This window comes from Podarcis filfolensis, assembly GCF_964270895.1.
Source record: "Podarcis filfolensis genome assembly, chromosome: 4".
NCBI classification, from domain to species: domain Eukaryota; kingdom Metazoa; phylum Chordata; class Lepidosauria; order Squamata; family Lacertidae; genus Podarcis; species Podarcis filfolensis.
This window is the reverse complement of record NC_139607.1, coordinates 34,774,233-34,844,537: the sequence shown is the minus strand read 5'-3', so window position 1 is coordinate 34,844,537 and position 70,305 is coordinate 34,774,233. Positions and strand designations below refer to the sequence as shown.

The 70,305-nt window shown below is 42.6% G+C and overlaps 4 protein-coding genes and 1 long non-coding RNA gene across 13 annotated transcripts in view; 3 read left to right on the top strand and 2 right to left on the bottom strand.

Annotated features, from left to right (window-relative positions):
- Positions 1–20,674, bottom strand: part of LOC310761365 — a 24,776-nt gene extending 4,102 nt beyond the window's left edge. Inside the window, exons 1-2 of the long non-coding RNA XR_014547433.1 lie at positions 20,587–20,674; positions 7,435–7,546 (exon numbers count right to left, since the gene is read on the bottom strand). This is a non-coding gene — a long non-coding RNA (uncharacterized lncRNA). The remainder of the gene's footprint in view (positions 1–7,434; positions 7,547–20,586) is intronic.
- On the top strand, positions 2,778–18,454 carry LOC310761115 (arylsulfatase D-like). Of its 4 annotated transcripts, none has more exons than XM_083610724.1 (11): positions 2,778–3,104; positions 6,591–6,643; positions 7,418–7,567; positions 9,340–9,461; positions 9,760–9,882; positions 10,665–11,088; positions 12,579–12,715; positions 12,807–12,941; positions 14,212–14,374; positions 15,125–15,246; positions 17,755–18,454. In XM_083610724.1, exons 2-11 carry the CDS (start codon positions 6,639–6,641, stop codon positions 18,111–18,113), a joined length of 1,740 nt encoding a protein of 579 aa, XP_083466850.1. In that variant the 5' UTR covers positions 2,778–3,104; positions 6,591–6,638; the 3' UTR covers positions 18,114–18,454. The 4 variants fall into 4 exon arrangements, with proteins under 4 accessions (XP_083466850.1, XP_083466849.1, XP_083466851.1 ...); XM_083610723.1 differs by lacking the exon at positions 2,778–3,104 and adding an exon at positions 4,814–4,894; XM_083610725.1 differs by lacking the exon at positions 2,778–3,104 and adding an exon at positions 4,845–4,888.
- Positions 18,691–29,823, top strand: LOC310761110 (arylsulfatase D-like). 3 transcript variants are annotated; one of them, XM_083610714.1, is made up of 10 exons: positions 18,691–18,998; positions 22,221–22,370; positions 22,608–22,729; positions 23,468–23,590; positions 25,110–25,533; positions 25,614–25,750; positions 26,290–26,424; positions 27,508–27,670; positions 28,622–28,743; positions 29,131–29,823. In XM_083610714.1, the coding sequence occupies exons 2-10, from the start codon at positions 22,291–22,293 to the stop codon at positions 29,505–29,507; spliced, it is 1,683 nt and encodes a 560-aa protein (XP_083466840.1). In that variant the 5' UTR covers positions 18,691–18,998; positions 22,221–22,290; the 3' UTR covers positions 29,508–29,823. The 3 variants fall into 3 exon arrangements, with proteins under 3 accessions (XP_083466840.1, XP_083466838.1, XP_083466839.1); XM_083610712.1 differs by lacking the exon at positions 18,691–18,998 and adding an exon at positions 20,604–20,783; XM_083610713.1 differs by lacking the exon at positions 18,691–18,998 and adding an exon at positions 20,796–21,127.
- Positions 29,824–32,344: 2,521 nt separating this feature from the next.
- On the top strand, positions 32,345–52,982 carry LOC310761113 (arylsulfatase D-like). 2 transcript variants are annotated; one of them, XM_083610718.1, is made up of 10 exons: positions 32,345–32,819; positions 35,388–35,528; positions 35,934–36,055; positions 36,504–36,626; positions 37,662–38,085; positions 40,241–40,377; positions 41,047–41,181; positions 42,217–42,379; positions 44,091–44,212; positions 50,905–52,982. In XM_083610718.1, the coding sequence occupies exons 1-10, from the start codon at positions 32,770–32,772 to the stop codon at positions 51,279–51,281; spliced, it is 1,794 nt and encodes a 597-aa protein (XP_083466844.1). In that variant the 5' UTR covers positions 32,345–32,769; the 3' UTR covers positions 51,282–52,982. The 2 variants fall into 2 exon arrangements, with proteins under 2 accessions (XP_083466844.1, XP_083466845.1); XM_083610719.1 differs by lacking the exon at positions 35,388–35,528 and having other exon boundaries at positions 32,351–32,819.
- Positions 50,038–70,047, bottom strand: GYG2 (glycogenin 2). 3 transcript variants are annotated; one of them, XM_083610869.1, is made up of 10 exons: positions 69,879–70,047; positions 68,567–69,410; positions 65,491–65,632; positions 62,654–62,828; positions 61,134–61,296; positions 60,213–60,339; positions 58,300–58,522; positions 57,724–57,852; positions 55,499–55,603; positions 50,038–54,624 (listed from the first exon to the last, which is right to left on the bottom strand). In XM_083610869.1, exons 2-10 carry the CDS (start codon positions 68,571–68,573, stop codon positions 54,463–54,465), a joined length of 1,233 nt encoding a protein of 410 aa, XP_083466995.1. In that variant the 5' UTR covers positions 68,574–69,410; positions 69,879–70,047; the 3' UTR covers positions 50,038–54,462. The 3 variants fall into 3 exon arrangements, with proteins under 3 accessions (XP_083466995.1, XP_083466996.1, XP_083466994.1); XM_083610870.1 differs by having other exon boundaries at positions 68,567–68,694; XM_083610868.1 differs by having other exon boundaries at positions 68,567–68,691.
- Positions 70,048–70,305: the final 258 nt, after the last annotated feature.

The following is a 70,305-nucleotide window of genomic DNA, read 5'->3' as shown; positions in this document are numbered from 1 at the left end:
TGGTGTGATCTGCAATGAACAGACTGAGGTTGGACACAAAGCGGGATTCAAGGCTGTCCCCTTACTAGAGATGAGTGAGCTAGCCAATTTCTACTTTAAAAAAAAAATCTGCACTAACTTTTTTTAGTGTAATTATACTTCTCTTAAAATATGCAATTCAAAATATATTCTGAACTGGGAATTGTCTCGGAATATTTCGGACATGAGAAAGGCAATATTGGATATATTGCTATATTGGATATAGCAATAAGTCCCAAATAGCTGGAAGGTATGGATAAGGTTAGTTTATCTTGGAATACACAAATAACAAATTCCTCCAGCATCTCTCCCCCTCATCTATCTTTACGCACCACTTTTTCTTCCTTCTTTCTTTTTTAAAAAAGAGATACTTGCACCCTCTAGTGGTTATTTTGATCTCTTCGCAGTTCCTTTAATAATAAAAGATCAAATCTTGTTTTCTCAGGTAATTTATTAGAGGATAGAGAGTGAGCTAGATTAGGGTATTAGAGCTCTTATTTTAGTATTCTGTATGAAATGGCAAATGGTTATGGGCATTATTTTCTATAATTAAATATACGGTGACAGTTTTAACTATCTGTGGAATTTCTGGGTGGAATTTATGAGCTTAGTGTGTCTCAGCCCACAGGCCTTGTGTGGCTAAACTCATTTAAGCTTCTAGAGGGAGAGCTCTGCTGTTCCGTGCATCTCAGGTCCTATCTGCACTATGCATTTAAATCAGGATCATACCACTTTAAACAGTCATTGCTTCCCCCAAAGAATCCCTGGAACAGTAGTTTGTTGAGGGTGCTGAGAGTTGTTAGGAAACCCCTGTTTTCTTCAGTGTTACAGTACCCAGAGTTCACTGGGAAGAGGAGTTGGCTGTTAAACCACTCTGAGAACCAGTCAAAGGTACATACCACAAAGAGGCCATATTTCAAAACATTGAAGGCAATGGAGTTGTCTCATTACTTTAAAGTTTATATGTCTATTGCTCTAGAGAAAGGCCGTGTCAAACTTGTAGCAATAGTATTAATAAAATAGCACAGAACATATGTCCATAATGTAAGCTGACAGCCATGATATGAGAGAGAGAAGATACCAGAGACATCAACAAGCTTAAATCTAGCTTGATCTACAGTGAAAAAATCTGGTTGCACTTCAAGACCCCCCAAGCCACCCCCAAGAGAATAAAGACACAAGGACACATAATTTAGGTTAATGTTAATGGGCAGGAAGTCTGGAAGGGTACCACCAGTAGGGGGAGCCCCGCCGATGAGGATCAACTCGAGCCCCCCTGGGTTCCCGCTGGGGTCGTGGCATGGCCCTAGCCCGTCCCTGGGCTTCAGACAAGATCCACACAGCCAGATTCCTTTAACGGAATTCCCTTACACATGGAGGGGCAGGTGGTGGCCGCACCTCCCTTTCCCCACACATCGCTATTCCAATGCCTAACTGCCAAACCTTACAAAGTTGTGACGATTGCTACGAGGTAGGCGAAAACCAAGTGGCTGGTGTCAATTTGCCAAGTGGAAAAAGTCCTACCAGGCCACTCAACAGCGACCAACCGAAGTCCATAACAAGGCCAGTGACCCTACCTAGAAGAGAGTGGGAGGGCGGGAGATCTGCGGTGCGAGGCTGAAAGAGGAGTTCCCAGAGTCGCGCCACGTTTAAATTGGCCCTGGCCATGCCCCCACAACGCCCTGATTGGTCGCCTGGCAAATGGCGTGGCTGGGGCACCCTCAGCGTGACGCAGGGCGCTACGCCACCGCACGCTGAGGTACGGGTGGGACCCGGTGGCCTGAGCGCAATTCCATTCAGAAGTAGAACCAATTTCACCCTCTGAAGTATGTTGACTTCAGAGTATCTTCTCTCTCTCTCATATCATGGTGAGTACCGGCACCTATTTTTCTAGGGGGGAAAGCACTGATAACCTCAATCACTGCTACTCAGCAAAATTGGCATGTTGCACCATGTCCTAGACATTCAAAACAAGGCATATTGCCCCATGATGTGAGCTGAGCTGCATGAATTGCCCCTCATCAGTTCCGCAGCTTGCATCTTCTGTGCAAAGATCAGGGAATTAATGTAGCTCCAAAAGCACCTTACCAGTAATATTTTATTTTATACTCCAAGTTTTGTGATCTCAAGTGACTTACAGGCTTTCTCATCAAGCCTCCCCTCCTTGATCTTGCCCCCAGCCCAGCTGTTAAGGTTTTTAAAAGCTTCCATTTGTAAAAAGGTGTACCTGGGGGGTGGGGCAGAGGAAAGGAGAGAAGGAGGGAGAATGAAACGGAGGAGATACGTTGGAGGGTGTATGGTCATGTGCTCTCACGCATGCACATAGGCAAGAGAGAGTGGAGGATATTTTGGCTGTTGCAGGGCGGTGTTCTTTGACTTATTCAAAGGATTTTACACCACCATCAAAGAAAACCATTGGAAAGAAATTCAGGACACTACAGTCATAGGCTGCAAGGATCATTCAAAAGTTCTTTTCGAAAATGAACTGCCTGACATTTGTAACAGGTCCTCCTTTATGCAACCCTTGCAGGGGTTTGTCACTTTCCCCAGATTGCTTACTTTAGATTCCAATAGAGTAGCTTGGGGGGGGGGCAATGGGGATTGGTCTGTTTCAGTAAGAATTTAGAGTGGGAGCATTCCGCAACCATTTCCCAGAAACCAGGGAGTCCCTCTTCAATCATCTGAGCCAGGTCTCTCCTGAAAGGCCCTACTGTTCTCTGATCAGTCCCACATGTGCAACTGAATGTTAACACTGTGCTGATATCAAAGAGCGGCAGACTGGGGAGAGCTGCAGAGTGCGACTGGCAGGCAGAGAGCAGCCTGAGAAGTTTTCAGCTTAGTTGTCGATCTAGAAAGCGGCGTTTCTTCCAGTGGGAACTGTTCAGAGAGTGCGCATGAGCAGATGGGACAGATATGATGACTTCCTTTATAGCCTCCGGCAGAGACTGATGAAAAATGTGCCACTTGTGGCTGGGGTTAAGCCTTGATGAAAAGCTGGGAATGAAGCCTGCCCTGAATCTAAACTCCCTGCAACTGCTGCTGCTGCTGCTGCTGTAGCCTCTCTGGCTTCCTGGAGACTTCACCAGGTACAGTATAAGACATTTTGCTGTGATCAAATACAAGAAATCTTTTTACTGTTGGAAAGTATGCAACTGCTACAGCTGGCGCTCAAGAGCACGTCGGCACACTGAGTTCAAAACAGCTTATTTTCGATAACATCTCTCAGGAGGTCGACTTTCTCTCTTTGCTTGTACACAGCAAACTACATTTAAAGCTCCCAAGCAATGCAAAGCTATTTTAGATGTCATCTCGCTATTCTGGGACTATGCACCAACCTGTAATTTTGAAATTAGCAGGCGTAGCCCTGCTGGTCCTGTGAGTAAGGCAATTGTGAAAGGCTCTGTCACGCAAAGCATGATGGGTTGGAACATATCCATAAGCACTGCCTAGAACAATATGATTCTCTTTGGCAAGTCTGGGGAATTGGAAAAAGAAATTACGACTTCAGCCATATACACACTCACCCACTGAACACAATAGATCTTACATCTGACTGGAGAAGGGCAAGTCTGGGCTGTAGATGTGTCAAATCATGGGGGTCATAGTGAGAACCTCATAGCTAGCAATACAACTGTTGCACAATTGGTATGTATAATTCAATATACTATGCATTAAAGGGGGGAGCAAACACTGCATTGAGCTATTGCTATGAATTCCATTAAATTTGTGTGTTTAGCTTGTTTTCTTTGTGCATTGCCCTATGTTGTGGACAACACTCAGTAAAGTGGGTGGCATTTCAGTGTTTTGACTTACTTTAAGTGGGCAGCATTCTCTTCTGTGCGATTTTTTATTGTTGTTGTGGAAAAACACCTAAGGCTTGCATGCACTTTCTGCTGGCCTTTCTGGTGGGGTTATCTGTTCTTCTTCAAGTTCCTGAACACCAGAGACAAATCATAGACCTGTCAGGAGCTGCTGCGGTTTGTGGACAGCCTCTAGTGGTGGCTGAGTAAAATTCCATCAAGACCAAAACCAGGGGTGGGAAACTTCAGGCCCACAAGCAAAACGTGGTCCTTCATGTGTTTTGCCAACCTAGAATATGCCGTTCAAATTTGCAAGTGCCTTCTTCTTTCATGGAGAGAGGACAGAGAGTGACAGTGAGTCTGTGTAGCTATTACCAGACCCTCCAATGTCCCTATTTTCCAGGGACTGAGAAAGAGCCCCAGTTGTGTACAAATGCCAAATTAACAACTGGAAACATTGCCACATTTAACACAAGTAAACTGTTCTATTTGGTTATTAATCAACTCTGGCAAAAGAATAAAGTGTTTCCTACCAAATGGCAAGGTCTACTGATATCTTAGTCAATGCACTACAGTGGTACCTCAGGTTACAGATGCTTCAGGTTACAGACACTTCAGGTTACAGACTCCGCTCACCCAGAAATAGTACCTCGGGTTAAGAACTTTACCTCAGGATGAGAACAGAAATCACACGCCGGTGGCGTGGCAGCAGTGGGAGGCCCCATTAGCTAAAGTGGTGCTTCAGGTTAAGAACAGTTTCAGGTTAAGAACGGACCTCCAGAACGAATTAAGTTCTTAACCCAAGGTACCACTGTATTTGCATTTTCTGGAAAGTAGACAGTCTCTTTGATTGTCCTAAATGTAATAATTCTTTGTGTAAACACCAGCTCATGTCTTGTAGCTGTGCAGACTCAAGTTTGTTAATCTTTCTCCCAAGGGTATGGTAGAGATTCTGAACATTCCTTGCTTTCAAGCCTTCTTGACCCCATGTTTTAAGCCACTTCCAAGGGCCCCAGGTTGCTTGCTTGGAACCATACGAAAGCTGCTACTTCTCCTTTTCTCTGGAAAAGGTAATGGTTGGTGTTTTATTCCTTCTGTTTCGCTCTGGCTGCATGCACACCATGCATTTAAAGCACCTGTAAATGTTTTGTTGCTTTCAGAAAGTACAGATAGGAATGCTCTGCCTTACGCTGTTCCACAAAAAAGGGGCAGCCTTACTGAAAGTTACTGGAGAGTGGGCTTCTGATATTTTAAGGACTTGAATGAGAAACTGCAGTGACCTATGAGGTGTATAAGGGATAGGCAGTCTGATACTGAGATGCATAGGGTCTTATATGTTAGAACCACTGCATTGAACTTGGTCCAGTTGAAAGCCAGTGCAAATCAGTCACAAGCCCACAGGTAGTTTGACTGAGATCTGCCAGTCAAGACTACTGTTCAAATAACTATTCCCAAATAGTAAGAAACCTATGGACACTTTTCTGTCCACAAGTGTGGTGACTACTTGTGTGACTGCCATAGAAAGGGAGAGCTGTTTCCCATCCATAGCTGTCTAGGGAGACTCCATGTCTGTACCAGTTTTCAGGCAGCTTTTCATGTAGTAGCCATAAGATAAGAAAAGGCAGTGGCTCCCAGTGTTAAAGTGAACCAGGGCAGTGTTTCACAATTCAATGCTTAAGATTCACAGCAACATGAGACATCAGGTGCCAGTGAAGTATATTGTTAGAAATAATGTATACTGTTGCACTATTCTGAACCGCATTAAGAAACTAATTGCAGGAAGAGGATGCTTGCACTCTTGAAACAAGTCATAGAATTGAAGAATTGTAGAGTTGAAAGGACACTTATGGGACAGGAATCTCAGCATAGAAGCAAAGATTCAAGCAGACTTCAGTGCTTACCAGTGCAATCCTAGGCGTGCTTATTTGGAAATCTCACTGAGTTCATTGGGTTTATGATTGCTATCGGGGTGGGTGGGTGGGGGTGTTTTAGATAAACTGCCTCAGGAGGAGATGCAGTTTTGCAACAGCAAAAAATCTGGTAGAACCACCAATTATTTTTTACATGAAAGCCCTCATATCTATGATATTTGGTGTGCAGAACAAGAAACTTAACCTTCCTTTGGAGGCTTGCAAAAGTTGAGTACAGTAGACACTCGGGTTGCGAACGTCATCTGTGCTGGATGCACGTTCACAACCTGCAGCTTTTTGGCACTTCTGCGCATGCGCAAAGCACGATTTAGCGCTTCTATGCATGCGTGACCGCCGAAACCTGGAAGTAACCCATTCTGGTACTTCTGGGTTTCTGTGGTCCACAACCCAAAAAAGACGCAACCTGAAGTGGCTGTAACCCAAGGTATGACTGTAAACCTTTGCATGCCCTTAAACGTGACTGGCTGAGAGCACTGTAAGTGTCTCCCCTCAGGAAAGAACATTCTTTGCAGCATAACACTGAGCTGCGTGCACTTAAAAAAGAAACAAAAAAGGCAAGTCCCTAATCATGTCACTGAAAGAAATGTTGTTTTACCACAACAAAAATGAAGTGGAACAGCACAGTAATAAATCCATCCCCTCATGGCTATAAGAAGGTAGCTATAAAAAGGCATAAAGAAGAACTCTGTTCCCCATCAGATTGCATTGAACAGAAGCTTGTATGCCTCCTTCAGTGTGCTGTTTTCTTCCTTTTAAATGAATATAGAAAGATTTAACATCTATATATTGTCATTATCCAGATCTTCTCTAGTATTGGTGTTGTGTTCTCTTTTCTTTTTAGATTCTTCATTGCAGTATATCTACAACGTGGGAATCCCTGAAAGAGGTCATGTGGTATGTAGCACATTACTAGTAAAGGTGTTCACTAGAATTAGATGGTGTTTGCTTATATGATTTTTTTTAATAAACAAAAAATCCAATAGCTTATTAATGCAATGGGAAAGCAGCGTGCTTCTCCATAATTGCTGTATTTTGTTGTATGACTTTAAATAAACTTTCATTCATAATAATCCACCTGTTGATTAATAAGGAAACCAGTGCAAAAATTAATAATCTTGTATTAGAAAGCAAAGCATATGGAAACTACAACAATATGCTTTATGGTGTGTCAAATGGATATTCTTGAGTAATATGAAACGAAAAACCCAACTTGGCAGTTTTTAATGGGAGCTGCTTGAAGGCAGTAACTTGTCTGTTGGTCACACACCCATAGGAGCAAGATGCTACACATGTGTACATCACATATAATAAAACTGGCGGTCAGCGTTCAGAGGAAAATTATGGTTTGCATTTTAGTTCAGGTTCATGCCCTTGCAGGGCTGCACGGTGACATTTCTCTCAGATAGCTACCTATTGCCCAGCTAATCATACTGCTGCCCTCTGTGGTTTCACGCTGCTTAGTGATGAAATTAGCTAACAGATAACATCTACAGCATGAATACGCAAAATTAAAGTTCCTTTTTTAAAAAGACATATTAAAATATTTTCACTCTCTTAGAAACTACATGTTCCTTTGCAGCCTTTCATGAGGAAAGTTACTATGGAGTGTGAATAGGATAAGACAGTACAACACACCCACAACAGTTAAATCATCTTTCATCTTTCCAGGAGAAATCCACGCTCACTTCTAGCTTTGGTGCTATTGCTAACTCCACTGGAACTGCAAGCTTCAGTCAGCTATAAGCCCAACTTCGTCATCTTCCTGGCTGATGACTTTGGCATTGGGGATCTCGGCTGCTATGGAAATGATACAATCAGGTAAAGGCTTATGCAGATCTGTGATAGCCTTCCACGACACATTCTATAAATATGCATGATATTAAATGTCAGGTGCTAGTGCTAGGCACTAATTTTATTTATCTATCTCTCATTGTATTTGATAATTTAATAAATAATAATAAATCTATTGCCTTTTAAACTGTGTGGGGTATTTTTGTTTGTTATAATGGTATGTGTTTTGTGTTTTTATATTGTAAACAACCCTGTGATCTTCAGGTGAAGGGCGATATAGAAATTTGATTCATTCATTCATTCATTCATTACATCCTACATTTATTCTAAGAAGCGCAAGGTGACATACATGAATCCCTACACCAATCCATATTACCCTAACAATCCTATGTGGTAAGTTAAGCTGAGAGTTACTGTAGTAGCCAGCCCACGGTCGCCCAGTGAAATTCACGTCACGACTGAATGTGGATTTGAACCCAGGTCAGCCAGGTCTTCATCCAACCATTACACCACATTGACTTATATAAACTGTGGGGAAATCACCTTTTAAAATGTGCTTAATAGAACAAGGCTTGGTATTATTATTATTATTATTATTATTATTATTATTATTATTATTATTGCAGTTTATTACGAGCCCTTCACCCTAAGGTCCCAGAGCAGGTTGCAAGAGTTAATCCAATGTGGATATTAAAATACAATATTGCAGAATATTAAAAACAGTTTAAAACAACTTAAGATACAATGTAAGCATAGGTGGAGGTAAAGTCAAGGGTTACATTTGAAGAACTAAGTATCTGTGCTAGTTGGCTGTTATTTAGTTATCTAAGGTTGATCTAGGAAAAGCTCATATATATATATATATATATATTTATATATATATATATATATATATATATATATATATATATATATATATATATAAATAATATTAACATTATGTTTGTGTGTGTGTTGAGGCTGCTACAATGACACTTTTAATTGGCTTACTAGGTAGAAAGCTTATGCAGAGGTTAGACTATCTTTGGTCTTTATTGTGCATTCAATCTGATTTATTTGTGGAGAGGTTATACAGTGGTACCTCAGGTTAAGTACTTAATTCATTCCGGAGGTCCGTACTTAACCTGAAACTGTTCTTAACCTGAATCACCACTTTAGCTAATGGGGCCTCCTGCTGCTGCTGTGCCGCTGGAGCCCGATTTCTGTTCTCATCCTGAAGGAAAGTTCTTAACCTGAAGCACTATTTCTGGGTTAGCGGAGTCTGTAACCTGAAGCGTATGTAACCTGAGGTACCACTGTACATCCATTAGCATTCAGCCTGAATTGTTAATATGTATTATATACGCTGACGTAGCTCAGCTGGTAGAGCATAAGACTCTTCATCTCAGGGTCATGGGTTTGAGCCTCACATTGGGCGAAATATTCCTGCATTGCAGGGGGCAGACTAGATGGTCCTTGGGGTCCCTTCCAACTCTACAATTGTATGATCCTATTATTTCCATTAACAGTTAGTTCATTCCACACCTTTCTGCGCATTTTCCCATTTATGTGCTAATCACCAAGTCATGCTGTTGTTTAAATGCATTTGTTGCGCTAGGTTGGCAGGACTTCAACCCATTTTAATTGCGCAAACCTAAATTTCCAGTATGCGCTTGAATCCTTCTCACAAAAACACGACAATCTGGAGGTGCCTTTAGTTAACTTAGACTTCATCAAGGCATTCAGTTCCTAGACATTCTCTTTGTGCTTTATGATTACTCAGCTCAAATATATTGCCCTGTTATTGTTGTTTTCCTTAGGACTCCCAATATCGATCGGCTAGCAGAAGAAGGTGTGAAACTCACTCAGCACATTTCAGCAGCCCCTGTTTGCTCCCCAAGCAGAGCCGCTTTTCTGACTGGCCGATACCCCGTAAGATCAGGTGTGCGGTGTTGTCAAAAGGCACCATCTAGTCTTAAGTAGAAATAATTGCCCTTGGAGACAATTGTGGAAATATTCTTTACAGTTGTACCGAGGTATTGGATCTCGATGGGAAGGCTAAGAGAGGGAGGGCTTTGCTATGCAGGCTTCACAAAGATCTGGTTTGTTTTTAATCCGATGTCCATTGATTAAGATAAGGAGAGGGACATCTTAATCTGCCATTAGAACTGTATGTGGACAACCGACTGAAGTTCACAGCCATATTACTGGCTATGTTATATATGATCACTTTATCTCAGGTTTGGATGAAAGGGATCGTTTCCGTGTCATTAGCTGGCTTGCTGGTTCTGGTGGGCTTCCTCAGAATGAAACTACTTTTGCCAAGATATTGCAGAACAAAGGCTACACCACTGGCTTAATAGGTAAGAAAACTTGTGCACAGCATTTAGGTGAAAGAATGTACAAATGTCATAGAAGGTCATGGGGCACTCCAGTATTCTCCATCACTACGTCCTTCTGGGAAGAACCTTTTTGTTTCTTCTTCTTCCTCCTCCTCCTCCTCCTCTTCTTCTTCTTCTTCTAAATAATAATAATAATATTGAATTTATATACTGCCCTATACCTGGGGGTCTCAGGATGGTTCACAGAATAAAATCAAGATATAAAACCACAGAATACATAATAAATATAATGGATAATTTTTTGTACCCACTGAATAATGGCTGTTGTTATTATTTCTTTATTTTATTATCAATTTTATCAATTAATTATCAATTTTCAATCATCAGTTTTATTAATTGATTCTATATTCCTGCTGTTTTATTATCTTTATAACTGAAGACCCTGCTGGAAGCCAGTCTGTAAATAAATAATAACACATGTGTAATAAAATGCAAAAGGGAATCTTGAACATTTTTCACCAGGATATATGCCACTAAGTCTCCCGAGGAAAAACATTTTAATGCAGTCTTTCTCAACCTCGGGTCCCTCAATGTTGTTCTACTACAACTCCCATCATTCCTAGCCAGTATGGCTGGTGGTCAGGGATGGTGGGAGTTGTAGTTCAAGAATGTTTCAAGGGTGGGGACTGTTTTAATGTATGAAATGAGTTGGACAATTTGGAAGCCAACTTGTCCATATACATCTGCTTAGCACGCATTGGTTGGCAAAAATGTAACTTTCCCTCCCAAATTCTGTTTTTCAGGGAAGTGGCATCTAGGTATGAACTGTCAAACCCGTGACGACTTCTGCCATCACCCCTTAAATCATGGATTTGACTATTTTTATGGAATGCCATTTTCACTGATGGGTGATTGTCAAATTACATACCCTCCAGAGAAGGATATACACCAACGAATCAAGCTTGGGTCCTATACTCTGTTGATTGCCCTCGCTGTACTTACACTTATGGCAGCAAAGCTCACTCATCTGCTGCACCTCAGTTGGAAAACAATTTTCTCCCTGGCTTTGTTTGGTTTCGCCTTCTTTATTTCCTGGTTCTCAAGCTATGGATTCATAAGATACTGGGACTGCATTGTAATGAGAAACTATGAAATTACAGAGCAACCAATGAAGGTAGAGAGAGCTGCATCCCTGGTGCTGAGGGAAGCCATTTCCTTTATTGAAAGGTAAAACGAGATTCCTTGTAGGAATTACATGGGATTACAAATGTGTGAGAGGAAATGAAGCATCCATCTCGTTTGTTTGTTTTTAAAAAGTCCAGTTGTAATTAATGTAATGATATTCAATAGAGGCAGGAGCAACAAGGTCTTTAGAAGTTGCCTCTTATTATTTTTCAGTCAGCAAAATGACTACTCTACCTCACATCTCCAGTTGTGGGATTCTTGAGGCATTTTGGTTACACAAAAGACTTAGAATACTATGGTTATAGAAGTAAAAGCCACATGATCAATTGCTTCACCAGTCAGAAAGATGTTTCACTGTAATTGTCTGCTCCAATGAAAAGCATTTTCCTCACATCTGCAAAGAGAATTATCTTCCCATAATTTTATAGAAACCAATGAGCCTTATTGGCCATCAGTTATAGTTTAATGCAGAAGTGAGGACCTGTAGATCTCATTCCCTTGTAGACAACATAGGTGCCAACTCCCTGGGGCCCTGGGTGCCCAAGCACCCACAAATTCTCCATGAAGGGGCCAGGCACCCACAAATTTCAGGGCCAGGGCCATGCACACTGCATGGCACCCATGGCCCTGGACATTCACAGTCACGGGGCCAATTTGGCACTCCTGGTAGACAACCTTCCAGCAACCATATTCTATGGGTGGGCAGAACAAGAAGCAAAAGTGGGTATAGCAACGAATGCACTTTGTATGGTAGACGTGTTTCTATACACAGAGAGACACACCACCCTCTACCCTCCATTGGGGCAAGCAAGAAGCATTATTAGAGTTCAAATTCTAGCCAAGTATAAATACACAGGTGGGTGAAAAGCATTGCTGATGAAGGGTGTGGTCTGTAATTGTCCCTATTCTGGTTCCCACTCTCAGACTCATAAAGCCAATTCTCTGCTTGGTGGAAACCAAAGGTTTCAAGGAATCAGCCCACAATCGATGCTTTAGCTTGATCTACAGGTTATAGGGTGTAGACCATACATGTGTAAGCATAATTCTAGGATTGCGCTTGCAAATGAGTGCTTCTCGGAAGGAGTTCAGTCTGTTCATGCTGGCACAGTTGACAGAAAAAGTTCAGCTCCTCCAACTTCCTCTTTGCCTGAGGCTTAGTTAGCCCTGCTAATTGGAAATGTCAAGCAGAGGAGGAGGGGTCAGGGGTGGCTCTGGCTTGTGGGATATCTGGCAGTGGGGCAAGGTCCTCTCCCAGCACACTGCTCAAGCCCACCACATACCCTCTCATCAGACTCCCCCTCCCCCTCTGACAGATCTTGAGAGCCCCTCTTGGTGGGTATTATGGGACTCATAACATCCCCAGGAGGTAGACAGAAAGGTTTAGAGGGCCACACACACCACAGCTTCACTATCCCTTATATAATTACTCTCTCAATATAGATTATTCGCAAGGCACTAACAGAAATATCAGAAAATTATATATAAATTTGTTTGTTCTAAACAATAATTTGTTGTTGTTGTCATTTCTGTAGGAACAAGCAAGGGCCGTTCTTCCTCTTTGTTTCTTTCTTACATGTCCACACACCGGTGGTAACAACAGAAAGGTTCAGGGGGGAAAGCAGGCATGGATTGTATGGTGACAATGTCGAAGAGATGGACTGGATGGTAGGTAAGTCAACCTTTTTTTTTTTAAGAATATAAAACGGATGGGCAGAGCAATCCAAACTGTGATCCTCTATGTCACTGTGGATTCTTTATAGGAAGGATTTTGGGTAAGCTTGACAAGGAAAATTTGAAAAACAGCACACTGACCTATTTTACTTCTGACCATGGTGGCCACTTGGAAGCAAGAGAAGGAAATGCTCCGCGAGGTGGTTGGAATGGCATCTACAAAGGTGAGAATTCTGAGTCCAATGGAACAGCAGCAGAGCAAGCCGATCGGGCGCCTGGGGCGGCACGCCCGAAGACGGGGCCAGCCACCCATGGGGGGCCAGCAGCCCACAGCGGCACCATGGGGCCTCCAAGATGTCTGCCTGCCTCCTCCCACTCAGCCACCCTACAGCTGAGGGGGAGGCAGTGGGTGTACCGTTTGGGGCAGCACGGAGCCTGTGGGCACTCAAGCCACTGCATCACTCCCAGGAGAGACGCGTGGCTAGGGCGAGCTGCAGGCCCTGTGGTGAGTGCCACCCACCATTCTGTCACCCCCCTCAGTGATGACACCCAGGGTGGACAGCACCCACCACACCCCCTTGCTACACCCCTGCAATGGAACATCCCTTCCCTTCTCCTGTGAATCAGCTGGGGGTATACCCAACCCTCTGGAACAGATTTGGGGGAGACCATTGAGGGAAGGGAAGGTCCACTGTGCACATGGAAGTCATTCTGCTCATGACTCAGTCTTGGGACTGGACAATGGGAACATATCTCAGCCCTGATTCCAGGCCCATTTTGAGGCACAAGTAAAAAATTTCGGTACTTAAGATTTTAAAACCCTCCATGTCCTGGGTCCTGAAAGATTGCCTTCTTAAACATAAAGCATCCCTTGAGCACTGGACAAATGCCTCTGTTTCCCCAGATAGATAGATAGATAGATAGATAGATAGATAGAAATATAGAGATAGAGATAGAGATATATAGAGATAGATAGAGATAGAGATAGAGATAGAGATAGAGATAGAGATGATAGAGATAGAGATAGAGATAGAGATAGAGATAGAGATAGAGATAGAGATAGAGATAGAGATAGAGATAGAGATATATTATTAGTGGGAGTACTGTTTTTCTCATAGATTCATAGAATTGTAGAGTTGGAAGGGATCCTGAGGATCATCTAGTCCAACCCCCTGCAATGGAGGAATATGCAGCTGTCCCATACAGGGATCGAACCTGCAACCTTGGCATTATCACTTTAAGCAACTGAGCCATCCATGCTTAACTGAGCTATCTAGGCATGTTACATTTTTTGGTGGTCATGTTTTGGTGGCTTTATCTTTTTCTTTGCTTGATAAATTTGTGAGTGTATTTCTCCCTTGAAGGGTGAAGTATTAAATAAATGGCATAAAAAAATGAAGTGCAGTTTATTCAGTTTTCTATATGAGCAACAAAATAAGTGCATGGCAGGGAGTTCAGTTTTAATCATGAGGTGTTGTTCTATGGTAATTCTAGGTGGAAAAGCCATGGCAGGCTGGGAAGGAGGAATCCGTGTCCCTGGATTATTTAGATGGACAGGAATGCTACCCGAGGGCAAGATTATTCATGAACCAACCAGTCTAATGGACATTTTCCCTACGTTGGTTCATCTGGCTGGCGGGACAGTACCACAGGACAGGTATGCAATGTGTCAAGGTAGACACTTTCCTATATTTACCAGTGTCTCAAAATGGCTTGTGGTTTTATTGTATACAGGTGGCCAACTTCCCTTGATAAGTAGATATACACAGCAGGTGGCGCTGTGGTCTAAACCACTGAGCCTCTTGGGCTTGCTGATCAGAAGGTCGGCGGTTCAAATCCCCACAATGGGGTGAGCTCCCCCAAGGGTGAGCTCCAGCCAACCTAGCAGTGTGAAACCACGCCAGTGCAAGTAGATAAATAGGTACCACTGCAGCGGGAAGGTAAATGGCATTTCCGTGCACTCTGGTTTCTGTCACGGCATTCTGTTGCACCAGAAGCAGTTTAGTCATGCTGGCCACATGACCCAGAAAGCTGTCTGTGGACAAACACCGACTCCCTCGGCCTGAAAGCAAGATGAGCGCCACAACCCTACAGTCGCCTTTGACTGGACTTAACCATCCAGGGATCCTTTACCTTTTTCACATACATATACATATATACACATATGCGCGTTCACACACACACACACACACTTGTCATCTCAAATTCTCAGCTCCCAAGGACTCACATAGTGGTTACAAATAGAAAACAATATTGCTTTAGATATAAACTAGCAGATATCACCCACATTCATTTAGCAAATTACATAGTTACTATTGTTTCAAAGTTCCGAATGCATAACTAATGTGGAACCAATCCAAGGGCAATTTGTTGAAAGCAATCTAAGTCATTCCCTTTGTCCCTTCAGGATAATTGATGGTCGAGATTTGATGCCTTTGCTGCAGGGATCAGTTCAACACTCGGAGCATGAATTCCTGTTTCACTACTGTGGGATGCATTTACATGCAGCACGGTGGCACCAGAAGGACAGTGAGTACAGCGAATTCCTTCAAATTAAAAATCTATTTAATTTCTGGTAAAATAATCATTCACAAAACAATGGCAAAATAGTTATGTTTTCTGAAGAGATGGTATAATAATAATAGAGTCGGACTAAGGAAATTAGTAAAGATCAACAACGAAGAATGAGCGACTCAAGGTCCCTCTTTATTTTCAGCATGTTTATAAGGATAATGTAGGATGACCACAGATTAGGTATAGGAGGAAGGATTTGATTAAGTTTGCATTTAAAGGTGAACCTACCTTATTTGCACTTTCTGAAACAATGTGCAACCCAAAACACAAGCATCATTGGAAATTCACACTTAACCTACTTTTGCAATTTAGTTCTCTAGCCAAGTAATATATATAATAAAAAAGGTGTATATTTGGCAAAAGTGTATATGAGGAGAAATTCCCACCCAAATGTCAATGAATTTTCATGCGGGCTTTAAATTTTAAAAAAAATCAAACTGAGGGGGAACTGAATTTAAGTTTGGGAAGGTGAAAAACTGAGATAATCTGAAATTGACAGATTTGCCAATTGCAACAAGCTGTGTTGCTTGGAAGATACTGGTCTCACAGTAGAAAGAAATGTGTCCCTATTTCACTATTTCACAATCTATTAAGTCCTTTTTCAAAATGGTGAAGCAGCAGTCACTTCTGGGTGCTGTATTACCATATGCCTAACATGAATTAATGGATTTCTTGTTTAGCATGGTACTTGGTCTTAAGAACACTTCCACATTTCAAATGGTGATTTCTTTTCTCGGTCTACTTGCATCCTCCCGTTGGGCCCCCACATTTCGCCTATTTCCCATTGTGCTCTTGTATAACAAAAGGACAGATGCGTAATAAGGCATACGTCAAGATAATGCATAGTGATTAAGAGCAGATCTTTGGGCAGCAAAAGGCTCTAGACTGTCAGTCATTATGGTGGCCTGGACTATGTACCCAGGAGCAGCTCATTTTGCAAGTAAACATGCTGACCTGCCATTTAAAATTACAAGCTTGAATGCAAATGTTCATCACACTGTCTGATATTGTAGGGAGCTTACAACACAAGCATAACCATGTCCATTGAAAAATTTGTTCTGTTTAATTCAGCGGGGCTTCCTTCCAGAGAAATGGGGTTAGGATTGCAGCCTTAGTGCCGCTTCAGTGAGGCACTGTCATGAAATGTGGTAACTGGCGAGAGCCAGTGTGGTGTAGTGGTTAAGAGCAGTAGTCTCGTAATCTGGGGAACCGGGTTCGCATCTCCGCTCCTCCACATGCAGCTGCTGGGTGACCTTGGGCTAGTCACACTTCTTTGAAGTCTCTCAGCCCCACTCACCTCACAGAGTGTTTGTTGTGGGGGAGGAAGGGAAAGGAGAATGTTAGCCACTTTGAGACTCCTTAAAGGAAGTGAAAGGCGGGATATCAAATCCAAACTCTTCTCTTCTTCTTCTTCTAACAAATCCCCCATCTTGAAAGCAGTGCACTTAGGACAATCTGTTTCTGGGTTGATCTGAGATATATCATTCTACAAAAAAAGTCACTTGGCTGTGACTTTAATATGTATCAAGACGCTGGCAGGAACAATCTCAGTGTTGAAACCATCGCCTTGGGGTGCTTGGGCTGGTTCACTAATAAGTAAAAACTCTTTCATAAGAATTAACATAGAAGCGGGATATGTGGCACTTCTGATAAGGAGAAATTTGGGGACCATAAAGAAAATGAGGGCTCAGCATGATCCAAGACCCCAGTACAAGTGAGTCAGAAAGAAGAGAAAGGGGCAGCTATTCTATGGACAGTCACTTTTTCTTTTCTTACAAATATATTCTGCCTTTCTTCCATCATGGAAACTTGGGGAGCATGCATGAGATTCCAGGTGGTCTCCCATCCAGATATTAGTTTCAGGAAGGTATTAGTCCCTCCAGACCATATCATGGGATCTACCATCCCCTTTGGTCACTCCTATTATACTAGCTAGAGCAAAGGTACATAACCAGGAATCTGGCACATAATAGTTTTTTATTTAAGGACTGCAATTGACCAGAAGCTTTACAAATCTGCCCTCCTCACAAGGTATGCATGTGTGTGCGTGTGTGTGTGTGTGTGTGTGTGTGTGGTGCAGCCAGTATAAAGACTGAGGAAATTGTGTGTGTTAATTATATGGCTTATAAAAATGATGTAGCATGCAGAAATGGCAAGGCTAACAGGCAAAATTAGAGATAAGAATGAAGAAACGTTTTTGGAGGAAAGGAAATATTTCAGAGAATATTTAAAGAAATATTGTAGTATTATGAAAATGCAAGCAGGATTTGAAATACAGTTTAGAAATATCAGGATGAATAACTCAGGATGGTTAAATGTAGAGATTAAGAATCAAAAATATGAAGCATTTAAGGGAAAACATAGGACATCATGGAAGGGTGGAAAAATGTGTAAAATTTGAAAATTCAATAAATAGTTTTTAAAAATAATAATAATATATTCATGTGGATTCTTTCCCACCAGGTGGAAATGTGTGGAAGGTTCATTATATGACACCAATCTTTCACCCAGAGGGATCTGGAGGTTGTTACAATATAATATTTTGCCAATGTTCTGGGAAATATGTAAGACAACATGATCCTCCTCTGCTGTTTGATCTCTCTCGAGACCCATCAGAGGCTGTGCCTCTTTCACCAGACACGGAGCCCCTGTTCCATGAAGTTCTAAAGCGCATAGGCAGAGCTGTGGAGGAGCATCGCAGGACCCTCACTCCTGTCCAATCACAGCTTTCTTTTGGCCACAATATCTGGAAACCATGGCTGCAGCCATGCTGTGGGACCTTCCCATTCTGCTGGTGTGACAAAGAAAAGGAAAACCTATAAAACGGACATCATTTTAAAGTTTCCTGTGTTACGTGCCCTAATAAGTTGCAATGGAGACAAATAGGTAGGCCATTTCCCAGCCTGCTCACCTGGCTGGATGCCAAGCTGCCATGGGATGGGGAATAACAGGTCAAGTTATTTTTGTGTGATGCTTGAAGCCAGAGACAGAGACATGTCTTGCTCTGTGCTAGACCCAAGAGCTCTGGCCTGGGGCTTTGCTGGAAGCCTAATGAGGAACAAAGATCTGTTGGGGAGTTAATGCTGTGAGCCCCTCCATCCTTTGATCACATTGTGTGTATATGTTTGTGTGTGTGTAAATAAAACCATATATCCTAAAAACACCAAAGTCTCCTTTGACCTTCATTCCAAGGAAACAGAATCCTGGGTAAGCGTTGGAGCCCCTGGAGTCTTTTGCTGCTTGGAGATGTGTACAGCAATATTGCATTTTATTGTGATGCTGACATTATGTATTTCCTCTTACTTGTTTTTTAGCTTTGTGGTGTTACCATTTTTTATTTGTAAACTACTAAGTGATTTGTTATTGTGAGATGTATTATTACTAGAGCAGTCAAGTACAATTTCCTGTTGCCTAGAATGGATACATGGGAATGTGGCTGCAGAAAGGGAGGACTTCCTGTCATACCTGCTCTGGATGGACGTGACCCTAGCTGACCAGGTAAAAGGGCTGGCCATGCAACCATCCCTCAATCTCTTGGTGTCATAGTCTTACTCATGAACTCTCACTCTCCTGGCTCTTAACCAGTGCATGGCTCAAACCTTCACATAGGATGGAGCCCACAAGCAGAAAGTCTGAGATAATTCAAACTTTTTTTCAGTGTAACTACAAGATAAAGCCTACCTTCAGATTACTGCTGTGAACTGAATGTGAGTAAAACTTTATTCTTACTTTTAAAGAAGACTGTGTTGTGTTATTATTTTAATAGGAAAATAAAGGGGAAACTTGCCAGGAACAATCCAGACTGGACAAGCCAAACTCGATTGCTTAATTCTAATGAATCATCAACTAGCTTCCAATAAGTTGGAAGGGAATGTGCTCTACTGTTTACTTACATGCTGGCGTGAGTGAGGAGGGATAATATCAAAACAATATAACCTTTCCTACCTTCCTTAACATTCCCACAGTTATATGAAGTTGTCCATAAATTGATTGATAAAACAGGTGGTAACTGTCTGCAATGCCCTTCTTTCTACAAAGGGCAATTGAATCAAAGCTACAGATGAGCATAAACATTCAGATATTATCATCTGGTATTCCTGGGTCCTTCAAGATAGTACCTATTCATTTCACATGCTTAAAAAGACGCTTCAGCTAGACTTAAAACAACAACCCTAAAAGCCATAAATCATTTTGGACAGGCCTATTTACCTTCTGAAGTTTCTTTTATCTACCTAGAGGGCTGACAATGAAAGACAATGAAATGCAGCCCAAAGGGAAGCAGAACAATATGTTTGGCACCGACTTGGCTGCAGGAAGGAGGCACACAAGGTGCCAACCAACCATCTTAGGAACTCTGGATTTCTGTAGGATTTACTCCTAGCCTTTTCTTCCCCCAAAGATATCCCGCAAGGCAATGGAGGTTTAAGACCAGAGTTTTCCTTCTCCTAGATGGGCTACCTTCCCAAGCTGATGAGTCCCATCTGCCCCTTACTTCCTTCTACAGCATGTGCAGAAACCACCTTCTTAACCATTGGACCCACAATTGGTCTGGTCAGCTCATTCTGCCAGAGATTGTCTTCGCATGCGGGTGAAGTCCCTATGAGGGGTTGTGTTATGTACTGAGTTGAATAGGATACAAACTGCAGCAGTCTGATTGGTCCTAGAACAATAGGATCCAAAATGTAGCAGTCTGATTGGTCCTAGAACAATAGGATTCAGAATGCAGCAGTCTGATTGGTCCTAGAACAATAGGATTCAGAATGCAGCAGTCTGATTGGTCCTAGAACAATGCAGCAGTATGATTGGTTGGCAGGAGCCACCCAATCCAGCTCCAGATAGAAGTGAATCCACAACTTGATTGGCCTACAGGAGAATTCCGGAATTAGCCAATCACGTGCAGCCCATTGTGTAAATAATGTATATAAAGCAGATACTTAGAGGGGAATTTCATTGCCTCCTCACCACTATGAGCTGAATAAAGAGCATGAAATCCACTCTCGACTCTTGAGTATATTTCAGGTTGAGTCCCATCAGCTACCTTCACCTGGTTTAGCCAGCCAATTGATGCTATTCCTAGGGTGTGCCTGCACGCTGACAGTTTCTAGGAGCCCTAGGTGAGAGCTGAGTGCAGGGTGGGGACTAAAGTGGACCACGTATCCCAGAAGGAGAGCGACGCGTCCCCACCAAAAGTACTACCTAACACCCCACACAATCCCATATAACTCTATGATTCTATGAAAGAAAGCCTGCTCTACGCTTTCTGAGAAAGTTTGGAATTTTCCCTCATCCCCTTACCGAAGCTCGCTGTTTTCAAGGAAGGCTTTTGCTTTCTCTGCAGCCTTTTACTGGCTCTGCCTAAGCCTTGCCCCTTGGCCAGGCTCCTTTTCTTCCGGGTGGGTCCTGGCTTTCGCGATGGGGATTGCCTGGCTACACGGTGGGCTCAGCCAAGCAGAGGGCGAGCGCCTGGAGAGGGTCTCTCCTTCGTTTCCAAGGTGTGCATTTCCCGATTTCCTTGGACCATGACGGCTGCTTTCCACGGAGCTGCGTTCCATTTCTGCGTGTCTGGAAGCGCAGTGTCGGCGAGCTCTGGTTTTGAGCCTGTGTTTGACTAGCGGGGTCGGAGGCGAAAGCCTGCCGCTTGCTTCCTCCTTTTAGACTCCCGTCCTTCAGAAAAGTCAAACTCCTGCCATCTTGCTTGGGGGGGGGTCTTTGTTTTCAAAGGAACCATGGAGTTTGTAAAGCAGGGAGTCGGTTTTCAGTTATGTAAATGACTGAACTTTCCATTAAAAAATAAAGTAAATTGGAGGGGAATCAAGACCCTACAAAGACGTGGCAGGTAGAGCTGTCTTCCTCCTACCTTTGCCATTAGGAGCAGCAATTAAGCAAACGAGCTTTCCCCATTACAAAACAATTTTCCTGCACACTGAATAAAACTTCACTTGCATAATACTAGGCTGTGGAGCTGCTATTAAAGGCACAAGAGTAGGCGGGCAGGGAAGGGGGGGGAGGGAATTGCCTCCATTTGAAGAAGCAGTAAATATTTTTGCTTGCTCTCAACAACAATAATATTGGTTGGGGGGGTTGTTCTTGCCCTTCCTAGCATGGGCAACGTGATATTATCCTTAAATCAGGACCATGCCTCTAGCCCCACCCCTATGGTCACAGCTCTGCCTCTGTGCTGTCCACACCTTATGGGGCCTATCTCTAACAGAGTCTGTTGTACCTCTTGGTATCCTGAGGCCTCCATGCATAGGACAATCTTCCCTCTACAGACATTTCTCCCAACACATGGGGACCTGTTATAGCAGAGATGCATAGTTCTCAACCTGAGGTGGGAGTAAAGTGGGGATCCATCCAATACTTAGGCTTGCAGTGTTGTGCTTGTTGTTTTTAGATGTTTTAACTTTTTAAACTTTTCATTTCAATCATATTGCTTTACCACTCTGGGCTCCTTTGGAAAGAAGGGCAGAACAGACATTTAATAAATTATTATAATTAAAATTGCATCATAATAATTTACATCTAAAGCAGTCCTGAAAGTGTCGCCCCATTTTACTCAACTGTCGTAGTCCGTTATAACAGTTTTATCACTGGCATACTAAAAATACAGTAGTACCTCAGTTCTCGAACGTAATCTGTTCTGAAAGACCGTTCAGGTTCCAAAAGGTTCAGAAACTGAGGCACGAAGGGCTGTTTGCACATTCAATTGAGAAAATTGAAAAACACGCAGCAGAAGCCGTTCGACTTTTGAGGCGTGTTCAAAAATGGAAGCATTTACTTCCGGGTCTTTGGCATTTGTGTTCCAAAACGTTTGTCAACAGAGACGTTCTAGAACCGAGGTACCACTGTACTGTCATATGGTCTTGGTCTTTCCTCTCTCCTGTCAGCTTCATACAAGTAAACCATTGTTTGGTGATTTTTTATTTCAGAATCTATCTAGCTACTCTGTTGGCTTTACTTATATCACTTGATGCCCGTGGGACAAATGCAGCTCCGAACATGAAACCTAATATTGTTCTGATGTTGGCCGATGACCTCGGGATTGGAGATCTAGGCTGCTATGGCAATGACACTATCAAGTAAGGGATTCTCGGGTTACTGTTGCATTGTTGTGAATATGACACTGGCTAAAAGGTTTATTGAAGAGCTTTGGGCCATCTTCCAGTTGATTTTACTTCACTGTCGCTTGTCACTACAAAGGAGCGTCACCTATGTGATGCAGGTTGCTTGGACTGTCAAGATAAATTGCCATATATTGCCTCCTTCTTTCGTCTCCTGCTATTTCATTCTATTAATATATCACCTTTCTATCTCAGCACCCCCAATATTGACCGGCTGGCAAAGGAAGGAGTGAAGCTTACTCAGCACATTGCTGCAGCTTCGCTTTGTACCCCAAGCAGAGCAGCTTTTCTGACTGGCAGATACCCCATCAGATCAGGTCGAGTATATTTGGAATGCTTGGTTTGATGTGCAGCTGAGACAATGTGCAAAGCTGAACAAAATAAGCATGCTGAAAGTAGTACAGTTTTGTTCCACATGAAAAACCAGTACTTCATTCCTGACTGCATTTTTTAGCATGATACCCAGGTGCTGATAAATTTATCTAAACCTCTTTTACAGCCATCTAAGCTAGCGGCCATGGCCTATTGTGGCTATGAGTTCTGAAAGTTAACTATCTGTCTTGTCTTGAATCTACTATCAGTGAAGTGTAATTCAGTGATGTATTTCCTGAGTTTAAATAATGACAATTACTTAAATTGTTGATTTAATTATCTGTTGAGAATTGTCACTATACATGGCATTAGGCTGGATGATACTGGGATCTGTTGAAGTTTCACCAGGCTGATGACGCAAGGAGCCATATTTAAATGACTAAGCTTTGCATTTGTTTTTACAGCTTCTATAATACTTTCCCCATCAATGAAATGGTTTTAGCATTATTATGTTGTGTCCCAGGACAGGAGCTCATTCCTGTGATAGTATTATTTAAAGGTAGGATATGGTATTTTTGTGACACCAGCAGCCTTTGGATCCAGCCGGATGAATTTGTACAGCTGGGTTATATTGATGTCTTGATAAGGTTTGAGTGTAAAAAGTGATGCAGATCCATGTAAACTGAACTTGATAAATGTATTGGTGGTTGGTTTACTTGTGGTCTTTATCCTTGGTAATAAAGGCATGGCTTCAGGTGGTTCATATCGGGCTCTGCAGTGGAACGCTGGCTCAGGAGGACTCCCTGCCAATGAAACCACTTTTGCCAAGGTCTTGCAGCAGCAGGGTTATGCCACGGGACTTGTAGGTACGTAGAAATCCTATGACCTCCTCATGATCATAGGTGTCTATAGAGCTTCAGGTCTTCGTATAAAAACAAATGCTTATTAAATCTTGGATGTGAAGATGATGAAAAATTACTGGTTCCAGCAGATAAGAAAATGTTTGTTGCCTGACCTTTCCTCATCATAAGGTCTGTGGAATGAAGGCAGCTTTGACATTGACTTTATTACCTTTTCCCATAAGATCCTCTGTTTGTTTGTTAAAGCTAAGGGTCCCCATGCTTACCTGGAAATTGCCCTCTTTAACCTGTCTGTCTGCCTGTCTCTCTCTCTCGGGTGTGTGTTGAGAATAAACCTGGGATATTTGGTATGACTGGGTCAGAATGTGCTACATTAACATGACCTACTTTTATGTGACTTATACTAACAGTGTTACACAATAACCTGCCTGTACTGTAGCAAGCATTTGAGCGAGGCAAATATGTTACCAAGTGTGTCGGCAAGTATGTCTTTGTTTTCTGACTTGTATACCCACTTGGTAACATTCATGATTTAAGATGGCAGAAGTAAAGTGAAAAGAAAAATCAGAAATACCAAATTATTGTAAAAAAGAGAGAAAAGAAATAATACTTTAACTAGATTTCTATTTATAGTTGCATGTATGCACCAGTACCTAAACACCTGGCTGCAATTGTGTAAACAGTGTTCAGGGACAGTAATGACTGTATGTTAAGGTCATCTTGAGATTCAGGACCGGGTTAGATGTTTAGGACTTTTTCTGTGTGGATTAGGAGTGCTCCTGAAGTGATGCATTCTCATTGCTGCTTTCTGTGGGAGTCTTTCTCAGACTACATGCTGGGCTCGTGCGTGAGAGTTAAGAGTCAAATGATTAGACCATCAACTGAAAAGGAAGCCAAGTGCAACAAATTGTCGTTTGATTTCACAGTGGAGGTTAGTAGGTCAAGAGACTCCACTAAATCTGCTGTGTTGCAGTTTCCCTGTAAATCTAAACGTTCACAGTACTTCTAAAGATTCACAGTCACAGCGGTCCTTTTGAGAAATGGTTCATGTATTAAACATGAAGATTAACACTGTCTCGCACAGATGGTCAGGTAATGCCACTTAAAGGATCATTCTGAAATCTCCGCTTAAAGGATCATTATAGGGAGGGAAATAAGGATTTGAGTGGACAAACACACCATACTTTTAAAGCACACTGATACCAGATTTACACGTTATGGAGAAGCTTACAAACTAGTTTCTTGAGGGTACTGGGAATTGTAGGTACGTTAGGTGAGCACACGTAACCCCTTCCAGTTCCCAGGATTCTTTAGGGGAAGCCATGACATGTTAAAATGCTACAAGAGTGCTTTAGTGCTGCTGTAGTCCCATGAAACTGCACGGTTGTACAGTGCCATTCATTGCGACTGTGTTTGAAAGGAAGACCTTCCTGGAAGATAACTTTAGTTATCAAACTTTGAAGGGGTGGCCAGCAGAATCCACTCCAAGTAATAATAACAGACTGTTTTCTGCTTTAATTTCCAGGGAAGTGGCATCAAGGGGTAAACTGTGACTCTGTCCATGATCACTGCCACCATCCTTTGAGTCACGGCTTTGATTACTTTTATGGCATGCCTTTCACTCTTCTCAACAACTGCCAGGACCACAAGCCTCCAGAGTTGGATGCAGCGTTGCAGGCTAAGCTATGGTTTTACACCCAACTTATTGCCCTTGCAGTTCTCACAGCTCTTGTAGGAAAGACAACAGGACTGGTCTCTGTTACTTGGAAGGTGGTCACCTTTTTTGCTTTGCTTGGGTTCCTGTTTTTTGCTTCCTGGTACTCCAGTTATGGCTTTGTGAAATACTGGAATTGCATCTTGATGCGCAACCACAACATCACTGAACAACCAATGAAGCTGGAAAGAACGGCTTCTCTTGTCCTAAAGGAAGCAGTTTCATTTATTCAGAGGTAATTAAACACTTTTCCTGAAATATCAAACTGCAAAGATGCTGCAATTTACTAAATGTGTTCTATTCATTTCTTTTAAGCAACAAGCATGGGCCATTCCTTCTCTTTGTTTCTTTTTTGCACGTCCACACGCCCCTGTTTACAACAGAAGCTTTTCTTGGGAAAAGCAGGCATGGGATATATGGAGACAACGTAGAAGAAATGGACTGGTTAGTAGGTGTGTTGGCTTTCTCTAAGCATTCTTCTCTTGGACACTGTTAATGGACACTGTTAATGGACACTGATCACCCCAAGTGGTGGTGAGGCATGGACTATGATTCTGTGGCTGTCTTGAACACTGCCTTGTTTATGGGCTGCAAGGATTGAGTGAATGATTTAAAAATCAGCTACCCTTTCTTGTAGTACAAAGGTGAAATATACAACATCCTGCCCTCAGTGCTGCAGTTTATTACAATTTTGGTGGGATCACAGACACGTCCTGTTAGGATGGAGAGGAGGAGGAGAAAGGTTCCTGCATGGCTACTGTCAATTCTACAACGTACACCTTTATGCAATAATTTGATGTGCATCTAAGGAACAGCTAGCCTCTTTCAAAGTCAGGAGGGAGAGATAGGTTATCCCTGTTTCATGAGCAGTTTTAGAAGCCAAGCTTAACTTGTACCACAGGACTGTTTTGAGGATAAGATAAGACAAATTCCTTGTGTGCTATTGTCTCCATAGTAAATATTTGTTTTTGGTGGGGGGTTAACTCTGTAGGTCAAATTCTAGATGCTATTGACAAGGAAGGCTTGAGAAACAACACATTGACCTATTTTGCCTCAGACCATGGAGGGCAACTGGAAGCTCAGGAAGGAACAATACAGCTGGGTGGCTGGAATGGCATATATAAAGGTAAACAATGCAACAGTATAGTTGCTTTGCCTATCTGGAAGTTTGGGTAATTTTGCTTTGGGTTGTCTTCCAGGATAAATTGATCTCTTTTCCTGTGCTATGAAATTAGGAGGCATGTGGTCTTTTATTGACCACACCCTGTATACATATGTCTCTGGGAACTCCTTTGAGTTGCATATTGCTGATAAATATTATTGGGTAACCCACAGCTGTCCATGGAGGTGCAGGTCACTTCTGTGTCCAGGGCAGCTGTCTACCAGCTCCATCTGGTATGCTGTCTGAGGCCCTACCTACTCATGGACTGTGTTGCCAGAGTGGTGCATACTCTAGTTATCTCCCACTTGGACTACTGCACTGAGCTCTGTGTGGGGCTACCTTTGAAGGTGACTCGGAAACTACAACTAATCCAGAATGTGGCAGCTAAACAGGTGACTGGGAGTGGCCGCCGGGACCATATAACACTGGTGTTAAAGGATCTTCACTGGCTCCCAGTACATTTCTGAGCAAAGTGTTGGTGCTGACATTTAAAGCCCTAAACAGCCTTGGGCCAGTATACCTAAAGGTCTCCACCCCCATCATTCAGCCCAGACACTGAGGTTCTCCTCTGAGAGTCTTCTGCTGGTTCCCTCACTGCAAGAAACAAAGTTACAGGAAACCAGGCAGAGGGCCTTCTCAGAAGTGGTGCCCTCTCTATGGAATGCCTTCCCTTCAGAGGTCAAGGAGATAAAGAACTACATAACTTTTTACAAGACATCTGCCCTGTATCGGGAAGTTTTTAATGTTTGATATTTTATATATGCTGTAAGCCACCCAGAGTGGCTGGGGAAACCCAGACAGATGAGTGGGGCATAAATAAAATAATAATACAAATACAGAAGGTTGCAATATATTCCAAAACCTGTGATCTGCTTTTGTTTGAAATGAAAGTAATCCCACTGATTCTCGGCCCTTTAGTGCATATTGATAGTTTAAAAGAAAATGGAAAGGCCATGTGGTTCCACCACCCACAAAAGACTTGGAATGTTCTTTTGCTTAGGAAGGTAAGTATAATAAACATGTCTGTTTCTGCTATTCCCAATGTAGGGGGCAAAGGCATGGGAGGTTGGGAAGGAGGCATTCGTGTGCCAGGCATCTTAAGGTGGCCTGGAATGCTCCCTGCCAACACTGTTGTTGACGAACCAACAAGCCTTATGGATATTTACCCTACCGTGGCTCATGTGGCTGGAGGAACTGTACCACAAGACAGGTATAGAGCCTGTATCCTTGCTCATATTGTGCATGCTCTACTTGAAGGCATCTTGAAATAAGCAGAATTCATCATGCAATATATAATGTAGCCTGGGAGCAGTGGACATTGATAGCCAGTGTAGGTTCTCTGTTCAAGCATACACTTTTCCTTCCTTCCTTCCTTCCTTCCTTCCTTCCTTCCTTCCCTCCCTCCCTCCCTCCCTCCCTCCCTCCCTCCCTCCCTCCCTCCTTCCTTCCTTCCTTTTTTGGGGGGTGGGGACAGGTTATCCTCCAGTGTTCTTTTGCAATATTCAGTCATCTGAATTAAGGTATTAAGTAATACCTTTTTGTAGGCAACTTACACTTTTCCAGCACTTTTGCCATCTTTTGAAATGAAAGTAATAGAAAATTCCCAGCCCACCTAGTACATCAGTGCAATCATTAATGCTGTGTGGAATATGGTTGTGTTAGTGTTGTAAGCACCTACTGCACAGCATCTGTGCCGTAACTGATGACCATGGTTCCTCCATTTATGGCCTATATTATTTTGTGAATGTTGGAAATGTTTCCCTAGTTAGGTTTTGTTTATAATTTTGGCTGCTCCCTTTCTGCAGCATTGAAGCTTAAGCATGCTCACATAACACTTAAAAGAAGCAGCAGCAGCAAATATCTAAATAACTGCACTACTTCATGACTTCTTTCCTCATAATTAGTTCTTTGAATAGCGTATACACTCATCTTTCTTCTTTGTTATAATATCTTTGGACATAATGTAATTTTGTCCCTTGTGGCCAAATCTGTGTTTAATCAAATGCTGGGGGGGAATATTGAAAACAGACTTTTCAGGATGTTGTTCAAAATTGATATGAATGCATGGGGGGGGGCTCTGTTTACAAGAAAGCACTGCAAAAACATGGCTTTTTCACTTGAGTCTTCTGCCTGATGACGTATTCTTTCTTTGTCACTATAGAATAATTGACGGAAGGAATCTATTGCCTTTGCTACAACAAGAAGTCAAGCATTCAGAACATGAATTCATGTTTCATTACTGTGGATCATACTTACATGCAGTACGGTGGCATCAGAAAGACAGTGAGTACAACAAATTCCCCAGAATGTGAAAACAAACCTGTTATTAAAAATAATAAGATGCAGGTGTACTTAAATTTACTACTTTTTTGCGGGGGTGGGGGGAGAACATGCCTGGTAATTATTGCCATAGAAAGCAGTGTTCCTAAGACTTCTGGGCATAAAGTTCATTGTCAATGGAACTTGACAAAATCAGGCCAGAAGGAAAGTGAGAGGAATAGATTACACCTAATGCACTGGGCTATCGGAGAGTTGTTCTTGTGCATTTCCTTCTGTTGGCAAGTAAATTTATTTGAATTTTCAAATTTCAGCCAGATCTCCAGGGAACATCATCACCTTCATGATTATTGTTTCAGGGTGTTTTTGTTTGTGCTTTCTTTTTCTTCCCAGGTGGTGCATTATGGAAGGCTCATTACATAACGCCGATCTTTCATCCCAAAGGCGCAGGAGCCTGTTATGGAAAAGGGATTTGCCCATGTTCTGGAGAAGGTGTAACGCATCACGATCCTCCTCTGCTGTTTGATCTCTCGAGAGACCCATCAGAGGCCGTGCCTCTTTCACCGGACACAGAGCCCATGTTCCACACAGTCCTAAAGCACATAGGCAGAGCTGTGGAGGAGCATCGCAGGACCCTCACACCTGTCCCACAGCAGCTCTCTCTTGGAAACATTATGTGGAAACCATGGCTGCAGCCATGCTGTGGGACCTTCCCATTCTGTTGGTGTGACAATGAAGAAAGTGATACCCATTCATATAAAGTCGGCTGACCAAAGAATCCTTTTATGGCAGAGAACATCATCCAAGAGGTTTCCTGTGTGATTTTAGCTGCTTCCTGTCAGTTAAGGTTGCTTTCTCTTGTTTCTCAAGGAGTCCCCAGGCTTGAAGGAGGATACAGCCACATCATTTCCTGCCTGGCAGGCTCGGGGAATCAGGTCCCTCTCCTGGTGGCAGTAAAGAAGCTGATTAAAAAAAGAGTTCTTACCAATTAGTTTATTCAATAATCACAGCGAGAGACAAAGGAATGTATCTCTCTCTCTCTAGAAATGGCTCCAAATAAAGTCCCGCCCTCCTTCGTCTCTGTTATGCTCTGTTATGCGTCATCCCTGCAGCGGTTGGACTGATCTTTCTGTCTCTGAGCTTTCTGTTCAGCTACTCACACTGCCTGCCTAGTCCTGGGGGAGGGGGGCTCAGGAATGCTCACACACTGTGTCTTGTCAGCTGTTTCTACTTCCTCTTCCAATATTTCCCAGCTTTTCCCCTCTACATTCTCTGAACTATGACCTTCTGCAAACCACTGTTGTAATTCTATGTTGTCCTCCTGTTTTTGGGAAGGTTGTGTAGAAGGGGAGTGGCCCCCGCCATTCCTCTTCAGGCCAGCCCCTGACACTGCCCTTTACATCCCCACCACTCCGGCGGGAAGGTAAACGGTGTTTCCATGCGCTGCTCTGGTTCACCAGAAGTGGCTTAGTCATGCTGGTCACATGACTTGGAAACTGTAATCTGGCTCCCTCGGCCTAGGCTGCAATCCTATACATATTTACATGGCAGCACACTCCCTTGAACAGAATGTGACTGGCTTGTGAGCAGACATGCTCATGATTATGCTGGAAGTAAGGCTTTTGGAGATCAGTGTCCATTTTTGCAGTACTAATATTGACTGATATTTTGCTTTTGGGATATTTGATCATGAATTAAATTGAATAAAATATATGTTTCAGTTGATATCACTGATTTTAGGACTGTATAATGAGATTTAGCACTGGTTAGAACATTTGGTTAGCACTTTGAAAACATGGAGAGAACACATAGTTGCATTTTAGAGGTTTGGAGAAAAAAATGAGAAAGTATGTCTCCAAAATATGGCTGTTGCAAAAGAATGAAAAATCTTGTTTCTGATTGGAGTGTGACATAGATGACATTTCCTGTATGCTTCTACCAACCACTGTAGGCCTGCCAACATTCACTTCTGTTCCTTTACTGCTGTGACTTATATATCCTTTAGCAAATTACTTGGCAAAGGAAAAAGCAATACTCTGGTTTTAGAAGCCAGAGTTGTTGGCTGTATTTATTGAGATTGATAGCCAACCTCATTCATTCAGGCTCAAGCCACAAAGCATTTCCTTGTCATATTTATGTTCCTAACAACTCTCTGTGTAAACTTTTCATAGCTTCTGTATTCCCTTTGACTATGGGAGGCTGTTAGGGGCAGTATAGTGGCTGGCAGGGGGGCATATTTCTAATTGTAAAGGAAAAGATACAAATGGATTTTTCCACAGATGGTACACTCATCCATTCACAAGTGGAACTTGACACAATGGCCTATGTTCATCCAACCCATTTCTGCTTGTGCAGTAGGACAGTTCCTCCTGCTTCTTCTTCTGCCCATGCCCTGTACCTTCCCCAAACCTGCTCCAGAGAGTTTGGAGAATCCCTAAAACAGATTTAGTGGGTGCATGGGAGAAGAAGATTCTGTTGCACAAGATTCCTTCTCCCAGGATACTCCCATTTCATTCTCCATCCCACCTCATTCCACCATAGTATTTGTTTGTCCTTCCACAAATTTTGGGGCTCTGGGCTTATTCACACTTCCTCTTTTCCTCAGCCTCACTCACCTCACAGAGTGTTTGTTGTGGGGGAGGAGGGGCAAGGAGATTGTTAGCCACTTTGAGACTCCTTAAAAAGGTAAAGGGACCCCTGACCATTAGGTCCAGTCACAGATGACTCTGGGGTTGCGGCACTCATCTCGTTTTGCTGACCGAGGGAGCCGGCGTACAGCTTCCAGGTCATGTGGCCAGCATGACTAAGCCACTTCTGGCGAACCAGAGCAGCGCATGGAAACGCCGTTTACCTTCCTGCCAGAGCAATACCTATTTATCAACTTGCACTTTGACATGCTTTCAAACTGCTAGGTTGGCAGGAGCAGGGACCGAGCAATGGGAGCTCACCCTGTCACGGGGATTCAAACTGCCAACCTGATCAGCAAGCCTTAGGCTCTGTGGTTATAAAGGTAAAGGTAAAGGTACCCCTGCCCATACGGGCCAGTTGTGTCTGACTCTAGGGTTGCGCGCTCATCTCGCTTAAGAGGCCGGGAGCCAGCGCTGTCCGCAGACACTTCCGGGTCACGTGGCCAGCGTGACAAAGCTGCAACTGGCGAGCCAGCACCGGCACAGCACACGGAAACACCGTTTACCTTCCTGCTATAAAGCGGTACCTATTTATCTACTTGCACTTAGGGGTGCTTTCGAACTGCTAGGTGGGCAGGAGCTGGGACCGAACGGCGGGAGCTCACCCCGCCGCGGGGATTCGAACCGCCGACCATACGATCGGCAAGTCCTAGGCACTGAGGGCTTACCCACAGCGCCACCCACGTCCCGTGGTTATACTGGCCCACAAAAGCCCATGACACACATACCAAAAAAATCTTTTGTAGGTTGCCATAGGCATCCCTATTTTTCCTTTAGTGATTGCACCTTTCTTAGAATCGGTGCTTTTTTCCTAGGGGTACTCAAGGATATGTAGTACTGGCACTCCCCCCCCCCAAAAAAATTGGCACTTACTGTAACAACTTCATGGTGTGTACCAGCACCTTTTTTCCCTTAAAAAAAAAAGAGCACTGCTTAGAATGTAATGTGAACTGAGAAAAAATATATATATTTCTCAGCTGTCTGGAAATTTGGGATCATGAGCAAAAACAAGAGAGGAAACAAAATATAACAAAATCCTACTTGCTTCAGGAACAAAACTTCCTGTTGGCACTGTGAAGGTTTTTCTCTGAGTGATTGGGTGCAACAGAAGCTGCTATAAAGGCCACTAGAGCAGTTGAAAAGCATAACAGTGATTGCTTTCCAAGAGTGGACTTTGTCTGTAGCTGCTCAAGGGTTCGTGTCAATTTGTAATAGCCATCTTGTTTCACAATCCACCGATTTACTTGGCAAGCTATTAAGTAAGCAGATGGTTGGGAAAACAGCCTTGCGAGCTGTCAAAAAAGAAGACGAAGCCTGACAGTCGTTCTCGCTATATCACCTCCAAATGCCTAGAGGACTGGGGATGGATCACAAATTGAAGATTAGGCTCTCCAGGTAAGTGAAAAGCATTCCTTTTTGAAAAAGGAATCATTCTCTTTCTATATTTTAAATAGCAACTAATGCTGATCCTTGCCAATTAGTTTTTCCAGTGCTTTCTGGCATTTGTAGCAATGGCTAGACAGCATATTTCCCGTTGTGACCCTGCACTCTGTGCAGGCAAACCCAGACAGAATTAAAATAATCTCTCTGTTCCCTGATGTCCGGTTGATTGGTGGTGAATGTGGAAGTAACTCCAGTATGCAGGGAATTTTTCTGACCAAGACTGAGCTATATTTTTGAAACACTAAGGGAATGTAGCAAGTGGTTAACTTCTAAGATTTCTTCAGTACTGTGTCCCATTGAAGCCTTATGTGGCGATCACACAGGGTCCCCGGATATTTGACAGTCTATTGATCCCTGTGCCACCACTATGATCACTTCCCCGCTGCCACCAACCCGTTTCTCTTGGGTACACACTGAATTCAGACAGTTGTTAACATTAAAACAAATAATCAAGTTTATTTTATAAGCATGAACAAGTTTCAGATAATTTTTCTTGTCAGTTTCTTATCCTTAGTTTCTATACTGGCCTATAGCTTCCTAATAACTGCTAACTGATTATCCCAACTGTCTATCTGACTCCTATCAGTTTCTCTCACTCTCTCACATCAAAACTCGACCAACCCACAGACTTATCCTCCCTCTTCCTTCTCCAACTCCCAACTGACTTCCACACAACTCCAGCTCTAACTCTGACTCCTCCCCTGGGGTTCCCACTGGCCAATCACTTCACACTCATTTAACCCTTTCCCTATGACCCACCTAGGAGGGCAAACGCCATACCCTATTCAAGTAAGTTTTGTAGCATCTGAGGGGGATGGGATTGTATGCACTTGAATACATAAATAACGCTGCAACGGCTCTAAAAATGCCTCTCTTTAAACATGCAAATCAGTAAATAACACAGCGAAAATGCTACTTGTGTTGAGTACTTTTTAAATGTGTCAGTGTTACTCCCCAGAGCACTGGTATACTTAATTCATTGTGGTTTTGGAGTTTGTGGTTGTAACTTTTTTTTGTTAAAGTCCATTGTGCTGTACATGCCAGATTTATTCTATAGAAGTCTGTCATTTGATTCGTAGAAGAAATTTATGGTTGTGGGAAATTGACACACCACAGAAATTGGGGGTAGCTAAAATGGGGACAAACATGTGCATACACAATGTACTATAAAGTGTGTTTCTTAGTGAAGTTGTAATGCATTTATTTATTGGTTGAGGTGGGGGAACAATCACATTGGGGTGGTAAGTGGGGAATGGTATGCCTTGTATACCTGAGCAAAACGGACCCCTCGGCACCATAAAGGGGCCTGAATATGGTGGGTCATGTCTATTCCTTATTCCTACTGTTTGGGTAGTGGATGGGGTATGGAAATAACAATAAGGAAAGTTAGTAGCTATAACTAAAAACACGGGGGAATTTTAAATATGATCACCTACTACAAGGTCTGCAGATGCCTTACCTCATGATAAAGACTAAAAACCTATTCCATAGTATCAGGGGTAAAGGGCATGACTTTAACTCTAAAACAAACTTTACATTATCATCATCACACACCCCATCATGCCATAAGTTGGAAGAACTCAAAACATGTTCCTTCAGGTCAGGGACATTCAGGTCACGTTCAAGAAACCCTAAAGCAAGATTTTCTCTCTCTCTCTCCCTCTCCCTCTTCCTCTCCCTCTCTCTCATATCAACACTTTTTTTATTTCAGTCAATGACCAGTACAGAAGATAAGAAGACAGCAAACCACAATAAAATAAATTAAGTATACTATTACATGTGAAGTTTAAAACAATGTAAGAAATTAAAAAGCAAGGGGAAATATAAAATAATTATATTAAAATGTTTTTTATAAAAAAAAACAGGGCAAGGTGTTAATAATTCTAAAATTAAGACAAGATCTTGTGCCGACAAGCTATTGTTGCCGCACAAAAACTAGCTACCTTGGCAGTGATCTCGGGAAACTGGTCAGGCAAAAGATAATTGATATAAAACACTTCAGATCTTCCTGGTATACTTTGTAAAAGTGGATTAATAAAATGGTGGTGGATTTCACGGTGGAAGGAACAACAAAATAAGACATGTCCCACAGTATCTATTTTCTCTACTTTGCAAGGGCATAAACATTCCTATCCAAACTCATATCAAGCAATATAAAGTTTATACCCATTCATATCAAAAGGCAGGACTTTCAGTGAAAAGATGGTGAAGCATTCTTCGCTTCTTGTGTGTTTTCTTTTACAGTCAGCGGTTCTTAAGGGTTTCAGACAGGAGTCTTTCTTAGCACCAGCTGGAGATGCCAGGAACTGCCTTCCCAGAATTCTTTGGGAGAAGCCATGTACTTTGCATGTATGATGTGGATGTGACCCAAACCTGGAACCATTAGCACAGAAACCATTTGCTCTGTTATTGAGCTCCTACAACCCTTCCACTAAAAATTATCTCTCTTCCCCACCACAATCGCAGATAATCCAACCTTAGAAAATTCTGATCCTGTTGTTTTGGTGGTTGTTTATGTAGATGCAGTCTAGCGATTTTGCTAGTTTCCTCCCTATTTCCCCAAATGTGGGATGCGGCCGTGTCAAGACCCAACGTTTTGTTGATAATGGCGGATGACCTCGGCTATGGTGATTTGGGATGCTTTGGTAACAACACACTCAAGTAAGTGTCATTTTGTGACTTGAGATCATGCACTCAGCCCCACCCACAAAGTTGCTTTTGGGGGCACCTTTTGCTTTTGGGGGCAGCTCCTATTCACCCCAAAGGCTCCTTGTTCAATTAACCACCACAGTGTAAATCACAGTTTTGTACAGTGTCACTACATTACTAGAGCCTGATGATTTGGGTCATGCAATTTAACCATATTGCTTCTATGGTTTCATCTCTAAAGCCTAGAGAATTTTTTTAGTAAGTGTTTGATACAATTTCTAAATAAACCCTTTGTTGCCTCTGCAGCCCTCAAGATGGAGCTGCGACCCAAGAAAGGCTTCACGAAAAGGTTTCTGCAAATGACAGGGGACCATACAGTATTCCCAAACTAAAGTATCTCTTTGTTCTACATATTAGGACTCCTAATATTGACCTGCTAGCAAGGGAAGGAGTGAAGCTTACTCATCAGATTGCTGCAGCTTCGCTTTGTACCCCAAGCAGAGCAGCTTTTCTGACTGGCAGATACCCCATCAGATCAGGTTTGGCATTCTCTTTAAATGGTTGGCTGGTGTTTGGGTGCACAGAGGATTACCCTAAGCGATAACCAGCCCTGATGCAGATCGGGGGGAGGGAGAAGCACATGCACACACATACAAAGACCTTTTTCAGGGCTCTGCAGTTGTGCGTGCAGTTTTTGCATAGCTGGACCTAACATGACAAGATCCTGTCAGTCACACATCCTGGCCAGCTATCATGCAGCACAAGACTCTAGGAGTCTTTTCACACAGGCACAAGTCTGTACCCAGTGGTAGCACAACTGTGTTGCATGCAGAGGTTTCCAGGTTCAATCCCCATCATCTCCTGGTTGGGCTGGGAGGGAACCCTACCTGACCTGAAGAGTTAATTAACCGCAGCCCAGCCAAGTCAATGTGATAGCAGCTGCCACTTATACTAAGGCTCTTGCCCCCAATTCCTTTTACATGTTAGGTATGGTGTCCAGACATGAGCCCCGTGTCTTCGCGCGTACTGGTGCTTCTGGAGGACTCCCCACGAATGAAACAACATTTGCTAAGTTATTACAGCAACAGGGCTACACCACGGGCCTTGTAGGTACAGTATCACATTGACATATTCCTTTCATTTTTCACTGACACATCTGAGCTTCAGTTTGATCAAAAATTTCATGGTTGTCACTGCCTTCTTGGGGTCTCCAGCTGACGAAGTTAAATTAGAGGGTAAGCAAAAGAAATTATTGGGACAGAACTACCTAAATCGTATAGAAATTCATTTATGTACTGTACAGTGGTACCTCTGGTCACGTACTTAATTCGTTCCGGAGGTCCGTTCTTAACCTGAAACTGTTCTTAACCTGAAGCACCACTTTAGCTAATGGGGCCTCCCGCTGTTGCCACGCTGCCGCCACACGATTTCTGTTCTCATCCTGAAGCAAAGTTCTTAACCCGAGGTACTATCTCTGGGTTATTGGAGTCTGTAACCTGAAGCACATGTAACCTGAAGCGTATGTAACCCGAGGTACCACTGTATGCTACTACAGCAGCAACAATGCCCAAAAGTGGAAAGAAGCAGAAGTCCCACTAAAGGAAGAATGGATACAAAAACTTACGGAATATGCAGCAATGGCGAAACTTACCGGAAGAATAAGAAATCAAGATAACAAACTGTTTATAAAAGAATGGAAACGCTTTATTGAATATTAAAGATAAATTGTAAACAGATAAAAAAAAACATTAGCAGGATTGTTGTAATAACCTGAATTTTTATAAGAGTATATATTTACAGTAGATAATTAAATGGGGAAGTTAAATGAATTTGGATATGCAGAAGATATTGAAAAATAAATTTAAGGAACCGCAGAAAGAGGGGGAAGGAAGTTAAATTTCAAAATGTCAAATTAATCGTAAAATTAATGAAATGTATAAACTTGAAAAGTATAAATAAAAACTTTTTAAAAAATTAATAAAATAAATTAGAGGGTGAGCAGGCAGAATCAAGGGGGCAAGCTATTTTGAACGGAGGACAGGGTTTGCCTATATTTTTCCAGTATAAATATTAAGTGTATTAAGTTGCTTATTGGTAATTTACAGGATTCATGGTTTCTTTAGCTATCATTGTTTATCTTTTCAGGAAAATGGCACCAAGGCATAAACTGTGAATCCCACAATGACCACTGCCACCACCCTTTAAACCATGGCTTTGATTACTTCTATGGCACCCCTTTTACACTTGTGAATGAATGCCAGGCTAATAAGGATCCTGAGATGAATGTCCAGCTGCAAGCTATGTATTGGTTTTACACCCAGATGGCAGCTCTTTTGGTGTCCACTCTTGTGCTGGGAAGAACTACTGGTTTGTTCTATGTGAAATGGAAAATAATTGCCTTCACTGCTTCATGTGGTATCCTATTTTTCATCTCCTGGTTTGCCAATTATGGATTTGTAAGATACTGGAACTGCATCATGTTGAGAGATCACATCATTACTCAGCAGCCAATAAAGCTGGAAAATGCTGCCTCCAGGATATTGAAAGAGTCAACCTCATTTATTAAACGGTAACCCATTAAAATTATTTAACTGCTTTTCAGATTTTGAGAGGAGTGGACTGATTTTGAAACCTTTGTCGTCCGTGCTTAGGATAGAGCTAAGACTACCTTTACTAGTGTGTCAAATCACTGCATTGCTCAGTGGCATGTTTTTCAGATGATGTTGCATTGATACAAACTTTTAGGACAGAGCTTTCCAAACTTTTTATGCTTCATTTTGCAACACAGTAATTCAGTTTTGCATCATTTCGCGACACAGTAATTTAGTTTTACTAGCAAACGGGAGGTTAAACTAACCCCTTTCCAGCCCCGGGAGGAGAGTGAGGAGTGTTCACATGACACACCTGCACACTGCAGCCGACACACGAACACATGGGTAGGCAAACTAAGGTCCGGGGGCCGGATCCAGCCTAATCACCTTCTAAATCTGGCCTATGGATGGTCGGGGATCAGCGTGTTTTTACATGAGTGCTTTTATGTATAATGCATCTCCGGGTTATTTGTGGGACATAGGAATTCGTTCATTTTTTCCCCTTCAAAATATAGTCCAGCCCCCACAAGGTCTGAGGGACAGCGGACCGGCCCCCTGCTGAAAAAGTTTGCTGACCCCTGTACTAACGTATCATGACACACAGTTTGCAAAGCTCTGATTTAGGATCTGGGTACCTTGCTGAAGTATTGGTACATCTCAGCCAAGGTGTCCACATGTTTAACTGTGTGCATGTGGTAAAGGAAACTATGTGTTTGAAATGTGAATTTTCCTTTGCGCTTTGATTGGGCTCAGACATTCATTAAATTAAGTGTATAAGAGAGAAGGGTGCAACTTGTAAACATACTGGGTTGGATTCCCTTAAGAAACTTCATCAACCAAAATCCTCTGCAAGGATTTCTCTATGCTTGTGTAACAGGATCCCCCCCTTCTCTTAGATGCCCCCCAAAATTGGCTCAGGAGTCTGGAGAACTCAGAACAGTGCATGGGGAGGAGAGGGGGGATTGTTCCATCTGGCAAGATGAAATGCTTGCGCAGACAGAACAATTTAAAGAGTGTGATTTGAATTCTACCCAAAGTTCTTCACTAATTTGGGCTGAACCACTGGCAGCAAGCATAAGGGTAATAATACCCATAAAGTCCTATTGTGTGTTCAGAGTGTTGAGTGTACATTATTCTTGTTGTGACTCTTTCACAACAACTATGTATAAAGTAGTTGAATATCATCATCATCATCTATTTTGACCTTCAATGTAAATAAAATAAACAATCTGGTATTGTGGAAGGATTGTCAATGTGCCCTCAAGATGTTGTTGGACTATAGCTCCCATTATTATACATGTAGGAGCTTGTGTGTACTTCATACATGACCCTAAAAGATGCTTATTGAAGGTGGGAAGTTTGGCAGGAGCCAGACTGAGCACTTTGTTACAGAAAATGTCTTTAAACAGTTTCTTCCCACCACATCAGAAATTTCTCTGGACACTTAAGAGAAGCATCCATGTATGATAAAATTGCAAAGACAATTAATAGTAAGTTGTAGGTTGACTAATATGGTGCAGCACAAATATAACATCAAGGGTGCATTTAAACCAATATCTTATTACATACATACTCCTAGTCTAAAGAAAGAAAACAATATAATCCACAAGGGGAAAAGCAGTGAAGCTGCAACACTCCTAGAAAATCGAGATCGATTACAAAGTTCTTACCTATTGGGTATCTGAAAAGGCTCTTACAGCTTCATTGATGTTCACATGTGCTGAAGTGCCTGACTATGTGTGTAAATGTAAGCATGTGGTACAGCCAACACAACAAATTTAGGATCAGCAATTCCCATGCTTTAAGTATGCAACTCATAAGCTTTGCCAAATGCAGTTGCTCAGAGTTTTAGGGTGGCAGTCAATAGGAAACTCAGCAGCTCACAGCATTTCATTCTGGCAGGCACTGCTTATCATAACAATGACCATGAAGCATGGTAATGGTGGTGATAATAATGACAGGCTGAATGGGCTAAAACCTACTCCTTTTGTAGCATTTCAATCTCATTAGTGTGTATGGAACGATCTCTGTGTCTGTATCTGTTCAGATCTTTGCTCAGCTATGAATTCCACATAGCTAATGGATGCTTTTGTTGTTGTTTTAAAACAACATTTTTAAACATTTTTCCCCCAGAAACAAACAAGGACCGTTCCTCCTCTTTGTTTCTTTGTTACACGTCCACACACCCTGTTTCACCACAAAGACGTTTCATGGAAAAAGCAGTCATGGTTTATATGGAGACAATGTAGAGGAAATGGACTGGATGGTGGGTGAGTAGCACTTGTGGTTATTGATATTTTTCTAAGGACCAAAGTAGTAGCCTTCCTTGGACCTTGTCTTCTTCTTTTTCCTGAATTTGTAACTTCCTTGTTGTCTTTCAACTGACTGTAGCGTTCAGCTTAGCACTGGAGAACAGAGATTCATAAATCTGATAACTCCCCTTCCCTGTCATCAGTTCCTTGAAACACTTCCTGAAACTGTGGCAATGTCATTTCAACATCTGGAAATGACAGATAATCCTCTCTGTATTGATTTTACAAGCTTATTTATTTATATTTTATTGAAACAACTTATATGCTGCTTAACTACAATAGTATCTAAAAGCGGTTTACAAAGATACAATGCAAAAAATAAAAACCAGTTAAAACTATGAAATCAAATCACCAGTTAAAATACTATCTGGAATTATTATTATTATTAAATCTTCATTAGATGCTGGAAGTGCAACAGGGAGGAGGCCTGCCTGACCTCAGATGGAAGGGGGCACCATAAAACTGGGCCCACAATATTAAGTTCATATCTTCTGAGGGATATGAGCCTTGAATCCCAAAAGACATCTGCGATCGGGCAGGGATATAAAGGATTCTGCAATCCTTGAGGTACCCTGGACCCAAGTATTTGGCTTAAAATTAACTCTTGTAGTTCATCCAACTCTGCAGGGGAAATTCTTGCTGCTGTTGACAAAGAGGGCTTGAGGAACAACACTTTTACTTACTTTACTTCTGACCACGGCGGCTTTTTGGAGGCTAGAGAGGGTATTACCCAGCTAGGTGGCTGGAACGGTATATACAAAGGTAAGGCAGCTTTCCTTCAATTCTCCATGCCCTTGTATGGATTACTGTACTGCAATGTGTTTGTGTGTCTGGAAACTTCCATGTGTACAGAATAAAGCTTTGAGAGGGCAAACTGGGCTTCTGAATTACAAACATATAATGCTACTACAAAGGCACGTTGACTGGCTCCCAAAGTAAGGTAAAGGGACCCCTGACCATTAGGTCCAGTCGTGACTGACTCTGGGGTTGCGGCGCTCATCTCGCTTTATTGGCCGTGGGAGCCGGTGTACAGCTTCCGGGTCATGTGGCCAGCATGACTAAGCCGCTTCTGGCGAACCAGAGCAGCACACGGAAACGCCGTTTACCTTCCCGCCGGAGCGGTACCTATTTATCTACTTGCACTTTGACGTGCGTTCGAATTGCTAGGTTGGCAGGAACAGGGACAAAGCAATAGGAGCTCACCCTGTCGCGAGATTCGAACCGCCGATCTTTTGATCGGCAAGCCCAAGAGGCTCTGTGGTTTACACCACAGCGCCACCCATGTCCCATGGCTCCCAAAGTGGGTTGCAACAAATCATTATGACATAACATTAGCATTACAAAATTTAAAATAGTGGTTAAAAAATAATAGCATCAGTGGCTTAAAACTGTTCTTAAATAGAACATCCATAAAACCACCTGGATCCCCATCCCCCAAGTCTTTAGGATTTCTTAAATGGCCAAAGAGTGGGGGACTTATGAATTCATCTTGACCATCACAGATATGGGAGATCCCTGATATTCGCCAAGCTTACTGCTTTCATGGGTGGATCACAAAACAGTGCCTTGGATATCAGTCTTAAAGCTTGGGCAGTTATATATATGAACTTATTTATGTCAAGAGCCTGCACATCCTCTTTATCAATATGTGTGTTCTTTCATTATTCATGCTGGGCTCTAGGTTTTTAAAAATGCATTTAACAGCTGATCTCCACTCTGACGTTCTCCACACTGAACTATGACATTCAGCTGATGAATTGTAATTATCTTTCCCTTCTATTACTTCTTCTTTGGCAGGTGGAAAAGGTATGGGAGGCTGGGAAGGAGGAATCCGTGTGCCTGGAATAGTTCGGTGGCCAGGGATAGTCCCTGCAGGCAGTGTTATTGATGAACCAATAAGTCTTATGGATATTTTCCCCACAGTGGCTCACTTGGCTGGGGCATCCATCCCACAAGACAGGTACAGAATACCGGTCTGAAAGTAGATCAAGGCGATTTGGATTTTAGCCATTAAAATTTGCAAAAATGTATATATAATCCATAGCATCATCCATTTGCTTGGCTTTCTGACATGTTTTAATCCGGAAACATCTTAAGTGGTTTCATCTACAGGTATTCTGTAAAGATTGCATTTTAAAAATATGCTGGCCTGTTAAATTCAAGTGGATTTCTCCATATAAGGGCAAAAGCTTGTCAAATCATAGAATTGTAGAGTTGAAAGGATCATCTAGTCCAACCCCCTGCAATGCTGGAATATTATTCCACATCTCCACATCAATGTGCCTTTTTAATTTTCCCAACAGCGTTCAATATTTTAGGATTCCCCTCCCCTTTTCTCCATTTCAAATGGGCTCAAACCCATGACCTTGAGATTAAGAATCTTATGCTCTACCAACTGAGCTATCCCAGACTTTGTAAAATATAAAATCAAATGTAAATTGATCTTTCTTTTTATTACAATACCACATATTTAAATAGAAGGCAGGGGACTTTCTCGGTAGTGGCGCCCACCCTGTGGAACTCCCTCCCATCAAGGAAATAAACAACTATCTGACTTTTAGAAGACATCTGAAGGCAGCCCTGTTCAAGGGCTGTCGTATTGTGTTTAAATTTGTTTGAAGCCGCCCAATAGGTAGGAATTTGGGACATATGGTTGACATCGTTATGCCTGATCAATTGCACAATGGTCTTCTGCTTGTGACTACCTCAGAAGCTCACCACCTCTACTCCAGTAGGTCCACCAACCATCCAGATTGGATTCTGGAGGATGAATTGAAAGCTGCAGTTGGTAGGAGAAGGGAGCAATACAAGGGGAAGGCGTCTTATGTGAGTGGAAGTTGGCTTATTTGGTGATGAGTATTACCTTATGCATTTGCCTGACTGAAAACTGTTCATTCAATTAAATGGAAAAACTGATAGTGCCAAGACTAGCGCAACTCCTAAGGCAGAATAAGGACTCTTACGGGAAATATGGCGGCACAGAGAGGAGCATGTAAATCCTGTATCCTCTTTCTTTGCCCCCTTCCTTCTATCCTGGCACATTTTGCCCTGAACTGTATGTAGTAATAATAATAATAATAACAATTAATAATTATATATACCCCACCCTCCCTGGCCAGGGCCAGGCTCAGGGCGGCTAACACCAAATATAAATTACAATAAAACATAACAGGAAAAAAAGAAAAAAAGTTAATCAAAATACGGCTTAAAATACAGCCTTGTTCTAATAGTAGCCCATAAATCAAGACCATAAAGGGAGGAAACATCAGATATTCACCTGCGCCAGCTATCCATGCTGGTCCTACATGGGCCAGCAAAAAAGCCAAGGGAAAATCCCATACAAAGGGTCAGACTGAGTCCAAGCCAAAGGCCAGGCAGAACAGCTCCATCTTGCAGGCCCTGTGGAAAGATGTCAAATCCCGCAGGGCCCTGGCCTCTTGTGACAGAGTGTTCCACCAAGTCAGGGCCAGTGCTGAAAAGGCCCTGGCTCTAGTTGAGACCAATCTAACCTCCTTGAGGCTCAGGACCTCCAAAGTGTTGTTATTTATGGACCTTAATGTCCTCCACGGGGCATACCACGAGAGGCGGTTCCTTAGGTATGAGCTAAAGAATCAGTCATCGGCCTATGCTGTACAGTACTACTTTACTAAATGTATTATTACTTTTCTTAGGGTGATTGATGGAAGGAACCAGATAGCTTTGCTACAGGGAGCGGTGCAGCACTCAGAGCATGAATTCATGTTTCACTACTGTGGGTCGTACTTGCATGCGGTGCGCTGGTACCAGAAAGAGAGTGAGTAGAAAATATTCTCCTTATATCAGGTATGGGGTCACTGAAATAAAATGCGTAGCTCATGACTCAGTGTGGCATCTTGACACCAACTTGCTTGCTTCTCAGACTGTGTGCGCACCATACATTTAAAGTGCATCATGGGAACTGTAGTTTATTAAGGTGCTGGAGATTTTTGCTCTGTGAAGGGTAAACTACAGTTCCCAAGATTCTTTGGGGGCAAGCCATGCAGTTTAAATGTGCTCTAAATGTATGGTGTGTCCACACAACTGCACTCAAAGCTATAGGTTGTGCTGTATGGATTTCACTATTAGAAACATGAGGATTTGGTACTGGGTAGCCCATTTCTGGATTGAGTATCCATTTCTGTCTATTATGACTGCTAGGTTGAGATTGAAAACATTTTGGAAATGGTTGGTGAAATCTCAAAAGCTGGAATGGATTCTACCTGTGAGTTGCCAATAGCAAGCTCACAATCGCTAACCTGTATCAGAGCATTGAGTATCTTCACGCACTAACCACAATGTACACAAAATAATGTGCGAGACATTCTATATCTGTGTATATCCATTCTCTATGAACTGACTGTCTGGGGGGTCACAAAGGGGGCAAAACAACGTCTCTCTCCTGAAGTCTTTCTCAAAAGTTGAGTCAGGTGACATGTTGAGTCAGCCACAGTTGGCCATGGGGTACCAACAACATTACTTGCTAATGTTATTCGCCTGCAGGCTGGTGAGTAAGATATGCACACTTCTCTGAAGGAAGCTCCATTGAACAGGGTGGGATTTTCATATGATTAAACATGCACAGCATTGCTCTTGCTTACAGTAAGGGTTGAGCACTGATGACAAGAATACATCAATTTTGTGCCTGATGGATCTTGTCTGTTTTGAAGGAGCTGGGTCTGATAACTTTGACGAGTTTTTTTCGGCAGTACAGGTCTGGGATTCAACAAAATGAAGAAATCAATAGTACCAGGCTTAATCTTTTTACCAAACTAGAGTAATACCAAACAAATAAACAAATAGGCTGCTGCTGCTGCTGCTGCTTCTTGCATTAATCTGGACGTGTGCATCATTCAGCGTCCTTCTTTTCACCAGTTTGTTGGCATATCCGGTAACTAGAGGCTGAATCTGTGTATTATAAGATATTCCACTAGAGGGCAAAGATATCCAAGCTTTCTTTGTACAAACATACATTTTATTCTTTCCTTTTCCAATGCTTATTTTTCTAAAAAGTAGCTATCTTCACAGCAACAGAATTGCGAAGTGCTTTTGATGCCAGATTTTGAAAGTGATTCAGCTGAAGGTATTATAACCCCCATATGCAAAAACACAGTGTTTTCAGAAAGGCTTTAACATACAAAAGTGTTAAACAGAAGTTGCAACTGTGCTTTGAGACATAAGCAGATAGCCTGGGAAACACTGCAAGATCAGGCCATTTTGCAGCTCCTAGATGTTGTAATATGGATCTAGCAGTTGATGGATCTGATCCTAATGTCCACCTGTTTTTGCAAAATTCTTGCTTAATCAAAAGTATATAACATTGTTTTACTTGCATAGAGTGAAGCTGTGCAAATTAGTCATTTGTTCCCCCAGTGCTCAAAAGGATTTAAGAATGATGTGGAGTGCAGGGTGAGGGAAGTGAAAAAAGGGTGGAAATTCTTTTACAGAAGTGCAAAAGTGTAGTTGAATGCCTAGTTGAATACCACCCTTAATCTTTACTCTTCTTTTTTCAAGTCACTGATTTTTTTTAAAAAAAATATTCTAATCAGACCATTAGAAAATATGTTCATATATATATATATATATATATATATATACACATAGTTGTTTGTGTATTTCTGCTGCTCCTTGAGGCTGTGAATCATTTCTGTCTTTTCATATCATAAACTTGGGACACACTGGTTAAGTAAGGCTAGGTAAGAATGTTCAAAAGATCCTTCTTGATTTTTTTTTAAGTGACCACATGCTTGCAGTCTTCCTTGTATTCATACATGGGCTGAAGTGACCCTAACACAGTGGTTCCCAAACCTTTTCTATCACAGACCATTTGAAAATTGGTGTTTATGAAGCGCTTAATCATTTTTCTGTCTGTTGTAGCAACTGTGATGCACAGTGCCAGGTGCTGTGTGATTTTTTAAAATTATATTTGTGTTTCTTACATATTGTAATTTATTGCATTGCAGTTTGAATGCCACAGAAATCAAACTGTAATACAATAAAATGCATAAAGGTAAAGGGACCCCTGACCATTAGGTCCAGTCGTGACCGACTCTGGGGTTGCGGCACTCACCTCACTTTATTGGCTGAGGGAGCCAGCATACAGCTTCCGGGTCATGTGACCAGCATGACTAAGCCGCTTCTGGTGAACCAGAGCAGCGCATGGAAATGCCGTTTACCTTCCCGCCAGAGCGGTACCTATTTATCTACTTCCACTTTGATGTGCTTTCAAACTGCTAGTTTGGCAGGAGCAGGGACCGAGCAACAGGAGCTCACCCCGTTACAGGGATTCAAACTGCCGATCTGATCAGCAAACTGCCGACCTGCTCACTGGGGTTGCAGTGCTCATCTTGCTTTACTGAACCAGAGCAGCGCACGGAAATGCCGTTTACCTTCCCGCCGGAGCAGTACCTATTTATCTACTTGCACTTTGACATGCTTTCAAACTGCTAGGTTGGCAGGAGCAGGGACTGAGCAACAGGAACTCACCCCGTCGCGGGGATTCAAACCGCCGACCTTCTGATCGGCAAGTCCTAGGCTCTGTGGTTTAACCCACAGCGCCACCCACGTCCCTAATAAAATGCATAGATAAAGATAAGAAATAAAAAGGAAAAGCAACAGTGAAATAAAAAGGAAAGCAACAGTGAAAAATCAGTTTGAGTCCTTAATGTAACCATACATCACAGAAACACTACAGACCACCTGAGAGAAGCTTGCAGGCCACTGTTTTAAAGACCCTCTCCTGGAATCAGTGGGCTTTCTTATCTTCCATTCTTAAACTCGATACAATTAAACAGTATAAACACATTGTTTTTAAATATCTATCTTTAATATTGGATATGAGATTTTTCTATGAGGTATGCTCAGCCCCTTATAAGGTATCCTGATGCTACAGTTGAACACCTCCCAAACAACAATGGCTCCCTCTTCCTGATAGCTGCTCACCAGGGCTATTTTTAGAGCTAACAGTTTTGTGGAGCGGAAAAACAGAATTCCATATCTATCCTGTGGAGAAGCGTTCTTCCATGGCAACTAGCAATTCATCATTTTTGACAGAGCTGTATGAGGGTAAAGGCTTCTGAAGGAGCTCCAAATACCTTGTCCTGGAAAATCTTCTGTTGGAAGAACCAAGCGGTTTAACTATCGTGAACTAATTTGACATCCATTCTAGTGAGATTTCCAAAAAGTGTTTGGAAGATCACATATTCATCAACTAGAAACTGAATATCTTTAGTTTCTTTTCTCTAAGGTTTCGCCTCAGATCGTATAAATCTTTCGCCTTTTTCTAAGGTGGTGCTCTCTGGAAGGCCTATTATATGACTCCAAAATTTCACCCGGGGGGGGGGGTGCTTGTTATGGAAGAAGACTGTGTCCATGTTCTGGAGTGCAAGTAATTCACCACAATCCTCCCTTGCTTTTTGACCTCACATGATCCTTTTGAAACCAGTCCTTTTCCACAAAATTCTGAGCCACTTTTCAACACACTAGAACAGTGATGTCGAACCGGTCAATCGTGATCTACCGGTCGATCGCAGGCATTCCTGGTCGATCCTTGTCGATCGCGTGATCCCGATAGATCTCCAAAAATAATAATAATGAAGTGATAATAAAGATGCACTTATTTAAACAAATAAATTGTAGGCTCCGATGACTTTTATAGAACTCCCTTCTTACTGGCCTAGTTCATGTGTGATGCTAAGTAATGGTTTGCTTAAAGAACCATGAGTTGTCTTGAAGATGATCAGACAAAACCATGGCTTATCAGACAAAAACCGAACAAGATGGACCATTCATCTGATTCGGTATAAGGCAGAATCTTACATTTGTAGTGGAAATAATTCTGCCCATGGTCATGAATTCTGCATGTTCCTCTCAATCCAGAAAGAAGTGGTCACATTTTTAAATCATGTTCATAATATAATCATAGTTAAACCCCATTGGAATGGGACTTCAGTGCGCCTAACTATGAACTCAGTTACACCTACAAGCATCAGCTCTAACCTTATAAACAGACCAATCTTCCACACTGCTAATGCGGAGAACTTGGATTTAAGCAGATTAATTTCCATTGAGAGCGATGGAGCTAAAGGAGCTTGGTCCTATCTATGTCGTTTTTTAGCTGTTATGTTGACTGAATTGCTAGGCACCTAAAATAAACTACCAGCTTCCCAGTGTGAAGGTGAGATTATGCAGACCCCTACTGAGCTGAGCTCTTTGGAAATTTACAGGCTGGATACTGCGCCATGTTATAGGGCTTCTTTCCTACAGCAATCCATCTAAGTGTTGAAAGAGATAATCCAGAGATGAATTACAAGTTTATTCAACCCATGGCCATTAAGCTACTTTGCATGTAGCATTAAATGAGAAGTGGACAGCTCTCCATGGGCTGCTTCAGAGTATACACCCAATTCCTCCTTTACAGCCCTGGCATGAATTAAAAAAAGAATTCAGCCCACAGCTGCAAAGGATCAGGAGTTCATGTATGAGTACATTTCCTCTTCTTTTGAGTTTGATGCCATGACGGACGTCTGATAAGACAGTATGGCATGGGCCAAATGAGGGGGTCTGCCAGGCCTGATTATTCTAATTAGGCCCATGGACTAGGAGTTCCCCACCACTGCATTGAACTGTGGTTTAAAATAAGCTATAGTTTACAATGAACTAGCATGATGGGAGGAAACCAACCAGCAGATAGGTTGCCATTATGCACAAACCGGCACCAATGGTTTGTTGATGATGGCAAGCCAAGGTTTGTTTTTCCTGGTATGGTGAAGAAAAGTACAAGGGAAGGGGGATGCTGTGGGGATATTTGAGCAGTGTGTAAAATGGAACAAAGGATACTCAGTTACTTAGTTCCATGCTGTTCCTTAGATGAGACAACTGCATTCTTTCAGTCTAATTCTTTGTTTTTTGAAAGATAGCCTTTTGGTTTAAATTACAAAAAAAAAAAAAAAAACCCACATCATTTCATTACTTTCCCTTGGTCATGTTAAAGTGCCTAGGGCACCCAAAATATATTTTTAAAAGGCCACCACCTTTGCTTCTCTTGTCTGGCTCTCATTGATCATATCCGCAGTGTATTACATCTTTTGCAACATTTGTATAGCCCTCACTCTTCCAACGAGCATGAATTTTAGTCAATTTTTTTTGCCAATGCCTAAAAGTTCAAGCAGGCACACTTCACATTTGATGTGTTTGTGATTTTTAAAAAAAAATCAGTATTGTGTGAGGTACAAAAATTAGCATGTATCACATCAGAGTTGGTGCAACAACTCTGGTGCAAGTGAATGTGTGATTAAAACAGCAAAGGCTGCTTTATACTGAAATGTGATATGAAGGCAGAGGGGGTGGAATGGAAAAATTGAAGAAAAAATGGGTGGGGATATTCCAATTCTTCTCCTGTCTTCACATCTCTAGTCCATACTACACACACACATTCATTAACAGGATTTCCAGAGCACTCAAATGCTTTTCCCTTAAAAAACTGCATCTTGTAAATTTCTCCCAATAAAGAACCAGCTCTTACAAGTCACATTGACAATAACATCTACAGATGCTACACACAATTCCCAAACTAATTAATATAATGAAAGACAGATATAGAAATCAAGAATATAAAATGTTTATTTGATAATGAACAAAGTTACAAAAATAAAGAAAAAAGCAGGATTTCTCTATTTACAAAACCAGAAAGTAAAGAATTACAAAGTAACAAATATGGGTGAGAAACTGCTGATTGTGTTGGCAAAAGCAGTTCCCTCCTGCAGCAACGGTTATCAAGGAACTCTACTTAGGAAGAGCACAAGTAGTTTAGGACTTGTCCTTTCCTACTATGAAACAGGGATGTTCACAGTAAAATACAGGAAGGGTGCAGAAATCTGTGAAAACTATTCTAATGCATCTCAAATTATAGAATGTTGTATACTTCTTCTTTTTTGCAGCAGTCTCAAGTTGCAGTTATAGTTAATTAAAACAATCATATTGCCCATTAGTGGCTCATTTAGAAACTTGTAAAGAGAATTCTCCAGGCCAAATATAATTTTATAAGGATTTTTATTATGGCATCCGTGTTTGTGGAGTCCACATAATGAGATGAAATCATCTTAGTTCATGCATTTGATGATGGGAACTTGCAACTACTAAGCACCCTTTTCGCCTCCAGTACATTATGAAGCCAACATGCCCTCCTATTCGGCATAGACTTTGATGTCCCTGGTTTCATTTTCACCCCCATTCCCATGCCTCCTACTCCCTCCTTTTATTTTTGCAATTCCCTTTGCACCCTCATTTTCACACTCAACCCTTTTTCCCCACCCCCTTCCTCCTTACTTTTCTTGACTCCCCTTGTACATAGAACAAATCAACAAAATCTATTTGAATTATTATATTTAAACCGAATCTCCAGAGAACGTCATGTTCCATCACTTTCGCAGTTATTGTATCATGGTGTTTTTGCTTTGCTTTCCCTTCCAGGTGGTCCAGTATGGAAAGTTCATTACACAACACCAATATTCAACCCTGAAAGCGCAGGAGCCTGTTATGGAAAGAGGCTTTGCCCATGTTCCGGAGAAGGTGTAACACATCACGATCCTCCTCTGCTGTTTGATCTCTCGAGAGACCCATCAGAGGCCGTGCCTCTTTCACCGGACATGGAGCCCTTGTTCCACACAGTCCTAAAGCACATAGGCAGAGCTGTGGAGGAGCATCGCAGCTCCCTCACACCTGTCCCACAGCAGCTCTCTTCTGGAAACAATATGTGGAAACCATGGCTGCAGCCATGCTGTGGGACCTTCCCGTTCTGTTGGTGTGACAATGAAGAAAGTGATACCCATTCATATAAAGTGGGCTAGCAAAAAGAATCCTCTTGCAATGAAACACTGTTCTTAGTACAGACAACACGAGCCAAGACATTCTTAGCTTTCTCTCATAAAGCAGCTGGGGATTGGAAGTGGGAGGTTTTTGTTGTTGTTGGTTAGTTTCCGTGTTATACCCATATGTGCCACTTTTCCTTGTTACTGGCTTGTTTTCTTAAAAACAGCAGCCCCTCAGTGTCTCTCCATCCCTGCTTTGCTCAAACCTTAATTGAGAAGGAGCAGCTAAAATTATACAGGGAGACCTCCGTTCTCACTGTCTTGGCTTGTGTTGTCTGTACTATACTTAAAATTTGGATCAAGGAGCATCAAATGGGCAGAGAAACCCCAGGGCTGCACCAGATCTTTGCAGGATTAGATACAAAGTCTAATTACACTGGGGAACAAAAAAAAATTCGTTTTCTGTTGCATGAGGTTTTTCAACTGTTCTTATATGTTCTTTCAATGCTGATTTCAAATCTGAAATAGATTTTCGTGTACATGCTATAGTTATCTTTCAATTTCCGACTTTTGCCGATATGTCATATTTACACTGGGAATAAGTGGACACTGACACGTTGATCTACCCTAACCATATGGTAAATATTGTTTTGTAAAGTTAATTTTTGTAGTTTTGTAACCTAAATATTTGTATTTTTCAGATTGGACCATGGCTTCTTCAAGTAGACTGTATCCCAAGGGAATACTTTCTTTGCATACCTCCAACTGTACATAGATATACATGTCATCTTCAATGCTATACATGTCAGGTTCAATGCTATACATGTCAGGTTCAATGCTATATAAGTCACTTACATTTATACTCATATTGTACTACTTTGGCTATGTGTTTAATAAAATATTGAATTCTTGCATTGTGAAAAACAAAGATTATGGTGAAAATTGAAAAATTTGAATTGCAAAAATAACTAGAGCTTACAGAACAAAACCAACTTCAGATATGAAATCAGCACGTCAAAATTAGGTTAGAACAACTGCAGGTGTCAATGCAACAAAAATTTTGTTCCCCAGTGTTATTCAGCTTCCTACAGTTTAGCAAACTCTTTCGCTAACTGTCCCCAATATATTGAAACTTTCACACAATATTGATAGGTGCATATAAACAGACTGAGTGCCTTCTGTCCTTGGGCTGTCCAAATACATGGAAACATAAGGGCTGCACTTCATGAAGAAGGTTGCAGGCTCAATTCCTAGTGTCTCCAAGTAGGGCTGGGTATATCTCCATCTAAAACCCTGGAGAACCAGTCAGTTCTAGACAACGCTGAGCTAGATGAACCAAATGTCTGACTTAGTACAAAGCCTACGTACCTACGTACATCAAGTTCCAAGGCAATTACCGTATTTTTTGCTCTATAAGACTCATTTTTTCCCTCCTAAAAAGGGGAAATGTGTGTGCGTCTTATGGAGCGAATGCAGGCTGCGCAGCTATCCCAGAAGCCAGAATAGCAAGAGGGATTGCTGCTTTCACTGCGCAGCGATCCCTCTTGCTGTTCTGGCTTCTGAGATTCAGATTTTTTTTTCTTGTTTTCCTCCTCCAAAAACTAGGTGTGTCATGTGGTCTGGTGCGTCTTATAGAGCGAAAAATACGGTATAAAGCAGTACAAAAGTCCTATATTAGCACCATTGTAGAAGGTGTTTGATTCCACGTGTCAACCATCTAATAAACTATCCACCTCCTCACCTTGTAAGCTATGGTAAGCTCTGTAGAAAGATGTACTTCAATTGTTCTCAACAGAAAAAAAATTAAACAGACTTTTAGTTACCCAAGAAGCAAAAACAGAAAAGAAACTTCTTTCCCCAAAACACACACATCCTGGTAATTCCTAAAAACAGAAAACTATGGCCATGGTCCATGAAATCATGGAATATACTAAAGCTTCCTATAGGCTCGATGTAGCCCTATTCCGCAGCGCACCCCCCCACACACAAATTTGCACATATGGGCACTATGCTAGGCCTTAGGAGGAGACCAGCACTTCCAGTTCCACCCTAGCATCTTGAGGTAATTTATGCTTCAGAGTATGCCCAACTTACAACAAGTAGGATTGGGTGGGGATACAGAAAGTATACAGAGACCGCCTTAGCAATCTACTGTACTGCTTGAGAGCACACCACAGGTAAATCAGGAGTGGGGAACCAGTGGCTCTCCTGAAGTTGCTATACTACAACGCCCATCATTCCTGATCATCTGGGGCTGGCTGGGGCTGATGGGATTTTGAGTCCAACAATGTCTGGAGGGCCACTGGTTCCTCAGCCCTGAGGGCAGAGGGAAGGGAGAAAGACAAGTTTACTGAACACACAGGAATCCTCTATGGATGGGTGTTAAAACACAGAGTCCGCTGTGTGTACATCAGTCCTGCCTTAGAAGTCTTTGGACTTTTTATTTCCAATATTTGTACCTGCCAAACCGAAGAATCAAATAGGATGCCATATTTGGTTCATTAGTATAAAGCCATTTTTCATGCTCTCAGATGAAGGTGAGAATATTTCATGAGGCACTATAGATTAGTAATAAAAACAGGGGTTTGTTTTTAGCAGACTGTACAGCACCCATCTGCATGAAAGAGAAAAGGGGGAGGGAGGGGGAGGGAGGGAGGGAGGGAGGGAGAGAGAGAGAGAGAGATCTAATGGATTCCAAAGTCTTTATCATGCTTATCTATAGAAGTTGGTCCAAAACAAAAGTAAATAAATCCAAAAGAAAACAACATTGGTCCGACAAAACACACTGAGTTGCAAAAATGAATGAAGATTAAATAGCTGCAGTATCGGTAGACTGTGCAACTAGGCACTGTGGATTGTCCCACCAAAAACCACACAAGAAATGTAGACGAAAGGTCCCCTGGCATTTTCAGTTAAGCATTTCTCAAGTAGCTTTACTATACAAGCCTAGAAGATGCTGCCAGGCAGAATATCAGTACCGGCTAAGCTGACCCAATGTTCTGACTCATGTAAGGCAGTTTTATAAGCCCATTGTATTTCATTCTCTGGAAGCAATGCATACTGTCACAATGCATACACAGGTGCATTTAGCAAGCACAACCATTTTCATGGTGCTATTTTTGTTTGCATTCCCCCCTGCAAAACAGAAAGGGCCTGGAGATTTCACAGATGTTGTAAATTTAAACAGCAGTCGGTCCCTGTAAGCGCATATGAGCAAGATCTATAATAAAAAGGAATCTAACTTCTTTTTAATGTTTTCAAAAGCATCTTTCCCCAGATAGTCAATGTGGCCTTCCTCCCATTTCCTTCGTTCATCTTCTGCACTTAGCACCTCTGGATTTGGCTGAATACATAGCTCTGAAACAGAGCTGGTAACGTCGTCCTGCAAAAAGGGAGATCAAGAAATGCCATTTGTACCGTTTTCAGGCAACACATAAAAGCCTGAAAGCTAGTTTCAAGATTCTGATAAAAGTGCAAACAGTTGACTTTTCAGTGCCCAGGGTAACTAGAAGATGAGCTATGTATTAATACAGAGAATAGAGTAGCTCAGGTTACTTGAGGGACATTATTACAGTACTGTATGGGAATAGAGATGTGCACAGATTGTTTGGTCTGAGTAGCAAAACTGAAGCATTTCCCCACACTAGGATTCTAACAATGTGAGGGAGTGGAGGGGGGTGCTCCCTAGTCCCCCACCTTCTCAAGGAGACTCCCTGTGCTATTTAGAACTTGGATCTTCTAGGGCTTGTATATGAGTAGAAATTGCACAGTGGAGAATGCTCAATGTTGCACAAGTTCAGTCCTCAAGGTATGGAAGGGATGAGTGCAAAGAGTAAAGCAGAATGGGCAGAGCCAGGCAGCAGCTCCCTGACTTTCCTCCTCACATAATTGGAATCACCCAAAGGAGCAGAGCATCTGAACAGAGCTAGTGTCTCATAGCAAATGTAAGCAAGCCGTAATTTTGGCTCCCGTCTTCCAAATACTTTGCTGTCATTCCTACCATACTGGATGTGTATCCCATTCAGACATTTTCAGGTTCTTGGCTCTTCCCTTGCTCCCATGGCTCAGAATGCCTTCAAGTGCTTCATCCATTTCCCCTCCCCTTTTCTTCTTTTAAAAACAGAACAAAATTAGCGGATCATGTTGCTATTTGTCTGTACAGATTATCTTATGAAGATGCCCATTCCAAAATCACTGCTCTCAGATCAGAATGCAGAAATAAACATTGCCTCCAAAAGGTATATACTCATATTTACCATTTTCACTGTTTCCTGAGGAATTGGGTTAAAAGTGGGCTCTGGAGCAGATTCACTTGGCTCAGCAATGTGGACCTCAAGACTGCCTTCAGCTTTCTGTACAGACTGATAAAAATAAAGTGCCTGTTTTACTGCTCATTCAGAAAAGAAGAGATCAGTTTTTATCAAAGCCATTATGGAGCCTGGCCCATATCTTTAAATACATCATCACTTGGTCAATCATTTCTTTCGAAGTAGAAATAACTTACAGGTTCAAAATAAGCTGCAAAAGACAAAAGGAACAGGAGCAACTAGCCTCTTCTGTTGTGATTCAACTATTCAGAACATCAGTACGGTATGCCACAACCCACAGAGATGTGTAGGGACCACTAACTAACACCCACTCTACCCTACTTATATACAATGAATGGGTGGTATCTCACTAACACTAGGGTTGCCATATTTCAAAAAGTGAACATCTGGACACAAAAGTTGTTGAGCTTGCCATACGGCCAGATTTTCCCAGACATTAAAGCAATTCCTGCCCAGAAACCAGGCAATGACTGAGGAATTCCAGACGTATGGCAACCCTAATTAACAGCAATTTAAATTATAGGAAGCCAATATACACTGGGGTAAATTATGCTGGTGTAACTTACCCCTATTCCAAACTCCATTCAAGAGTGGGGTCACTGCTGGTTGAGCCAGCCTAACCCTGGCAGAGGGAAAGCAAGCCTTTAAAATAGAATTTGACTTACATGACCCTTTTCACTAGCATAACTTCCTTTCAGTTGCTAGATCACATGACCAAGCTGAACTGAGTTTGGAACAGGGATAAGTCTCCACCTGCCCTGTCCTCTGCTCTCCCATCCATAACATCCCTTTGCTGAGTTGGCTGAGCTGGAGTAGAAGACTTACAATGGGGCATCTCCAGGCTGAGCCAAGACTTTAGCCAGATCAGCCAGAGATACATCTACTCCAAACTCAGTTTGTCCTGATAGACCTTGGGTTTGTATTGCTCCCTGTCAAAGCAACCCGAAATGTAAGAAACCAACTCAAGTAATGCCAAGGTAAACACTCCCATTCCAAACTCCCTTCAGCAGCAGGGCTACTGTCACTTGAGCTGGCCTGAGCCTGGCAGAGGGAAAGCAAGACTTTAGAGTCGATAAGTCATGTGACTGAGTTGAATGAAGTTTGGGGTGGGGTATTTCTCCCCTTGCCCATCCTACCACACCACTTTTGGGGGACTTAGTTTGGTCTTGGCTTACACTTCTTTGGTTGAGCCCTGGCTGAGGCAGGATGCAGGATTTTAACTGGTACAGCCTGGCTGAGCCAAAGATCCACTTGTTCCAATCCCTCATTGAGGACATTCTTGGGTTTGGATTGCTTAAGATTCCAGCCAGAGTCACCTTGAAAAATCCTCATTTTGAAACAGGGTTCCTAAGACTTACTTAGCATGCAACAGACCCGGAAGTGAGTGTTCTGGTTTGCGAACTTTTTTGGAAGCCAAACGTCCGACGCAGCTTACATGGCTTCTGATTGAGTGCAGGAAGCTCCTGCAGCCAATCGGAAGCCACGCCTTGGTTTTCAGATGTTTTCGGAAGTCGAATGGACTTCCGGAATGGATTTCGTTCGAGAACCAAGATACGATTGCAGTTCCACTGACTGCAACATAGCATGTTGTCAAGTAAAAGTATTAAGGATTAAACTGAATATAGTTTAATAAGCCCCATCTCTGCTCTGGAGAGAAGACACTGTTCCCAAAAGTAGTCAGAAATGGAGTTCCTCGCTCTGAGGCTGCGATCCTACTGGGAAGAAAACCCCAAGTGAACTGAATGAGGTATAAGCATGCTGTTAGTATCACCAGGCTTCTGTGCCTTGTCCTAAATCCTTTAAGGACATCCCTCCCCCCTCAGATATGTGCATCTACAAGGCTCAAACAAGAAGCAGAAAACTGATGAGAGGAAACCACAAGCATACTAATGCTGCTGCTCTCTGTCTGGTCCAAAGCCACTCATTTTAAAACAGAAAATAACATTATAGTAAGTTATTTACAATTGAAATTCTAATTTCATTGCTTTTCCAATGGAATCCCCCCCCCTCAGATTTTAAGCATACTCATGCCATATATAGTTGGGAGATAAGCTGGCACAATACTTTAAATCAATTTTAAATACTTGGAAGCATCATGATATTTTTAGAATTAAGTTTACTATAACTAATTAGCAGAAATAAAAAGTACTTACCTTTTTGGCAAATAACTCATCAGGTGAGTTTGCAACTGTTTCAGATACATGTTCCTCATTTGCTGGCAAAGAACTGCTAGTGGCAGGATTTCCTCTTTCCAATTCACTTTCATCTCCACTCAAGTTTGGCTAATAACAACAAAAATTAATGTAATTTTGGAAGTTCTTCATCCATGAAAGTTCCTATGTTTGTACTCCATGCATTTTAAATATTCTGTCTCCTTTTCCACTACATTTCACTTTTTATTTATTTTGACAGTTGTCATTCTATTACCACTGCTAACAACTATATTATATGCAGATTGCTATTCTAATGTAGCTCAAATTCTCCTTTAAAATGTGAATAGCTTTGCCAGGCAGGGAATGGCAATGCACATTCAAACACATATCCCAAGAAGTGCTTTAGGCGTGCCTGAGGGATGCATGGCGGTGCGGGAGGCGATGTTTGCCCATATTCCTCCCCTTTTTCTTTGAACACACCCCTGTGGTATATAACAAAAGTTCTTGCGGGTTCAAAAGCCATTTTTCACAAAGCAAGGAAACCAAACCAAAAAGCTTCCCTTCCAAAAAATTTACCTCTTCTCTCTGGATTTGTGGCTCAGAAGACTCCTGTGTTTTTTCCAGTAATGGCAATACATCAGAACTGTACGTTGTCCACCAGAGTTGAAGGAAACAGAGCTGACTGTTAGATAATGAGGATGAACCGTCTTCTATCACTGTTCCTGTCTGAGGATTGTATTTATAGTTCCATGGCTTTGATGGTCCCAAGAAGTGGACTACCTTTGCATCTTTGCCAAAACTACAAAAAGGACACATGTAATCTTAAAAATGAGTTTATATTAAGCCCCATTTTTAAAAAAGCAAATGCAAGATGGTTCATCTCTGCCAAGGCATTGCAGAACTTTTTATTTATTCATTCATGGGTATATAGTTTTTTTAATTATAAAAAAAAATCCAGTGCCTCATAGCAATTAAAATTCAATACACAGCACCACTGCAGGAGCTAAACATAAATGAAATTAGAACAGGCCCTGGCTTACAAATACATAAGTGTAGAGGAGGGAAATCAGGTTGATAATTCCAGTACTAAGTAAGATGTGAGTTGATAACAGGCATTTGCATCTAGCTGGGGCCAGAATGCTCTTCCTTTGCCAGTGTTCTTGCTGAGATGGAGATGGTGCAAGCACTCAGCAGGCCTTGGTCCTCTGCTTGGTGGGAAAGGCCTCTGTTGTCACACCAGCAGCAGTGCTCTTGTTGGGTGGGAGACTGAAAGCAGCTCACTGTCATTGAACCAATGGCTGAAGTCACCCTTGCCAGAAAGTGGCCTCTTGGGAAGGAGATGAGCAGCCTTCCAGTGGCTAGTGACAAGGGTCAGAGTGCCCTTCCCTTCATCTCTGCAGTCATAGGCCAATTGACAGCAGGAATAATGTCCTTGCTGGTTGTGCGGGGGGGGGGGGGGGAGGAGAAAGTAAACTCCTTGCAAACTGCTCATTAGACAACAGGAGCATGAACTTGACAATGCACTTGGGAGGACAAGGAACAACTAGAAGGTGTTACCATGTTCAACATGGGAGGGGGATTTTGAATTATGGCTGGAAGCCATGGTAGATGAAGGCAGGATGGACAGAATGATGTTTAGCAAGATGCCCTGGAAACACATCAGTCTCACTCATCCTGTTCCATCACCTATGGCCTCTTCTAAGTGTAAAAGGCCTTCCATTCCATTACACATCAACAAGGAGGGATTCTTGCACATTTAAAGCAAAAGCATCCCATCAGTACCTGGTAGAGAATTTTGGTTTTCCGGTTGAGCATTGCATGGGCTGTCTCATTTGTTTTTCTGTTGCTTATCAAGCGAATAGTTGCAGAATTAGGTGTTTATATTTTATATATTTATTATATATTTGGTGCATAATTTAGGTGTTTATATTTTTGCATGCTTAGGGGTGCCATTGCTTCTTCCAGATTAAACAAACACGGCAGTCAAACTATTCCAAGCTGATCACTGGTTTTGTGTAAACATAATGGTCAGAAACAGCAAGCTGAATGTTTTTGCCATATAAATAAATTGACCAGTTGATCACCATATTTGGGACCTACATATATATATACTGATAGGAATGCTATGTATGACACAAGGTGATCAGTAGCTTCAGAATAGCCAATTACTGATTTCCTAAATCAGGCTTGCTTTTGAAACTGTTGTGACACATTGCAAGGTGTTGGACCAGATGATCCTCAGGGCCTTTTCCAATTCTATGATTCTACGAGAGGTTCAACACCTATATATGATCTTGGTTGTGAGCAATCTTGTGTTGCATGTGTGTACATACATCCCATTATCAGCTATGACAAAGAGAAACCTGTGAGCATATGTCTTTAGAAGAGATATTTTTGCCCATGCAAGGGTCTGCCACTGAGATTTCAGCCCTAGAGTAAGGTAGACATTCACCAATGTATTATAGAGAGAGGTATATTCCTGTACTTACTATTGAAAAGCAGGGGCATAGGTGTAGACAACACTGCTGCTTAGATTATAGAGAAATGGCAAGTGTTTGTTAATGTCTGTTGTTGCCCAGTTGTTGAAGAAACTGTTTAACAATCCCTGATCGCCTCCTAAAGTATTGAAAAGAACACATAACATAAACAACCATTTCATCTTCAAACCCAAACTTACTCATGCCAAATGGTACTGACAATTGGTTTTGACCACCTGCCCAAATTTTTAATCAGTTTCCGAAACTGGTGTTTCTTATTCCTTCTTCCCGTTTTTACATGGCATGCTATATTTGGGGGGAAAACATCAACAAGAGGAACTTGTGGGCTTCCAGCTGATGCCTGACTCCAACTTCCATTATTCCTGACAACTGACCATGCTTGCTGAGGATGATGGGAGTTGGAGTCCAGCAATATCTGGAGGACCACAGTTTCTCCATCCCTGTACATTCCTCTTTATGGAATAGCAGAGCTATGAGAACGAAAACAACAGCCAGCACTGAAAATGCCAACAGTTTATGGGGTGGCCTTATTATTAGCCAACTTCCCCACCCAGCAAATAGTAGCCAGTGAAGCCAAAGTGGGAGAAGGTACTTGAGACACCATGACACAATCTAATATGAACTGCTAGATGATACAGGAAATGGGGAAAGCTGTATATATGAAAGCCATTTACAGTAGCAATTGCTGTTTGATGTTCTTTCCTGTCTCTTTTTGGTAGCATCTACTTCTGAACTTTCATCCTAGCTTGCCATTTCAGAGATCAGTGGCCTTACTAAAGTGTCCGCATCCATGAAAACACATTGGCTGTAGTAAGGGTCCAGCTCCATCAAAAGTTCACATCGTCAAAGAACTTCACCAACGCGGACCTCACTCAAGCAGAACCAGGAAGGGGAGCAGGTCAGTGAACTTACCATCAAAGCTGCCATGTTCATTTGCAAACTGCAGGAGGAGGTTGTAGGTTTTCAAAGAAGGTTTGAAAACAAACACACCACTGTTAAAGCAGTCTGGCCAGCCAGAATCTGGAGCTGCTGAGAGTTCTTCCCGGTCAAACAGCTCGTCAATATTGCACAGTACCTAGAAAAGACGTGGCATGTTGGAGTTGTAGCCGATCCCCCTACTATACAAATTTCAGGGATTCAAAACTCTTTCTTAGCTGTTTTGTCTTTATCAACTGGCTATGTCATCTCCTACCATTCACCACTCCCCTTCAGCCCTGCAATCAGCATCAATATGAACACACCAGTGTGTTGCTTCTCACATTGGAAATGTGAGGCACTTTTAAATGTACTACAGGACTGCTAAGCATTCGTGGTTTCCCATCTCAATAACAGAATAGAACATTTTACACCCTGAAGTGTGTGGATATAGCTTTAGATATAGATAGCTGGTGCTTTATAACTGTACTGACATTCTGCACTGAACAATGAAGTACAGATTCGCACCTACAGTGTACATATATTATTCATATGTACGTGCTATGCAAACATACCGTATTGGCCTGAATATAAGCCACACTTTCCCCCCAATTTCCGACTGTGAAAAGTTAAAATGTGGCTTATATTCACAACCTTATTGTATGCAGCCAGGAGCACGGGGCAAACAGTGCCAGGGCAAAGCGGTGCCCGCCCCGTGCGTAGTCCCCCATCCTCTCCCCCAAGGCAGGGAAGGGAGAGAGCGAGGAAGGGGAAAGGCCATTGTCAATGCAGTGTGGCTTCCCCTGCCCACCCAGTATGCAGCCAGGAGCAGTGAGGAATGGAGCAGCTTATATATAGGTATTTTTCCTTCCCCACCACCCCCAATTTTAAAGGTGTGGCTTATATTTGGGTGCTGCTTATATTCGGGCCAATACGGTATTTACAAACCTACACAGGATTTTCCCCAACCCACATATGAATCTATTCCATTGAAATCCCACAACAATCAACAAAAAGGTCACCAGTAACTGAAAGCAACATGGCACAGTGGAAGAAATTTAAAGCCTATCTACAGAAATATTGTAAAATTAAGAAATGTTAGAAAGATGTTGGAATTAAAACATGTGGTTTTAGCAGAAAAGATATAAAGGATTAAGCAAAGATGAATTGTTAACAGGTGAAAATGTAAAGTTACAATATATTAAGATAAAATATCAAGATAAAAGCAAAAAGGGTAAGGATTTGCTGAAACAACTACTGAATTAGAATACAAAAAAGGGAGGTGTGAGGAGGTCAGGGAAACAAGCAAATGAAAGATAAGATATGGAAAGACTGATTTGTTTTTAATTGTTTTTTATTTTTCTGTATTTTGTATTTTTTGTTCTTCTTTTATTTTTTCTTTTATTTTTTCTATTTTTGTAATTTCTTTGAAACCTTAATAAATATTAATCCAAAAAAAAAAAAAAAAAGAAAGCAACATGGCAAAACTTTCTTTTTCTAACTGGTGCTTCCCTTACCAATGTGTCTGCATCCATGAAGACACATTTGCTATACTGAGTAAGAGTCCAGCAATGAAGTTTGGTAAAGGTTACACCCAGTTCCAGTCTCTCCAGCAAAGCCAAGCGCATAGAGTCATTGCTGTCAATTTCATTCACATCCACCACTGTGTCAAATATGGTGTTGAGGGCAGCCCTGACAAAACAAGTAAAATACAAGTTTGGGAGCCTTGAGACATCTCCTTTTGCAAGAAATGCAGTACAGGGTTTCTGACATTAAACTGAACTGAGAACAGCAGCTGGATTTTTAAAAACAACTACAGGCATCTCCACACTTACACGTGTTAACTGCCAAAAGGGCAAAATCAGCCACAAAGAGTGGGAAAACTGCAAAAAGTGATGTAAAAAGTGGGGGAAGTGGCTAGCAATTCCTGGAGACTTTGCAACTGCAATCCCATGAGCCTTTGCACTGACCTGGTAGAGAGTTGAAGTTTGAGAAAGGAGGTACCTCTAAATCATAGCCAGGTACTTCAGGATACCGGTCTACCCCCCCCCTTGTTGTCATTTCCTCCAGAGATGAGGAAGACTGAGAGCCACTATTGCCACCATTTATGCCAGTCTGGTAAGTGCAGCTGGTTTTTTTAAGGGTTTTCAAGGATTTCCAGGGGTTTAGAAGATGTTTACAGGTGTTCTAAATGGTGTCCCCTACTATACGTGATTTCATGTATATATGTGGTACCCGGGAACGTAACCCCTGCATGAGTGGGGAGATGCCTGTAGTATCTACTAGATGCAAGATAAACAAACAAACAAAGTCACATTAGAAATATAAGAAAACCCAAAACCAAAATCTACTTCCTATGAACTATAAGAAGCAGTTGCTGATAACTAAGGAGCAGGAGCAAAATGTAAGGAAACAAGTTAAAGATGCCACGCAAAAACCAAAGATTTCAGGCCAAAACCAATCTGACTATTTAAAATATCAACTAATAATCAAAGTTGATCAGCTATCGTAAGACTTAGAAGAACGATTCAATATCCATTTTGGTTCAAGCGACTGCCAAGTGATGAGGAATACAGTCGTACCTTGGTTTTTGAACAGCTTAGTTCATGAACAACTTGGAACTCGAACACCGTAAACCCTGAAGTAGGTGTTTCGGTTTGCGAACTTTGCCTTGGAAGTCGAACGTCCGGCGTGGCTTCCACAGCTTCCAATTGACTGCAGGACGCTCCTGCAGCCAATTGGAAGCCGCACCTTGGTTTTTGAACATTGCGGAAGTCAAACGGACTTCCGGGCCGCATTGTGTTAAAAAACCAAGGTACAACTGTAACTGAGTAATGATCAATATGTAATGGAGGAACTGCCTGTGTTTCCAACAGCAGGCAACCAGATGCATAGACCTGGAAGCTCAAAAGCAGAGCATGAATGTTCTCCCCTGCTGCTTGTCTCCAGCATCTAGTAGTCTGATACAAGGACGGCTTCTGAATATCAAGTTCCACTGAGCTGTCATTTCCTCTGTTTTTATGTTCAGGCATGAGTGCTGCTTTTTACATGGCCAAAATGACACCATCCCTGAGCAAGGGAAGCGGGTATCAGCAGGTTCAGGAAAACCCCCAACATCTGCAGAAAATATGCAGATAATGATCCTATGAAGGAGGGTTCCCAGTACAGCCCATTTGAAGACTAAATATTCCCAGTGGCCACAGAAAAGTAGCAGACTGTTAGGGAGGAGAGCAAATGGAAGGAAGGCATGGCTAACACTTGGAACAGTAAACAAAGGCATTTGGTGCTGCAAAATTTTGTTGCAGGTACCATTTGGCTTAGTTAATAGCCATCAGCTGTCCTATCCTGCATCATCCAATCCTTTTTAAACCTATTTAAACAAGTGGCTATTGGTACATCTGGCAGGAGCTAATTCCATAATTTATAGCCAAGTGCTAGACATGTCTACTCAGAAGCAAGCCCCATGGAATTCAATGGGACTTTATCCCAGGTAAGTGTGTATGCCTTTATTGCCCACTGGGCAAAAAAAATACTTCCGTCTTATCTTAGTCTGAACCTACTGCCAATCGGTTTCTTTGAATAAACCTCAATTCTTTGTTTCTGATAGGAAACAAAACTTCTATCTGTAGTTCTTCTAAGAGACCTCCTTCTTTCCTAAACTGTAAGAAATATGTTTGTGTTTCCCTACAAAATTTGTCAACAGACGGTGATTCCGGTAAGTGAATGAAATGGGAGCTGGGGAGAAACACCACAAAAAAACCTGTTACAAATATTTGGAGAGAACATTGCCCTCTTTGGATGTTCTGTCTGAATATGGAAAGGGAGAAGGGAAAATGCATAGGGTAAGCCCCACCCTCTTGGTGATGCTATGTGCACCAGGCACACTTCCTGGCCAATGTATGACCTGCGTTTTTCTGAAAGGAGCTCTCCTACTCATACACACAGTTCCCAGGAAGGAATGGGAACCCTGATTGACTGCTTACACCATCCCACACGCTAACTGAATGCTGAAATGTTATCCATATCTGTGTGTAAATTGGAGTTTGGACTTTTTATGGCTGAAAACCTGTAATGCAGTTCTTTTCTTCATGAAGTCACCGAAGTATATCAGTCTCTGCTTACAGTTCTGTGCACAAAGTGATCCAAATATAGGACCACAAGAGGAAATCTGTTTTCTAAACAAAACAAAACCTGTTTGCTCACACTTCTGGCCACACATGATTTCATTAGGAATTAAGCAACTCATTCAACACACTGCCTGCTTATTGTTATTTTGTAATCAGGGTTATGAAACAGAATTTGCATTTACATTTTGAAGATATTCAATTAATTGAATCTGAGAGCGTGTCCTCACCTCATTGCACTGGAGACTTGAGATGTAATTAGCACTGCCAGCCTTCGAGATGTTTTATGGTTCCTCAAGGACTGTCCGAGAACCAGAGCTCCATGGCAATAAACATCATTGGTAGCAAGGGTCACAAAGGCCTGGTCTGTCACTGTAAACAAGCATTTCAGAGTGGTCCATTATGACAGCAGCCAAGAATTAGCTGGGGACCTTCTTGCCTCATCCTACCAAGCTGCAATTTCTGTAAACGTGTGTTGACTCTACAATTAGCTCTTTTGCTTACATAAACCTTTGAGAGAAACAAGTAAATAATTGCATAAGCTAGCAAGGTTTTGCTTCCTATTAGCAGATTGTATGACAACATGTCTCAGATTTTGTTTTGCCATAGTGAAAGAGACAATATAGAATTAAGCATAACACATGATGCACTTGTACATAGATTCATGCACACAGAGGCCCACCTATGCAATCTTGGTGCAACTGAAATAGATGCAAACATATAGGGTGAGCCAGCCTATGAGTGCAAGTGATGGTATGCGAGCTTTGTATCGCACACTGTGGGGAGAGACAGGTGCCTTAATACATTTAGGACACTGGTATCAGGCTATGTACACAGAAGCCCTTTGTTTTTGGCCATGTGACATCTATTTATGACTTTGCCTATATGCACCCAATGGGCATTGGGATATTTCTGTGGACTTAAAGTACTCTGCCTTCAAATAATTAATTGCACACCCACTCACCTGTTATGGAACTCCAGCGAATTGCGCAAGTTCTCTGGGACATGGGGTGTAGGATACACAGAGAGTTTATGTGATGTACCAGTTTAGCTTGTCAGGCCTCATGGAGGTCCGGCTAAGCAGGTACCACATCCTATTCATACAAATTACTGCCAGTGCAGTCAGGCCTAGGCCTAAGCTACAGAAAGAGGAGACATTCTCTAAATTGCAACCCTCTCGTGATACTGTACAACCCTGTTGTACAGAAAACAAGCAACGTGAAGAGTCTAAGTACCATTGACTCTGTTTTGCTTAATACAAATTCCTCCTTGGAAATGAGCGGGTGCTAAACCTTAAAATTAGGAACCAAAACGAAACCTATAATTTCCCTGCACATTTGCAAGGAATCTTCAGCTACTGCAACTGGATGTTTATTTTTGAAAGCAGATGTGTTGCTCATCAAACAACACTTAGCATGTAAAGAAGGGAAATTATTTCATTACAGACTATTTCTGATTTTGCTTTTGCCAGGCTACGCTCGTGTGAACGGAATAAAACTTCAGGCACAATAGAGAAACATACAGGAATTTAATAGGGTTGTTTATATTTACTTACGGGAAACAGGTGAACTAATAAAAACGATACAGTTTTCAGTGCTTTTTAAATAAAGGGGGGGGGCTTCATCACAAGAAGGGAGATTCCAACAAAACACCAGGAAGACCTTTCTGGCAGTAAGAGCTGTTCCACAGCAGAACAGAATCTGTTAGAAGGTTGTGGATTCTCCATTGGAGGTTTTTAAGCACATGTGATCTAGTTGAGATTCCTGCACTGCAGGGGGTTGGACTAGATGACCCTTGGGGTCCCTTCCAACTCTCCGATTCTATGAATACAGTGTGGTAGTTATCTGCTAGAGAAAGGGTCATAGTCTAGTGGTAGGGGTTTGGATGCAGAAGGTCCCAGGTTCAATCTCTGGCTTCTCTAGATAGGACTGGGAATGTCCCCCGTCAAACCCTGCAGTCGCTGCCAGTCCGTGCAGACAATACAGTGCCATATGGACCAATGGCCATGTTCTACATAATCTTACACAAGCGTATGTTCTGCATAATCGTACGCATACTTATCCAGAAGTAAGCCCCACTGAAATAAAAGGTAAAGGTAAAGGGACCCCTGACCATTAGGTCCAGTCGTGACCGACTCTGGGGTTGCGGCGCTCATCTCGCTTTATTGGCCGAGGGAGCCGGCGTACAGCTTCCGGGTCATGTGGCCAGCATGACTAAGCTGCTTCTGGCGAACCAGAGCAGCGCATGGAAACGCTGTTTACCTTCTCGCCAGAGCAGTATCTATTTATCTACTTGCACTTTGACGTGCTTTCGAACTCCTAGGTTGGCAGGAGCTGGGACCGAGCAACGGGAGCTCACCCTGTCGCGGGGATTCGAACCACTGACCTTCTGATCAGCAAGCGCCACCCGCGTCCCTCTCCCACTGAAATAAATATATACAATTCTTTAAAAACCTATTGCATGTACATGTATAAAGAGTCGTTCTACATAGCTGAGATCAGAAAAGAGAAATGAAAGAATGTACAGTGGTACCTCGGGTTAAGAACTTAATTTGTTCTGGAGATCTGTTCTTAATCTGAAACTGTTCTTAACCTGAAGCACCACTTTAGCTAATGGGGCCTTCCACTGCCACTGTGCCACCACCACGCAATTTCTGTTCTCATCATGAAGCAAAATTCTGAACCCGAGGTAATATTTCTGGGTTAGCGGAGTCTGTAACCTGAAGCGTCTGTAACCTGAAGCGTCTGTAACCCGAGGTACCACTGTACTAAGTTTGTATCTGTGGCGTAGCGTGGGTTGTCAGCACCTGGGGCAAGGCAAGTAATTTGTGCCCCCTAACCTGTGGATTTTAGCAGGGGGCAGAGAGCTGCGAGTGCGAGCATGCCCCCCCAGATGTTGCGCCCGGTGCGGCCGGCCCCCCTGCACCCCCCACACTACGCCACTGGTTTGTATTTCTGCAATGTGTATTAGGCAGTGGCGTAGCGTGGGTTGTCAGCACCCGGGGCAAGGCAAGTAATTTGCGCCCCCTCTGCCCTAGGGGCAGAGAGCTGCGAGTGCGAGTGCACCCCCCCCAGATGTTGCGCCCGGTGTGGCCGCCCCCCCTGCACCCCCCACGCTACGCCACTGGTACTAGGTAACAAAAGTAAGCATGCAGTAGGATTCAACCTCTTCCTTCTCACTCTCTTCTTGATGAACTGTGCCCAGTATAATGTATTCAGAATGAAAACTGCTTGGAGAAAATGCATATACTGTAGTTCCCAAAGGAGGAAACAAAGAACAGAGGGGAGAGGGGAGAAATCCACTTACCAGGCATCCTTTAAAGCCAACAGGGTAAGCTGCTAAGTAAATCCAATACTGGTGGCAGAGAGAAGGGTTCCCAGCAGGCCTGTCTCACTCAACAAATCACCAGATAAGATTAGCCTCTTTCTTTCCTGCTGATGAGAGCAAGTGAATTAAAACATTCATTCACACATTCCCCAGATTGTATGTGGCCCCAGATTGCTGTGGGGCCTCAGGGACAAATCCAACCTCACTTTGAGAGAGAGAAGGAAAGATGTCGGAGGGAGAGGGAAAAGAAGGAACTTGATCCTTCCTACTGTTCAGGACCCACCAAACTTTCCTTTGGGTGGTCGATCAAAAAAGGAAACTCAATACAAAACTTTTAAAGGCTGTGCAGAAGCACACGTGAGCACGTCTCCTTCCATTCCCTTTTACCAGCAAAAGGAGGCCCAGTTTCATGTTCCTTCCTTCACATTCCCCAGCAAAATATTGACTCTTTGATATCTGACTGTGCATTTGCAGTTGAGAGGGAGAAAAGCAGAAGGTGACCATTAACAAGGCTAAAACGAAGAATGAGTCTCGCAGCAGCCTAACAGGCCGGTGGTTTTTGGCGATCGTTTTTGTTTTCTCCAGCTAGCCCCCACTTCTTCCAACAGCACGATGCTAAAGGGACGTTCACTCCGGAGCAAGCCCGTCAAAGTTCAGCGGCATGTAACTCCGCGTGATCAGGGCTGCAACCACAGGGCCCGGTCCACTGCACGCCTGCTTGCATGCGAGCTCAGGAGGACTTGCTTCTGAGTAGGTGCACACAGGCTAATGCCTCGGCGATCCGCTAGTCCTCAAGGTTGCCCCAAGGATCGTGGCGGGTTTGCTATAACAGATCAAGGCAATAACAACCCTCACCCATGCGTTGGCAACCACCCCGTGCTGCGCCCCTCCATCCGCCCACGGGGTGAGGGGCATGGGCGTTGCCAAGGGGGGCAGGAGGGGGCAACTGCCCCCCAATCAATTAAAATACTTAACTAAATGAGGTTCTGCCCCCGCAAAAAAAGTCTGCACCCCCCCTAACATAAATCCTGGCTACTCCCATGGTGAGGGGAAAGGGTGCTATTAGCATAGTCCAACTCTGGGCCAGCCACTGCCTCTCAGCCGATCCTACCTCGCAGGGTTGTGGTGCAGGACACGTGCGCCATCTAGAGCTTCTTGGAGAAAGGGTGGGCTTTAAATGCAATAGCCCCTTCCTGCCTCCATCATGGGAGAAATCTTGGCTCCCCCTCCCATGCCCTCCAGTGCAAGGACAAAGCTGCTGGGCGCCCCTCGGACCTCATTCCCCGCTTACTCTGCCGGCTCCATCCCTGCTACCACTCCACACCATGCGCGTCCCCTGCTCTGCAAGCGGCGCTGCCCTCTGCAAGTCCTCCAGGCGCCCTTGGGGGCTTCCACGGGCAGCTCAGCCGACGCGTCGCTGCTTTCTGCCCAGTCGCCGCCGCGGCCAGCCGACGGGGCGAAAGGCAACCTGTGACGCGCGCCCCTCCCAGGCAGCGGGGGCGGGGCCTCGCGCTCATTGGCCCTCGCCGCGACCCCGCCCCTCCCTCCGCCAAGCCAAGCAGTGTCCGGGCCCCGTCGCGGAGAGGGGCTCGCCAGGCGCGCTGCGACAGAGCGGGAGCGAAGCGAGCTCTGCTGCAGCATCAAACAGGCTGCGCTGGGGCCGGAGCGGGAGCGGGGGGGGGGGGTCGATCTTGTCACTTGGAGGTTGGGAGTTGGTA

Bases quoted from the DNA above. Each gene is read 5' to 3' on its own strand.
- LOC310761113 (XM_083610718.1), top strand. From the start codon at position 32,770: ATGCCTAGAGGACTGGGGATGGATCACAAATTGAAGATTAGGCTCTCC. The intron at 36,056-36,503 runs GTTTGGCATTCT...TTTACATGTTAG, and splicing joins CAGATACCCCATCAGATCAG to GTATGGTGTCCAGACATGAG. The intron at 36,627-37,661 runs GTACAGTATCAC...TTATCTTTTCAG, and splicing joins CTACACCACGGGCCTTGTAG to GAAAATGGCACCAAGGCATA.
- GYG2 (XM_083610869.1), bottom strand. The intron at 61,297-62,653 runs GTAAGGGAAGCA...CGTCTTTTCTAG, and splicing joins TCATGGATGCAGACACATTG to GTACTGTGCAATATTGACGA. The intron at 54,625-55,498 runs GTAAATATGAGT...CCCTTTTTGCAG, and splicing joins CTCAGGAAACAGTGAAAATG to GACGACGTTACCAGCTCTGT.
- LOC310761115 (XM_083610723.1), top strand. The intron at 6,644-7,417 runs GTATGTAGCACA...TCATCTTTCCAG, and splicing joins TCCCTGAAAGAGGTCATGTG to GAGAAATCCACGCTCACTTC. The intron at 9,883-10,664 runs GTAAGAAAACTT...TCTGTTTTTCAG, and splicing joins CTACACCACTGGCTTAATAG to GGAAGTGGCATCTAGGTATG.
- LOC310761110 (XM_083610712.1), top strand. From the start codon at position 20,704: ATGGGGATTGCCTGGCTACACGGTGGGCTCAGCCAAGCAGAGGGCGAG. The intron at 20,784-22,220 runs GTGTGCATTTCC...TTTTTATTTCAG, and splicing joins GTCTCTCCTTCGTTTCCAAG to AATCTATCTAGCTACTCTGT. The intron at 26,425-27,507 runs GTAAACAATGCA...TTCCCAATGTAG, and splicing joins CTGGAATGGCATATATAAAG to GGGGCAAAGGCATGGGAGGT.